At 43.0% G+C, this 66,309-nt stretch overlaps 2 protein-coding genes and 1 long non-coding RNA gene across 6 annotated transcripts; 1 reads left to right on the top strand and 2 right to left on the bottom strand.

Annotated features, from left to right (window-relative positions):
- Window positions 1-22,574: 22,574 nt before the first annotated feature.
- LOC142957350 (uncharacterized) lies at window positions 22,575-46,655 on the bottom strand. Its single transcript, XR_012956103.1, has 3 exons — window positions 46,390-46,655; window positions 45,350-45,512; window positions 22,575-22,912 (listed from the first exon to the last, which is right to left on the bottom strand). It is a non-coding gene; the product is annotated as an uncharacterized LOC142957350 (long non-coding RNA).
- LOC142957349 (secretory carrier-associated membrane protein 1-like) lies at window positions 45,448-52,245 on the top strand. Of its 4 annotated transcripts, XM_076099105.1 has the most exons (10): window positions 45,449-45,672; window positions 47,190-47,270; window positions 47,497-47,610; window positions 47,750-47,761; window positions 48,051-48,162; window positions 48,344-48,472; window positions 48,785-48,944; window positions 49,285-49,386; window positions 49,472-49,589; window positions 49,682-52,245. In XM_076099105.1, exons 1-10 carry the CDS (start codon window positions 45,616-45,618, stop codon window positions 49,841-49,843), a joined length of 1,047 nt encoding a protein of 348 aa, XP_075955220.1. In that variant the 5' UTR covers window positions 45,449-45,615; the 3' UTR covers window positions 49,844-52,245. The 4 variants fall into 4 exon arrangements, with proteins under 4 accessions (XP_075955222.1, XP_075955223.1, XP_075955220.1 ...); XM_076099107.1 differs by lacking the exon at window positions 47,190-47,270 and having other exon boundaries at window positions 45,448-45,672; XM_076099106.1 differs by lacking the exon at window positions 47,750-47,761.
- A 4,549-nt stretch (window positions 52,246-56,794) lies between these two features.
- Window positions 56,795-59,988, bottom strand: LOC142957633 (LHFPL tetraspan subfamily member 2a protein-like). Its single transcript, XM_076099582.1, has 2 exons — window positions 59,586-59,988; window positions 56,795-57,051 (listed from the first exon to the last, which is right to left on the bottom strand). Exons 1-2 carry the CDS (start codon window positions 59,986-59,988, stop codon window positions 56,795-56,797), a joined length of 660 nt encoding a protein of 219 aa, XP_075955697.1.
- Between the last annotated feature and the right edge of the window lie 6,321 nt (window positions 59,989-66,309).

Below are 66,309 nucleotides of genomic sequence, written 5' to 3' on the forward strand. Positions count from 1 at the left end.
GAAAACACACCATTAACGCAAATGTCACTTATGCCTAATTGAACAGAGCGGGCCTATTATATCCAAACACAACTCATTTCCCCTCCTCTAAAAATATAGGTGTTTAAGATATGGAATCAATACAGTTGGACAGAAATATTGTCACTAATGTAGTCAATAAATGAAATCAGACGCTATTAGCCTCATTTCTATGGCGAGGCAAGGAGGTCAGAGAAGAGGAGAAGTGTGAATTAATTCTCTCTAAGCCGGAACGACCTACTGATGCTGGGTTGAAAGGCTTTTCATTCCGTATCCACATACTATTCATTATTTCCAGGATGAACTCCGCAGAGGTATAAGGCCACACTGCCTTGACTAATAGGCCTAAGTGACTTTTCCTTTTATTTCGCCTCTTGATTTGAACCTCCGAGGTGCACGAGACATTGGCACGGTTAAGGACATGCAGCCAGATCTGCGGCTGCGTACGTTTAAAATTGGCCTGCATCATTTGAGGCACCATCTGATGAACATTAACTGTCCTTTCTCATTTCTCCCTCATGGTTGATGATCGCTCCCCCCCAATCCCAAGCCTCTACTCTGCTCTATTTTCCTTTCTATTTTATTACCACGCTACTATTTTTCCCCCCTTTTTTTTTTTGTTACCGCTGTGACAAACCTAGAAGCAGGAGACGCAGGGCCACCGGTGGACATGCTGCTTTTGGCGCAGCCTCTAATTGATATTGAGCGAGCTGTTGGTGAGGAGCGCACAGGGCCACTGCTGGCTAATCTATGCTTTAATCAGCACGTGTAATGAGAGTGGCAGCACGCTCGGAGAGAAAGAGAGACTTACAAGCAACGTCTGTCAAGGTCCGGGGGAAAATATTGGCTCTAATTGTCGTGATTAAAAGAAAACTAGGCGACTTTGGGCTGTTTTAGAAGAACAAGGTGCGGAGCTGAGCTGAGACCTCGGGCACTGTCCAGGGTGCTGAACTCGCAGACGCAGGCAACTGAAGCAAGGACCATTAGCGAAAATGTCTTTGCATCTCTGGATTCTCGCAATCACGTGTGCCTACATCTTAGGAGGACCTGATCACAATTCTGGTGAGGTAAGGTAATTAGGGAACGGGGCCGCTATTGTAACGGAACAATCCGTACCGAAGGGAGAGGATGAGGAGGAGAGGAAGAGAGGAGGAGAGGCAGGCTGCAGACTGAATAGCAAGCGGAACATTAGCAGAGGTGTGTGCGGGAACACTGTCTGGCAATTAACAGGGCATTAGAGATTACTCACGCACTCACTCACGCACTCACTCACGCACTCACTCACGCACTCACATGCAAAAACGGAACCATGCATGCATGCACACTGCACACGAACACAACACACGCACATGACGCGTATGTATATACATATATATAGACACACATGACACATTTGCGCATGGCATTGCAAGTGTTTGCGTCTGTGACCAGAAAAATAGAACCCCCCTGCACAATATAATGACATTCATGAATCTGTGATAAGAATAACTAAAATAACTAACAAAAAACAATGGCAATCACAGTTTCAACAATAACTAAACATTTGAAGTGAGTTATGTCTTTATTGCAGGTTCTCGTTGCATCCCATCGCACAGGTGTTTCTATTTTTCTGGTCACTCGGTGTATGACTGAAAGAAGGGAGAGGAAGGGGAAGAAAAGAAAAAAAAAACAGCACAGGGGCAGCCGAGCGCCATTTTACACCCAGAGCCTCAGCAAAGCTGTCTGACAGTCTGCCTGTGGCTGAGATTAGCCTCATCTATCCGGTGTCAGTGACGGTCGTGTCCAGAAAATCACAGCATAAACGGGTTTGACTGAGGTGTGAGTTAGAGGGAGGGGGGGGGGGGGGAGAGAGAGGGAGAGAGAGAGCGAGAGAGAGAAAGATTACTCATACAAACAGACTGAAATAGACTGCGGTGCTGTGGGAATGTGCGAGGAGGGGAGGGATGAATTGGGTTTCCATGTGACAGAAACAGAGCACACCCCAGTCTTCCCCCGCCCAGGTCCCACTTCCTGTCCCCGGTGCTCACACTTTGTCCTTTCATCAATCACGCCTGCATTTATTTATACACAGTCTATGAACAATGCACCCAAAACACATTCTTGTTTTCTTTGTGTAAATTGATGTGTAAGCACATCGCCTGTATAAGAGATATAGGTCGTATTTATTATCACATAACTGAAGAGGGATCCCCCACCCCTATACCCCCCCCCCCCCCCCCCCCCCCCCCACAAAATGAGATATCCACCAGCCCAACACAAGTGACAACTTCTCTAACAAAATGATTGATAGCACAAACTGGTGAGAAATCATGGCACTTTCTAAAGGTTAGGAGGCACCTGCAATCATTGGCTGACAAAATGATTACACTTGCACAAAGTGGGTCCTGTGAATTTAAGAGATACGACTGATGAACCTCGGCTGCTGTTGTTATAAATTATATGTTGTTCCATCTAATTTACATGCAATCATTGGCAAAATGAAGCGACTACTGGGAAATGGGAAATAAGACGTAGCAAAATGTTAAAATGTGTCAGAGAAAATATTATCTGGGGTCATAGGTTAATAAATCACACACTGTAAATAAAATCTAATAGAGATTTTACCAGCAGGCATTTTCTTAATGAAACCAGTACCTTTTAGTTCTTGTTATTATTCGGGTATTATTTCAATGAATAATTCCAAACCTGTTGGCTATTAGAAATAAATGGCGCATATTTTAATTAGGTTGTATTTACTTTTATTTTTACAATAATATTTTGCAGGAATAACATTAAAAAAACAAAACAACGACTGGCGCGTTTCCTCGTGTGCTCTCCATTTATAAACGTCCGGCGGGACGGATAAATGGAGATATCAGGAGCGATCGCATTTATGAGGCTTTCTGACAAATAGGCGCAGTTACGCTCCGCCGGCGCACTGCCTGTTTACTTAGACCGGCTCCATTTCAGCGCCAGGCGTTTATGGACCGTGTATGTGCGCGTGTATTGACGTGCGTGCGAGCGTATGTATGTATGTGCGTCCACAGATGGCCTGGTGACCTTGGAGAAGGGTCACCTGTGAGGAGGCGACGCATCCCGGGGAGACAAAAGACAAACCAGATCTTCGTGGACGCAGACGGCTCCAGCAAACCCTCCAGCCCGCGAAGCTGCTAAAGTTTTGAAGGTGACTGCGTGATTTCCGCCCCCCCTCGTGCATCTGCACACCAACGTATTGCGTGCACTCCGCCTCTCCCGGGCTTCTCTAACTGCCTATTACGGCTCATATTGGAGCGAACCCGGAGTCATCTCCTTTACAAATAAAGTGCCTTTGAAAGAGATTAGAGAAATATGTAGGAACTTCAGCTTAATTTGTTTGATCATTCCACATTACGGAGCAGCGTAGTGCTCAAATGTGATAACAAGTTTCCAGTTCCTTTCATTATGTAAGAGAAATTAGACCTCGATAGGATTTCACTGGGGCACGGTGGTCCCTTGGATGAAATGTAATTTGTGGGGAGAATTTGTTGTATCTGTCACAAATATTCCCAATTAGCCGCGTAATTATTTGAGGGTTTCTGCAATTACGGCTTAAACCGGTAAATTTGAAGCCGTAGCTCTCCCTAATTGGTCTAGATTTGATATTTTGCATATTTGCATAATGAGGAAATTGGGAGGAAATTGTGTTCACCCATTTGTGAAAAATTCTATGAATTTTATGAATCTGAAAGCCATCCCCTTGCGGTCGGTGACTTTGCTTCAGCTCCCAGAGGAAGGGGGGGGGGGCGGGGGGGGGGGGCACGCATGCAGGGGACGGTCACGACTCCACGTGCGCTCCAGACGCACTCACTCAGGGCGAACGCAAGAGCTTTACAGTACTCTCAGCAGGAAATGTTGCAGAAATCCATCCATTGTAAATAATATGTGTTACTACAATAAAAAAAAGTTATATATAAAATATTTATTTATCATAATATTGTTTCCCCATAAAAGCACCATATCACTGCATTGGGAAGAATATACATTTGTAGTAGAAATTGACTTAAGGCGTCTGATCACTGATTTATCAAGCATTAGCAGGACAATGGTTATCTTTTTCATTTTCCATCAGTTAACAAACAATATGGCTGTATGGTTTTATTAAGAAGTCTTTGATTTTGTCATTAGGTTTCTATTAGATAATTCATCCAGATTGGTCTGTGAGACTTAATTATGCATTATCACAGTGTGCTGATTGATATTGAGAAAGCTAAGTGTTCTATGTAATTGGTAATAAAGAAGGTAATTTTAGAAATTTGTCCAATCAGTAATGATTATGAGGCTGTGAGTATGATTATGAGGCTGTGAGTAGGTAATGATGTTAACCCTAGTTGCCTCTTACACAGTCCACCTCTAGCATATCAAATATTAAATATAATAAGCTCTACAAAAAGAGGAAATGCCCTGCTCGCGCACATTAACACTATTATAAATATGTGCAGTTTCTCTGAGTTAATGAGAATTTAAGGAATGAGTTCAAGAAGCCAAACCTCAGGTGCAGTAAGACACTTCACCTCAGTGGTGTTTCTTGGATACAATATGACATGAAGGCTCCACCAGCGGTGGTGGAGTGTGTGTCCTCCTCACGTGAGGGCTTTAGCCCGCTGAGAGCCGTATATCAGAAAGCAGTAAAAGAGAGACGCTGAGAGCACTGATGAATGTCTGAGAGATAGATGTGTTACGTGACCTTGGTACATTACACTCCCCTTCAAAGCCGCAGCAATGAAGATTAGTATAGTCTTAGCTTGCCACGCCAAGTGTGCTTGTGTGTGTGTGTGTATGTGGGTGTGCTTGTGTGTGTGTGTGTGTGAGTGTTTGTAGTCTATAAGCTGCGACTGAGCAACTTTTCCAAGAATTTTTCACAGGAATGTAATGTAATTATTATTATTATTACACTTTGTGTGCTTATGAACTTATTGTTTTTTTTTTCACCCTTTGTGTTCATGTACTGTATGTCTACATTTTATACTTATAATTGAGATATTTTAACATTGAGAGGAAGATCATCCCACAAGGCTACATTTGGTTTTGAATGTAATCAACAATGATTTTCATCATAAATTAATTAAATGAATGAATTGAAAAAAGGCTACCTAAATAAATATGCAGATTTTTTTTAATTCATCAATTAATTGCTTGGTCTACAAAAAAAAAAAAAAATAAACAGTCCAAAACCCCAAAAACCTACATTCAATTTATTTGCGAATTTGCGAAAAGCTGCAAAGGAGCTAAAAAACAAAGAATGCTTTACTGATTACAAACATGGTTTGATTAATTTTCTGCCCAATCGACTAATTGTTGCAGCTCCATTTTAATTACATTTTTTCTCTCTATAATATGGAATTTTTTCCCAAAACAAGGTTGTAGTCTCTGAATAGGTGACATTTAAGTCATATAACGTTGTTACAGAACAGTTGCTATCTCAACTTAACAATATTTGGCTCGTGGACAGAAATATTTGGAATGAGTCCATCAGTGGAGACCGACCCAGAATTACTGCGACCGTGGTCTTATTAAGAGGGAAGAAAGCGAGTCAAAAAACAAACACAATCACGTTGATTTATGGGAGGGACACCTCACAAAATATCCTTCTTTAATATTCGCAGGCAGCTCATGAAATAGGCTGCATAATAATTTCACCATTTCATGGGATATTAGACCATAATGACCACAGTCCACCCCTCTACACCCCACAGCCCTACAGGCTACACACACATACAGATATACACCTCAACCCCTGGGCAGTGTCGGGGCTAATTTATAGGTGGAAATGAAAGGCGAGCTTAATGTAATGGCTCCTTACAGCCATGAGATATTATTCGCACCATCACTCCATTGGGTTCAGAAAGAGGAAGATTTGGAAACAAGAAGGAATGTGGATTACAGGAGAGAGCAGGTCAAAAGAGAGAGGGGGGGGGTGGGGGGGGGGGGGGGGGGGGGGGGGTAGAGGCTAAACACACCAACACAGGGATTGGAGGGCTCACAGCACACATTCCGGGTTGTTTTTTTTCCATGGAAAAAACAACAGCAGCCATGAATGTGTTCCCAATGAATCTACAACTACAAGCCTGAACAAATAGAATCACACACACACACACACAAACACAGCGGCAACAACAACAGCAGCAGCTGAAACTGGCGTATTCTACTCTTTGAGTTAATGGGAATAAAATACCTCAGTGGATGAGTGCAGATGTGTTTGATACAAATAGTCATTTTCCTATTTGCTGCCTCATTGGGCATGATGAATGATGGAAGTCATGGAGGCGGTGTGATAAATGGCAGCACCTTGGCTCTACTGCATGGCCTATTGATTCTCCTTCTTTATTACCCCTCCAACCCAGCTGGCTGCTCTGCCCCCCGCTTACACACACACACACACACCGCACGCACGCACACACACACACACATGCACAGTGCTCGCAGAGTACAAATACACACGTGCGTGCAGCCGTGTGCACGGTGAATACACACACAAAGCATGCAACACATGCACATTTGGAGATACACAGAGTAAAGGACGGTGATGAGAGGCAGCAGGAAGAAGAGGCAAAGAAAAAGTCATGAGAGGTTGGAGGAAGACAGCATAGCAGAACTGTGTTTTCATATCTGTGGTTTAACAAAGCCATGAGGTCTGCGCAGATGGAAATCTACATCCAGGGGATGAAACTCAAAGCCCCCCCCCCCCCCCCCCCCCCCCCAAAAGATCTGAGAGGAAAACAAAACATACAGATGACTCAATTGAAGTGTTTTGTAAATGGCGGTTTAATCTTCCTGAAAATGTTTGGTTCATTTATAAAGCCCGATCTGTCAAAGACTGGATAGTTTGATGAGGGATTGGCCCGTGTGTACAACGCCATCAGTCACGCAGACAAAGCGGGCAGGATAAATCAGTGATATGACTATCTACTGAGCTCTTCATCACGGGGTAATGAGGGTAATATCCTCCTCCCAGCAGTAACATCCAAGCAGGTTTCAAATAGGCAAACGGACGAGCCCCGACTACCTTAACTGACTCTGCTGTGCGTGTTCGCACACATAACCGCAGTGCCAACGAGGTAGGGGGACGTTTGAGTAGCAGTGACAGGCGTATTCCGTGTGACAACATGTGCAAAGGGTGAGCCAAAGGGGGACTACTTCCTGTTGGACAGCAGGAAGTGACACGGGTCAGAGGGAATGTGGTTAGACGTATAGCCGAGGAGAGACGAGGCCTGTCAAAGACGAACCAAGGTAATGTCTCTATCATCCCCGTCATAAAAGAAACCCCACCAGCTTTATCGCTCCAAAAGACACACGGAAGAAACGGAGGGATCAAACTGCGCTGACCTCTCAGACTTCAATTTACCTGCTGCATCTCCTTGACCTTGAACCGCAGAGATAATAATTCAGGGTCTTGGGCAGGTGATAAATGGTTTGTGTGCATGTGTGCACGTGCATGCGTCTCGGTGTGCATCTACATCTAATTCACAAAAGTGAAAACAAATGGTGAGGCAGTGAGCTAGACAAACAGAGGCAAAGCACACACACACACACACACACACACACACACACACACACACACACACACACACACACCTGCTACTTGAATCGGTGTGTTGTGTAATGTACTAGATTGTAACACAAATTGCTGTTTTGCAATTAAGATCAACTCTGTTCCATTAGGCTTCAGAATAATTGAATTATTTTTTTTGGTCTTTTGCATTATGTTGCCTTCTACTTCTCCATTACTGGGATCTTAACCAAAAGTGTGCTTACAAATGCTGGTTTTACTACATTGAATGTTTTTTGTGCCATTATCTTATAAGGCACCTTTTATGAAAGGGTTTATAGTACCTATTGACATTACTAATGCTTAAGTAATAATTTATTAAGGCTTTATAGATCAGTCAGAAGCTATTAATAAGAACACGTTTAGCGTTGCCAGGTTGTGAAAAACCCCTTTGGCTGATGTTTCTCTTTTGTTTTTGTTAATCATTTAGTTATAGTAGTCTCTCACGTTCTAATAAACCAGTTAAAAAATGTTAATACAAAATCATTTTTTCATGATGAGTATTCACACCTTTTACTCAATAAGCAAAGTTAGCAATGATGCAATGTAACAAGAATCCATTAAAAGACAAACATGTCTCTTCAATAATAAATTACCAAAATTAAAAGTACTCAGTGTGTATAACTGTGAGCAGTATGAATATTATAATAATGTATTATTATTGTTCATGTACTAATCTGTGAGCAGCATTTTATTATTATTATTTTACATTTGATATGCTGTTTAATCTATCGTACAATATTATAAAGCTCATGTGTTGTATGTAAATCTGTAAAGTAACTTTAAAGCAATCAAATAATTGTAGTGGAGTAAAAATGATGCATTACACTCACTTAGAGTGCTAGTCGGGAAAGTTAACATGTTACAGAAATACTCAAGTAAAAAAATGACAAAAGTACATCAAATTTGCACTTAAGTCAATGTGCTTTGCTACATTCAACTATACTTTACAACTTATTTTGTTTTTGTTGTTTTTACAAAATGGAAGTCCTAAATTGTTCTTATTAATGGCCTATAACACATCTATGATGTATTAGTGAATATGTATTCATTATTAATAAAGCCATTAGTTACTCACAAACCCTCTAAGGTGTCTTGTTAGAAATAAAAATGTTTATAGTATTTGTCAACAACTACTCCTGTGGTGTATAGACGGATTATGAACGACAATATAGTAAAACACTAACATAAAATATGTAATGATATAGTGTAATGTAATGAAGTGTGTCTTCATAGGAGAAGTTAGAAATGTTGACAAATACTGTATATTAATAAACACTTAGAAATGCCCTTATATCCGTTTATATACATGCTTAAATAAGTCACATTTTGGTGGCATGTATATTGCACATGACATAGGTCAACACAGCTTGATGAGGTTAGTCAACCAACTATTGTTTTTATTTTTATGCCAACTCAATTTTTGCTTACATGTATGTGTGTGTGTGTGTGCCGTGTGCCGTGTGCACGTGAGTGTGCACGTGCAGGCTCGATGGCTTCCACCTCACGCTCCCTGCTTTAAAAGTCCATTTGGACTCCTGCCTACAATCACCTTCCCGTCGTTGCTGTGGTAACGGAGCCAGGCCTAATTAGTATGCATTATCAATTAACAAACTTAATAGCCGGCAGATTGATTAGATCCTCAGTTATAGGGGCAGAACTCAGGCGAAACCTGGGATGAAAAATAATCATACGCACAGGCTCGCATGCCCACTCTCTCCTTTGCTCACACACAGCCACACACCCACCCACCCTCTCCTCCTCCTCACTTGTGTAATTACTGTATGCATATGGCGGTGAGTGGATTGGGAATGAGGCAGTGTGAGGTTTTAAATAAACCTTCAGCTTATAATGAGTCAGGCCGCTATGGCTAGTTTAGCTCCGATTGTGCTCCACTCTTAATGAATGACAAACCTTCTCCACTGCACATGCATGCACGCGCACACACACACACACATATACTGTGTATCAATACAATAAAGATGCTCAGTGTGTGAAGAAACAATAGGGTGCATCTTTCATTCCCATGCACACAGTGTGTACACGCACACATGGACATGGACACACAAACTCACACACACACACACACACACACACACACACACACTGAGGATGTAATCAGGCGTTAGGTTTACCCTCCTATCAGTCTAATGGAGGTTAATGAATGATTAGGTCTGATAATTTTAGAGTGGAGCTCCAGTTTAGCCGCACGATGCATCAGACGCTCAACGGAGTGAGAACAGAGTGAGAGCGACGAGAGACAAACTCACCAACAGTGTCGTGATAGTGACATGAAAGCAAAGGAGGAAAGAAATGCGAGTGAACCCTTATCATTAAATTTGGATTATCACAACAGTTTTAAAAAATGTTCTCTTCAGCTTCTATGTCCTGATCACCAGTTGTGCTGTCCGTGGTGCTGAAACGCTTCGGCTCAAAAGTTACAGAAAAGAATATTCTAGTAAAATAAATTTGATATTTTTTTACATTTTCAAACTATTTTTTTTCTGCCTACACTCTCTCTTCTTTGTCTAAATAAATCCATCTATCAATATGAAACACCAAGCACAAACAAGGAATCAGAGAATCATGGGGAGAAACCCTGAAGCTTATCGGTATAATTTCACATTTTTAACTTGCATTTCTTTTTCTGGGGAGAATCAAATAGTTGTGATGATTTTCATTGAAATCATTCAGTCTCCCAATGACACCATAGTGTGTTTGATTTTCAATTTTACACGTTTAAAGTAAGTCAAATTCAGAGAAATAAACTGGATTGAAATTACTGTCACAAGACAAACAAAATAAAAACCCGTTCCTCCTAAATGATCCAGATTGGATCCGGTCAACCTATCGTCATTGGGAATATAAATCATTTTTGACAGGTCAATGAAACCTATAGATCTGACAAACAATACTGAGAATATCTCTACAATACAAGCCATGGAATAAAAGGGGTGTTGGTTTATTTTAAATGACAAATAACTCAATTTGTTTTGGAATATTGATGTTTTGCTGACGTGTGTACTCTTGGCACTCAGAAGAATGAAGATAGTGAGGCGACAGTCAATCAATCAGCACTAGAATGTGGTTTCCTTGCTAAGCCCTGGCTACTAAATGCAGGGCCATAGCACACAGGCCCCGTATAGAAGCAGTGACCTACCACATCAGTGAAAGGCCAATTCATGGGCATTAAAATGCAAACGCGCGCATATTTCATCGTGTTAAATTTTATGAAGCATTTAAAGCACCAACCCTCCAGTAGTAAATCCAAACGGTCTTATTTCCTATTCATAATATTCATACTTGCCACCTCCAAGCAGTGACATTAAAAATGTTTGCTTCTCCACCAACTTAGAGGTTGAAATTAAACTGAGTTTGGCAGTGAAGACGCATACATATTTACACATAATCACACACACACACACACACATACACACACGCACACTGGGACTTTAGTGCAGATGTGCGCCTGGTCTCCTCTGCTGCATTGTGGCCCAGTTTGCAGCCATCTCCCTCTGATGTATAACTCGTTGTCCAGGCCTTAATGTTGATTTATTATCCATCCATAAATTAGAAAAATATGTTTGAGAATTCCGTGGCGCAGCCAGGCTCTGCGGATCGTCTGGGGATTGGCTGACGTGTCAGAGGCGCATATTGGCTCGCCAGGCAGCCTTTTGTTTCCCTGCACCAGCAGGCATTTAATGAGTGCTGATGGCTTAAGGTAAATGTGTTAGGACAGACAGCAACAACAGCCACGAAAAACAGCCTGCTACATGGGAGAGACGTAGACCCACTGAACGGCAGCAGAAACCCGCTCCTTTCTTTACAGACATGTTAAACAACACCATTTTCATTATGAATCATTTGGCTCCTTTCTTGCGAAGAGTCAAATAAAAGTTTCACAAGCGGGTGATGACTGTAAACTTCACGGAGCAGTGTCTTCACGCAACCTTAAAGACTAGCTTTGCTAATTTTTACAAACCTTCGGCCTTCCATTCAGCAGTTCAATAAAATGCCTCTCCAGAGCCAGCTCATCATATTAGCTCCAGTTTCAGCAGCATGCAGGCCTATTTTTCTCTTATCCCGCTATTATCGTATAAGGTTGATTATTACTGGGGATGATTCTCCAGCCGGTCCTGGCTGACTCGTGTACCGACATACATACTAAATTCCTAATAAAGCCTCAGACATCTCTGGGGCTAACATGTTGCAGCACAAACCAGACTGTGCCGTGGTCCCATCAGAAATGTGTTTTTTTGTGTTCGCATTAATCACAGAAGTAATCACAGGTCAAGGTTTAATCCAGTGACATAAAAAGCTGCCGTGATGCGCGCCAGAGCATCGTTCCCCATTCATCCAGAGCAGCCTCCTGCACAGAGGGACACACTGTACGGTGCATAATCAACCGCGCTGAGACAGAAACATCATTGTCATCTTGTCTTGAGCTGACACTGTCACTTCACTGTCATGGCTGTTAGGTCTGCTGTGCTGATGTCCTGCTCTACTGTTTATGTTACAGATGTTGCGGTAATCAGAGCAGCAGCGTGTGAAGGACTCAGCCTGCAACCCCGACCGCCACCGCGCCTGCAAAGGTCATTGTGTAAATGCTGGGTGATGGTGACGGCTGGGATAGAATGAGACACGGTCGCTCTGAGATAAACCATCTCTCTCACATCGCCATCGGCAGCTCTCTTAACTCTTACGTTGCTCAAATGTCTCCGTCACAACCTTAAACACACAGAAAGCTGAACAAATAAAACACCTAAAAGCTTTACAATAACTTAATTAATGAGATGACTTTTAGCGCTGGCTCAATGTGAAGTATCTTGTCTTGGTGGCTCGGTGCAATTTCAGCAATTAAGCAAATTCAGTTGGACAATAATAAAGACAGTAAGGCTCATGTATGCTTAATGTTTGTTCATAATCATTACCATATTTTAATCATCTTGTTAGAATTTTGAACCAATTACAGTGCTTGTCACAACATTAGCTGGGCAGTTTACTCTCAAAATGACTTTATCCATTAGCCGGGATTTTGAGTGCCTTTTCTCATCCGGAAAACAATGAATCGTTCTCGTATAAATCCATATCAGTCAAGACACAATTGCTGTTTTGATGCCAGCCTGGGTTGAGGGAACAACTGATGTAGGTTTGTGGGGGAGGTGGGGGGGGGGGGGGGGGGGAGAAATGATGCCTGTGAGGCGCACTGTGAGCATTTATCCTGGGCCATAATGGGGTGCTGAGTTGCTAGTGGCGGCCATTGTTTAATGATCTCCTTGGGCGCTGGGAGTAAACTACTGCGGTAATCAGAAGGGTAAACTCAGCTATATTTCAATTTGGAGAGCCGCTCTTCCGTTCAGAGAGGCCGCTCTGAGACGATAAATAATAGGACTATTTAGCCTATCCCACAGGCTGCCTCTCTGACACCTACCCAAACACACACACACACACACACACACACACACACACACACACACACACACACACACACACACACACACACACACACACACACACACACACACACACACACAAGTCAGCCCATAACAATTCATGTCCCTTCCATAAATCAGCCCCACTAAAAGCTGGTGATTAGCGACATCATTTAGCCCCTAAAACCCAAACAGCGACAATTGTTTCCTTCCCTGTTTTAGGGAGAAGATGGAGAGATGCACAGATGGTAAATTGGTTGGAGGGGAATGAACTGTAGCTGGATGACTGGACTTGGGGATATAGAGTAAATTCAATGCAGGTTTCAGTGCCGGGGTTGAGATTATTTGGGGCGAGTTATTGTGGCCAGTGACTGTTTTGACCTTGTAGATTATGGAGAGGTGATAGTGTCCTTTATGAAGCACTTTGTTGTTTATAAAAAAGGTCAACAAAATGTTGAACGCGAGTGTGGATGTAGATACAGACTGAAAAATATCAGCTGAAGCCAACACTCCCTAATCTTATTTTATTATGTTTGGAATTTAGTTCCACTTAAATAAATCCACGCGCAGTTTATGGTTTTGAATCAGAAAGCAGAGACAATTTATTTTCCTTACTTCTACAGCAAAACCAGAAATAAACAACCAAACCTAATGTCTCAAAATTATGCAAATCTGTTGTGAGAACATATTCAGTGGCTAATTTCAGTTATTTAAACTTTTCCACATATTGCATTATTTTAGTCCTCTGTTCATTGAGGCACAAATGGACAACAATCAATTGCATAGCGGAGTTCACTCACCCTTTCCAACATCTAACAGACCCACAAACAACCAGTTGTTATGAATCATCTTTTAGTTAAGCACTCGTGTTCCTTCCCAATCCCGGTGAAAATAATTCCCGATGTCTGTGGCGCGTTTAAGTTCATGTTTATATCATTACACTGTACGGACAATTGCACTGTAATATTCCTCCACTTACTTTCATATCGAGAGCTCAGTCAGCCCATATGATGATTTTTTTATTATCTGTACATCAGCAGTGAAAGCAATTTTCTAATTATAGTGGGCCCCCGCTGAAACCCCGTGAAACACTCCTGGTGTTTGTTTGTGCTGGAGAATGTCATGTTGAGAAGTGGAAGACTAAAGCTCAGGGCGGAAGCACACGCTGAAAACAAAATAAAAACAGTTTATGGTGCCACACTGTGCTTTATCAACGCAATATATATTATGTTTGGAGTAAAGGCTGTGAAACAAGAGATAGTTTATTCATGTAGACCGTGGCCTGCTATGCAGAATAAACGAGTATTTACATCTATATTTTGCGATCTCTATATCCCTTTTGTCTCTTTTAAGGATTGTAAAATATATAGGAGCAACACATGACCTTGCAACAAGACAATACTTTTTTTTTTAATATTTAGTTAAAGATATTAAAAAAAGATAACAAAAGACAAATGAAAACTATAGTGCAGCATTACTGAAAATCCTCCTAGATTTGTGACGATCAGTTTCCATTAAGATTCTCTTTTCTTTTCTTTTTTACTGCAGACATAAAATTTTAATTGACCCATATCACTCAAAAGAAGCATGAGAAGCAGTCGGTAATTGGACTAAAGAGAAATGTAAAACATTTTCAAGCCAATAATATCCTCATTCTTTGTTGTGTTTTTTTGTTTTTTTTAGAAACCTGCGATTTACAAGCACCAATAAAATCAAACTGATAAGCAACCCAACCCCACAATTTTCCCATTAACCATCCTGCGATACTGTTCTGCTGGTCCCAGTGGAGAAGCATCAGACGTGTGTCTGATGATGGCTTCCTAAAGAGCTTCAATTAATGGCCTGTCACTTATCATTAGAACTGCTGAAAGGCGGGACACCAGGGAGCATGATGCAAACAAAGGCACGTTTTAGAACGTCAATTCTAAAAGCACCCGTCGACTCTCTATTGTAGCCGGCGGCCTCTGAGGCCCCTCATCCCTGCTGGCCCCCGAGCCCCGCTGTCCCTCCTGGGGGGATTAGAAGGGATCTGGAGAAATTAGCCGTTTGGATGACAAGCAGAGGCCAAAGGACGAGCGTGTGTTAATGTCCCCTTTTACGGGAACAAAAGCAGTGGGGATTTTTAAATAACACGTCCCCATTGCCGCCTGCGTCCACTCCAGTCACAGTGTGAGTGCGGTGGGTTACTCAGCGGCGTTAATTGATTGAAGTCGTGTGCTACCAGAAGGAATTGGTGTGTCTGATGGCCTACATTGTCGTGCATCTGTGGCTCAGAAATCCAGCTCATTTTCACCATTTTAAATTAACATGACTGGCGCTAAATTTAAGAGCAACACACCCCAAATATTGTTACAATGCGTGCCATTCCCTCAACCATTTCACAAGAAACTGTGAATTACATTTTAAAAATAAAATATCTTTCTATTAGGGGCTAAAGGTGCAAGATGTCAACATTCAACTTGAAGTCTTACGATTCCTAATGCAGCCCAACTATCTATGGTCCGGCACTAGCAAGGATGTTTACTCTTCATTACAGTTTCAGACAGAGGCAGGGAGATCCTCAAAGAGAACATCCACAACAACATCCTCTTGACTGGGGCTCTGCAGTGCTGCTTTTGTCCATTACGCTTGGCCTCCTCATTGACAGCCAATAAATCATTCATTTAGAGGCAAAGCAGGGAGAGAATCAAACAGCCATTTCGGAGCCTGAGGCTCTGTAGTGGCTGCTGCAGGGCCACAGATCTAATGTAGAGTGGCTTGGGCTGCAGGCGGGTGGAAGGGCTCTTAAGAGACAGGAGCGCATTGTTTGGAGGGACGGGAAACGCTGCTCTCATTAGACCTGGAGCTGAAAACCAACCTGAAAGGCCTGCTTCAATTTACCTGCCCTGTGCTTGGAATAAATCAGAGTGTGTGTGTGTGTGTGTGTGTGTGTGTGTGTGTGCCCTGCAAACATACAAACACATGTACAATCGCTAACACATACACACACTCATAAGCAGACACTTGCAAAGAGCTTTATACAAGCCTTTCAGAGCGCACCTCTTCAGGTTCAGAGTTGTTTTAGCGCAGCGCTTGTTAAAAGGTAAAACCTTTTACCTCTCTGCCTCAGATGGTGCCCTTTGTTAAGGTGCTTTCTCATTCAAATCAGAGTCACAATTAAGACCGTCCTGACAAGTATTTTTTTTTTTTTCTCGTTCTATGTTCTCCACTAGATTTGAGTATTTCTTTGCTCACAGAGTGACTCGCTGCTGCGACGAGTAGCTTTTGCATGAGCAAGACTGTCAGGGGCGTTCGGCTGCTGCAACAAGAGCTGTCTCTGGGCAGATGATAAGCTTACTAAAGATATAGCGGTTATCATTTCCATGGAATATCGCCAGAGAGATTCTTGGTAATTTTGAACTACGCCTTTGGCCTGGTGCCACAATGAATTTCACTAGAGCCAAAGAAAAAACTCACTCAGCGCAGCCAAAGTAAAGAGAATCTAATACTTTACACCGGATAGTCACAGCACAGCAGGTAACACTCTGTGACAAATTCCAACACACACTGAGACAAAAATAAAAGAACAGGAGTACATTTCACAGTCATTGGAACAAAAATACAGAAAAAAAGGGAACTGACGGAGCACGAGAGCGGCCTGGTGGAAGAAGAAGAAAGATGTAGGGCGAGCAGAAGGACAGATGGATAGAAGGGACAGATAGGAGACAAGCTGGAAAAAGTGGGAGAGCAGGGAGCCCCTGTAGAAATGTGGTGACAGCAATGTCGGACTATTTAAATTCTGATGAGGCCCTCTGTCTCTCCTCTGCTAATGACATGCTCGTCAAAGCCAGACAAAAGAACCTGCAGCCTGTCACAACACACAAAGTCAACACACCAGGGTACATCTGTGTGTGTATGTGTGTGTGTGTGTCAGGGGGATTCTCACATTGCCGTTCTGTTAGGGTGTAAGGTACCACTGAGAGGTGATAAATCTCCTCTTCCTTGTCAGAGAGTGCTGGCATCACATCCTTAGACGTGCACTCACACACACAACAAAATCTCTACTTGGGTCACTTTAGCATTTCTTTCTTTACTCTCTACTCATTTCTCCTTTTCCTTGTTCCCTCACTACCCTCATCCCATTTGTTCTGTTGGCCTGCTGCGTCTCCACCAGCATTCAAAATGAAGGTGTCACACTAGAGCAGATGGATTACACAGAATCGCACACACACACACACACACACACACACAACTCATAAATGAGGTGAAATGGAATCAGACTCGTGTTGAATGTCGGCTTGAAAAACTGTGTTTTGTCCATAAGCACTACACTCGCGTTTCAACACTATCGATCCCTGCTTGTCATTTGTTCTGAAGTGAACGGCACGTACATGTTTGGACTAACGACAAAGTCTTTGTCTCCCAGAGTGCTGACAGGAACCAGCATGTGATGGAGCAACATCGTGAAAGGAACGGCCTGCTATAAAAACAGGCAATAAGCACCATGAAAATGCGCGTGCCTCACAAAACACATAAGTCTGTCCGATACACGAACACAGACTCACGTCAGACAATAAAGCGTCCGTGCAACAGACACTCAAACAGACAGGGGGAAATATATTTGTTTGGGCTTCACTGTGCGACTACATTTCAGATTGTTATTGCAGCCGGAAACTAAACTTTTGCGCTAAATTGGCTTTAAAAAGGCACCATAAAAACGTCCGTCCATCTTTCATCGCCTCTCCTCGTCGTCTCCTCTTTGTGACTTTAGCTCTAAAGCAGAGGAGAGTGTCAGCGAGTGTTCGGTTTGATTCAGTGCTATCTAACCTTGCTTTATGAAAGCATTAAATTGATGGTTCCAGACCAGCCCAGAGAAAATGCACATAAAACTGAGACTAACTGAGAGATAATAGTCCTCGTAAACTGGTCTAAGAGCTCTATAACTCACAACGTCCTCAACTTGTTCCGTCTTACACAGCACAAGCTGTCGCATCCAAAATACTGATGCGCCCGAAGGCACAAACTGCAACGCAAATGCAAACAAAACGGAAACCACAAAAATAAGAAAAATACAAGACTGGAACCTGCAATCGTTCCCGAATCTATTGATTGGTATTTTACCCTGTTGGGACTCAAGGATGGCCCATCACTTTAACAGCAGATAACACCATCTAAATTATCTTTTTCGTTAACTTGAAATGCTTTTTCCTAAAGTGACCTAAATATTATAAAAAGTGAAGCCTTTGTTTACATTTCCATGAAAGCTGTACACCACCAGGGTACAAAGATTAGTACAAAGATAGTAATAATTGAATTAACACACCAAAAATAGTAAAAACACACGCGCACACACACACACACACACACACACACACACACACACACACACACACACACACACACACACACACACACACACACACACACACACACACACACAAACTAAGAATATGTGTGCTGCTGATCGAACTCAGACAAAACAGAAACTTTCTTCAAAATTTCCACTCCACGACCCAACATGTGACTCAAGTTCACAGAAGAAAAACAAACAATAAAACATTCAGACAACAGGAACTTTTCTTCGAAACATTGTCTACTAATGGGGAACACAGTCGGAGGCAGCATCATCTGTAGAGGGCCTGCAGATGACAGGACCGCTCAGTTTTCTCCTTGCTGAAGCCATGCGTGCACGTTAGCGTTATCACGTTGTGGACCTGATCTGTTGGTCTGGATGGATGGATGGATGGAATGGATGGATGGATGATTTATGGCTAGCCCAAGTCTAACATGTATTATCAACACACATGTGTGTTATAATCTGTATAAAGCACACTACAATTGTAGTTATAAGCACTCATGAATATTTATAATGCTTTATAACAATAATCATAACCCATTATAAAGCTTTTTTATAAAGGTCACACAACATAACACTTACTTTATTAGAATTTACTGATGTTTACACACCAGAAGACTACTATTTCATATATAGGAATATATAACTGCTGCTATAACTGTTGCCAAAAAAGTTCAAGATTGTTACAGTTTCCCAAAGTTTGTAATGAATGACGAAGGCGAAGGCGGGTCATTTCTGGCCCTGACAAAGGGAGCATACAATGTTAAGACTACACAAGGGTTAAATACAGAAACCAACACTAGACTAAACTAAATCTAAGTCCTTAAGTCTTGTGATGCTGGTAATTGTTTGTAACGTCAGAAGTCAAACATATTATAGTGTCAAAAATCATGCAACATTTTTATTTAAATCTTTTAACTAATTATTATCACTCAAAACATTAGCGTAATGGTTTGGCATTATCTGTTGGGGAGTTAAATGACAAGTCTCATGTCTGTCCATTAGACAATTAGCCGTATTGTGTGGGTTTACGTGCCAGACTATTTGTAGGCTGGCAGCAGTAACTTTCTCGTCTTCTTGTCTCTGCTGACAGCAGCAAGCGTTCCCAGCCAAGATATAATCCAGCATACACTGTCCATAAACTGGCAAATAATCGTTTTTTTAGGCAGGCTAACTGTTTAACACCGTTTTCAGTATTTGTGCTAAGCTAATGCTAATGCTTCTCGAAAATGAATAAACTTATTGTGTCCAAAATGTGTAACTATTCCTTTAAATGATGTCCCATAATTACAGATTGGGCTTTTCATACAGCAGCTTTGTCTCATCACTCAATAATATATCATACAAATACATTTCACCACAATGTGGAGGCACATTGTATATGTACATACACACAATATAGTTTTTCTATACAGTTTTTATTGTTGATCAACATGACAACTTGATGTGTGTGTGTGTGTGTGTGTGTGTGTGTGTGTGTGTGTGTGTGTGTGTGTGTGTGTGTGTGTGTGTGTGTGTGAATGTTTGTGCAGTAGTAGTAGCAGCAGCAGCTGTCAGCTAGAGAGATGTGCGATGTAAGGGCAACCTCAACTGTGTGTGTGTGTGTGTGTGTGTGTGTGTGTATTTGAGTGTGTGAAGTAAGAGAGAGAAGATAAAGACGCTTTCCCTGCAGCGCTCCAACACTTTCAAGGTCTGCTCAGCTCTGTTTTCGGCTCCTGGGCCTCCAGCCTCTCAAACCTACCCACTCCCTCCCATCCTCTGCCTCAGGCTGCCTTTGCAGGACAACACAAACCACACACAGTGCAAGAGGAAGCAAGATTTTATAGGTCAATGAAATTTTGTTAATAAGTCCTCCAAAACAAAAACAAAAAAAATGGGCAGAACAATGAGTGCTACTGCATATGCAGACGGCGAGTGTGGTGCGCAGTGAGTGCCTGCAGGTCTGTGAGTCTATTGCACATCTTTGCAGGTTGCACAGGGTGGTAATGGATGGCCGGCGGGTGCCCGCTGACGTGTTATTCTTTTATAAAACATTGCCTCTGCGTACCGGAGCGCGGGGAAGAGCGTGTCACGCTTGTGATGAATGACCAGAGGGTAACATCTTCACTCCTGACCCCTAACGCCGGCATGCATGCTCACACATAGACACAGACGCACATAAAAATCAAGCATGCACTCATGCACATTCAAGTTGGCAAACAGATTTTTTTTTCCCACTGTGAAAGCACACATAAACATCTGATGCAGTGAATCCACTGAGCAGAGGGTGATCCAGATGCAGGTTGGTGACCTCTCTGTGTGCCTTTCCTTTTGAGTGTGTGGTGAATACAGAGAGATGCTTGATCTTTGTATTTCTTTTTCAAAAGCTTCTGCCTCGGATTGGTTTCATCGCTTTATTATTTTTTCTTATTTGATCACAGATCCGTCATTAAAAAAAAGGCTTTTCCTTACTTCCCCTCATTCATCACACAGCCTGACTAACAGGCCTGCAGTCATCAAAGGTATCCTCAGCTATGTCTCCGAACAAAGCATGAAAGACCAACATCAAAAGCAGCTAGCAGAGCCGGGGCTGCTGGACAATGCCGAGGAGCTGGAGAGGTGAGTAACAAGCAGTGGCCGTCTGCTTTCGCATGCACACGGACGACACTTGAACGCAGCACACGGACAACCTAACAAGCGGCAAAGAATGCTTATGGATCACCTGAAGAAGGGCTGCGGCGGATAAGAGGTAAAGGAAAAAAGAGAGACAGAGAAAGAGATGGGAAGAGAAGGAGACATGATGGGAAGGAAAGCGAGACAGAGGGGATGAGGAGGGAGACAATGAGACAAGGAGACAGAGACAGAGTGGGTGGAGGTTTGGCGGAGCGGGTGGGGAAGGGGAACAGGCAGCCAGTCTATTATCAGGGGTCTATAGAGAAGCATTTAGGGACAAATAGGACACCACCCCCCTGTCACCCAGAACCATTCAGCCGCTGTCAGCCCAGGCCATTCAGCCAAACCCCAGGGGGAAGTGGCCGAGGGGGGACAGAGGGGAGGAAGCAGGATCAGGGTGGTGGTGGTGGTGGGAGGGGGGGGGCTGAAGATGGAGTACCCTGGTACCACCCCTCCAAGATGCTTCAGAAGCTGTATCCTAGCAACCGCACTCTGGGTGTGACCTGTAGTCATATGGCTCCATTCAGTTTCACACGTCTTGAACACACACGCACGCACGCACGCACGCACACACGCACACACACAGTGCTCATCAGGAGCCAAAACATGCTCTCATGTACAACAATTAGCACAGATCATGCCCCCACCCCCCCGTCTCCCTCCCCAACCTGGCCATACCAGCAACTCCACAGGGAGCAAACTTAATTACCATCAACAGACAGAGGGGAGTTCATCTTTACACACTTAAGATGATCCACTTTGCACATACACACACACACACACACACACACACACACACAGGCCGAGTCACCCTATACGAAAACCACTCCATTTCAGCACGCTGTCAATCACACGCTAATTAAAGCAGCGTATTGATGGCATTCTTCTCTCCTCGATTTTCATATGGAATTAGCATTTAATGAATTGTGTGCAGATTAATTACAACATAATGATATTTAATTGTTACCATCTAATTGCCGTGGCACTCTTTGTTTTGCAGTTGTTGAGAACTTTGTTTGGCTTTAGTTCAGAAAGGAACAGTTGGCTGGAGAACACTTCATTGAGCGCCGTTTCAGCTTGAAACGTTTCATAAAAAAAATAAAAAAAATAAAAGAGAGCCTTTTAATCACAATCACAATTTCTTCTCTTTTTTTGCTGAAAAATTAGCGTGTAATGTTGCATGCGAGATAAGTGATATTAAAGATGGAAGGTTAGTAGGCATGTTTTGGGTGACGTAAATGTGTTATTAAAAATGGATTCATAGTGTCTGTGCTTTATCTCTGCTGTCACAGTTGTGGTGAAAGACAGGCACAGGCGCACACACACACACACACACACGCACACACACACGGGTCTTAGCTTGGTAATCCCCCTCTCAGAGGGATAAATGTCTTTATCGGGCTTGTTTGGGCTAATAGATTTATATACTCCATCTATTATTTATCCAGGGATTATCACTTTAGCCTGAAGGTAGTGATGTAGTATGTTTACCATGACCTTGGGCCACACACACACACACACACACACACTTCCTGCACACTCATTTCGGCATGGAATTGGTGAGTGATAATAAACAGCGTGCAATAATTGCCCCAAAGTCACTTTGTTCCTTTTTTTCAACAGCGAGGACCCTTGCAAGCCAATTCTGAGTCATATTGAATAAGATTGTCTACAGAGTCTTTATGACTACTCATTAAAACACACTTTTATCATTTGTTATAATATAGCACACTCCTCTCCAAATGACATCATTAAACATAATTCAATCTTTACCTCTTCTTCATGTGTGCTGGTTTTCCTGATTTATCCCCACTTTTATTTCATTTTCTCTGCCGGTCCACAGCAACTGCAAACTGCTGCACTGCCCCTCTGTGGACGGTTATGGAGCTGCATAGTTGCCAACACAGACAACTGCAAAAAAATAAATAAAAAAACAAAATAATAAAAAAAAGTGTAAAGATCACTGAAAACCAAACCGTCCACTCAATCCGAATTGATCTACAATATTACAGAAATACAAACAGACAGCATCAACTTTGCACAAATGTTGCCAAGCACAAACATTAGGCACATGCACGCAGGAGCACACACACTCAGAAACACACTGCTCTCTGTGTGTATACACGCATAGGGCAATTTAGTAAATGTCATCAGGTCTGCAGAAAGAGAGGGAAACAGGCCTGCCTCCCATCTTTGTATTGGGAACACAGGTGAGATTGATGAGTAGCGTCTGTTTATGATATCGGTTATTCAAGATGAAAGATGAGGGTTTGTAGAGGGGTTCCTCCCATTCACTGTCATTGATTTACACACACTAACACACACACACACACACACACCAGAACATACCCACAGTGAGTGTCCTTGCTTTGTCAATAGTCAAGGTTATTTCATATGCAGTACAATATTTGACTAATACGGTGATATCAAACACAGCAAATCAAAATAATACTTTTGGTCATGATGGGCAGAACAAGACTGACTTCTTAAGGGACATGTTCTCACCAGACACGCAAGTAAGCACTGAGCGGGCATCCATCAGTGAAGAAACTGTGGTTAAAAAAGCAATAAAAAATTAAAACAGAAAGGAAAGGCAGTCAGGGTAGAAAACGAAGCACTCAAGCCAGAGCCAATTCTGTTCTGGTGAATTAAAACCTCAACCTCTTTGGCATTAACATCCACGGAGAGACAAGTGCTGCGGTAAGTGAATGTGTTGCCTGTGTTTGTGTCAAAAGCCTGTTTTTCTTCCTCGGCCAATTAGGGTGACTATGGCACAAAGGCAGCTAATTTTGTCAAGCTCCTGTAAATGGAATGATGGACGCCGACTTTTGAGAGGGGGGGGAGTGAATGCACGCCTCGTGGTTACCCAGCAAGGCCTCCTTCATTAAAACTTCTACTAGAGAAACGCATGCAGACGGACAGACAGTCGCGGTGAGAGAAGGATGCACAAACATTCCCTATTCAGGATGAATTAAAAAGCCACAAAACAATACTTTTCAGAAGAGAGCATTCATTATGTTGCCCTAATGCAACAGCATAAAGCACGGGAGCCACAACCTATCAAGTGCAGCAATTTGGCTTTTTTTCACTGGTGCTGTTCCGTTGCTATAGGGTAATTTGTAGCACTCAGCGGGGCAGGGTAAAGTGAATCAAGATTAATTTACATGCAGGCGAACACTTAGTGCAGAGGTAGAGCGGTAAGCAAACGCGCCGTCTCTGCGGCTGAGCGGAAAGAAGGCAGCAAGGCAGTAGGTGGTGGGAGGGGGGTGGGGGGGAGGGGTGTTGGATAATTAAGGAGCATCAAATGTGATTGCTGAAGGTAGTTTAAAAGGCCACAACATGCCGACTGTGGTTGCTCTCAGAATGCAGCCTTCGCGTTTCAGTGGAGCTGCATTGACGGACGCATGGATTCTAAGAGCTGGCCGGCCACTCCAGGTTCAGTCTTCATTAGCTGTGCTTTAGCGTCTTCTCCTCTAAGCATATTATTCCAATACATTAGTATGTTTTCATTTAGGGAAAAGAGTGCCGCGCTCAGTACTGCGCCGAGCAAGACGGCATACTCGCCATAGCCCTTGGAAAGAGTCGAGGAAGCTCGGCATGAACCAAAAACAGCAGAGGGCATTCAATTGAAACGCTTGATTTGAATAACACATCGTCGCGCATCACGGTGACACGCAGACAAAGAGTCCCCGAAGACGCGTGGTTGAAGTGACAACGCTAACTTGGACAAACTGCGGCGAACATTCAGACACAAACGCAGCTACAAGTGCGCCGAGCAGAGGGGAATGAAAATGCTAAATGAGCTGTTTGAGGTGGACACGCATCTCGGGGACGCGGTGGAAGCCGAATCCTTGGCCCGCTGAACAGACTTAACATATCAGAGAAAGAGAAAGAGATCACTGGGATGGGATAAAAAGAGAATAGCTGGTGGAGTTCCTCCCCTCTATCGCTCAGTGGTAATGGACCCTGGACCAAGTCTGTGGCAGGGGAATCTGATCAAGCGCGCTATCCTGGAGACACACACAAAGTCATTCTGTCAAATCTGAATAAACACAAACACACATCGGTTGGACTGTGGGGTGCAGCTTGGGGATTTGGGCCGAACGTCTGGCATATTTGGCCATCTCAGATCTCCTGTCAGGGCCTGAATGCAGGATGACAGCAAGAGAGAGCCCACAGCGTCTGGAGACCTGTCTCCATCTATGCATCTCTCACATAAACAAATTCTCCCATCGCTGTATTCAGACTAGCCTCTCTGCTCTATTACACACAACACACAGCTGCCACAAGCACTCAGACACCCAATCAACAACCACAGAGAGAGAGAGGGAAGGGAAAAGGAAAAGAGAAGGGGATGAAAGCAAAAAGGTGGGGGGTAGAGAAGGGGCAGCAAAGGGAGATGGAGGAGAGAAGAAAGCGAGACGGGAGCAGCGTCGGGGGAGATGCTGAGATGAGAATGTCGAGGGGCAAGGCCAGCGCTCCGAACCTGTGCTCAGCGTTCTGTCTGGCCGAGCAGGAACCTCCTAAAAGCAGGACGACGCCGCCGACCGGCGTGGATGAAAGAGAAATGGGCTCTGGGGATGAGGGATGCACCGGGGCAGGAGTGGGGGGCTAAGGGTTGCAAACACATTGAACGCATGAAATATTAGGACCACCTGCTCTTTCCATGAAATAGGCCGAGCGGGGAAACGCAGTGGCTGAGGCCGAAATGCCAGGAGAGTGATCCGGGTGTTTTGTGTAATCGGAGGGATCGGCCACAGCGGCTCAAGTCGTCAGCACCATCACCTCTTAGCAGGAAAGGACTCTGGTTGGATCACAGATCACAGATATGTCTGTCTTTTACATGTTTGCTTTGGTTTCTTTTAACTATTCAGGTACAATCCACATCAGCTGGAATGGACAATTTCAGGTTACAATAGGATTCCCAATTGTAATTTCTACAATACTACAGAGCTCACGCTTTAATCTGGGAATTTTTACACAACTCTTTCTGCTAGCAAAGCAGATAAACTGTGAAGTCGCCTTGAGACAAATCCTGCACCTGCTCCATGTTTTTTTCCGTAGGGTTTACATAGCTGGAAGTCTTTCTATTGAAATAAGATTGTAACTAATTATTTTTATTCTTGATTAATCTAACATTTTTCTGTAAAATGGCCTTCGCTATGTGACCTTCAAAAAACTTGTTTTATTCAACCAAAGGTTCAAAATCTAAATATATTTAGTAAATAATGAATTAAAAGGGAAGAAAGTCACTAACTTCAGAGGTGGAAGCTGCAAACGGTTTGGCTTGATGGGCGTGGCTAAAAGCTTGCTAAAAAGTTACTGGGGGCCATTCATGGAGAGCAGGAAACGATGGATCAAGCTCTTAACTCGTCAAAATACACACGACTGTCAACAGACTTGTATTCACTGGTGGCAGTGGCTTGTGGTGGTAACATGTAGGCAAAGTACCAACGCTATTGTTCAGGAAAAATGCACGTTTATCTGTCTGGTCAGGACGGACAGCACTCCCCCTCGTGTGATATTGCAAAAATGAATTCACAACAATTTTTATTGACTCGATATTCTCATCTGTTTCTCTATATTGTAATTTTTCTGTGACTACTTATACTGACTGTATATATGCTGTTTCTTGCATGTTTTTCTGTACTGCTTCCTGCACACTAGCTTTCTGTACTACAGGTTACGCAGGCCAGCTATTTTCTATCATGTACATTGATCTGTATGTTTTTCATTTATTGTTCAAGCAGTGAAATAAGTTGACGGCATGTATGATTTTGATGAGTTCACAGCTTGATCAGACGTTACACTGCTACATCGTTTCCTGCCCTCAACGGATGATACCCATTAACGTTTTAGCTTTTAGGCAAACAAGCAGCTGACTATTCTTAATTTGATGTCCCACCTTTGAGGTGCAAAGTTTGTTACAATCTAAGATAAATAGGCTAATGATCGTTAATGTAATCAAACAGTTATTAGAGGCACTCATGGAATGCGTCTTGTTCAATCAAATAGGTTGGTCAGAAATAACTGTTCAGCCTAGTCAGCACTAGGCTTACATGAAAAATAATTTAATTTAATTTATATAATAAAGAGTGGCTTTAGAATGGTGTTACTCAGAAAAAAGCCATTGTTGCAGTTTCAAGCTTTCGTTTTTACTTTAAACCATCATCAGGAGTAGGTAGAGGTGACAATAATCAATATCAAATATCAGGTGCGCCTGTTGTTTCCAGTCACCTTTACTTGTTCTTGATACATTATAAATAAAGGGATCTCCTGGTTTCTAGATATCGACTCAACTGTCCAAAATTCTGCTCGAGGACGGATTTCCTTTATTCCATTTTAATTGCCCAAAGCTATAAAGTTTGTGTCGATCTGATTTGTGTTCAACCTTTGGTTGATTGGTAACTTGTTGAAGATGTCACGGTGCACAGGCCTTTGGGTCTTGTGAGACTGAAAAGGACAAGAAGCAGTGTGTGAGGATTTGTAATGACTGAAATCCCCTTTCTGAATCCAGATATACGGCAGGCAAAGAAGCACTTGAGATTTTAGCTCGGTAGCAAAGTTAAAACGGGCAGCACGGTGAATGTGATGTGTGGACTAGAACGCTCCCAGAAACTGTGCCGTTCGGCCAGATTGATCTTCCTGCCACATCACAAGACACCCCTCCTCCTTCCTCCGCATCCCGACTTTCTGCCCCCACCTCTTCTGATCAGAGTATCGATCCCTGGACCAGTCGATCGGTTGCTACTCTGTGATCTGGGCCGGGCCAATTACTTCAGTGAGTAATAGTGATTAGTTTGTGTCTAGATCAATCCAGGCGGATACAGGCGAAGAGGCTGAGGACGGGGCCAGGGGAACCACTGACTATTCACATCAGCAGCACATTTGTGAAACAACAACAGTGTCATAGAAGGATCCTGTGCTTAGCATCTTGAATGTAATTGTTTCATCATGCCAACCCTCCACAGAGTACACATCTGTGGACTTGCGGGTAAATTCAAGACCGACCGAGTTTCTAGGTTTGCAAAAAGTTAAAATGTTGAGACTTTTCTACACAAAGAAACACTGCATCCATTTTAAAGCCCCCCCCCCCCCCCCCCCTCTGCACACACACACACACACACACACACACACACACACACACACACACACACACAGCTAGTGCTTAAATCTCAGCCAGTGGCATTGGTTTGACATTGTACAGGTCATTAAAAGGTAAACTACTAATGTCGAAGGCAAATCTATTTATGTTGATAGTATTCATGGGCAATCTTTCCATAACATTGATCAACACAGTTTGTCTAATAGGAAAATAATAAACAATTACTCCTGCAGACGAGAAGGGTAATTGATTTTCTTCTGTAAATTACTACCGCCATCAGCCCCGCGTACACAGAAAGGTGATCATCTGCATAAAATCAATGGGATATGATCCTATCTGTATGATAATCATGGACTGTAACCAAGGAGCCTTCATTAGGTTCGGGGAGAGAGGGGAACGTGGAGGGTACGACGGAGAGAGACGGAGCGAGCAGTACGACTTCAAACAGATGTGAAGACAGATGTCCCCTTAATGAAGATCTTCAACATATTCGTATTTCAGAAGTTAGAGCATGATCCGAGCTCAAAAATCAAAGATTGTAACAGTAGGATGCTTTGGACCGGATCTGATCACCATAATGTGTCTCCTCATTTGTTGCGTTTCTCTTGAAAGCTGCAGTCACACTGCAGCCAAACAATATGACGCCGTATGAATAATGTGAGAACTGTACGAACCCCTGGAGTAGTAGATATATGAGGGCTGCGTTAAATCTCCCTGATTAATTTCTGATGGGCACTCACACCACCCCTGGTGTTCCCAGCCAGACACTGACTTATGAGGATGAGGCCTGACTGTGTGCAGGCCTCCGGATCAATATGGCCACCTATATTAATATCACCACATACGTCAACGGGTGAATATCTGCCTGCAGTGGGGTCGAAGAAGAAGGAAGGGATATGACTTACTAACACGGTTTACTTAGAACACAACAGAAATATTATATGTAGCCATTCTCTCTCTCTCTCTTCTATGTGATTATTGGTTATTTGTTAAACAATTAAAATGATCTTTGTCTGTTTGTGAGAACACTGTCACAGGTAAAAAGAATTTGGTAGCTTTATCAACCTGGAGTGAACGAACACATGATATAGATATTTTATAAAGCTGATTTTAGCATCTTAAATTTGTTTAAATTTGTTTCAGGCCAACAACATAATGAATCCACAAAGGCTTCATCATTTTCACCCCAAAATGTAATTCCTGGCCGTGGAAAGTGCTTTGAAACAGCATTTAGACCTAGATGTTATACAATTTAATTTACGAGAAAGTATTTCAGTGTTAACAATTCAGGATAGAAAAATATCTACGTACGAGGATATAGTCTTAGAAATACGTACAGCTATGTAGAACCGGGTTAACGCACACTTTTGGGCCCCTATAGCACCGAGAGAAGCTTTACGGAGCGCTTCTATTTTAACTGGTGCATCTTTTCTAGCCTTTACGGCACTCGTTCAGCAGTCCACGAAACACAGACCAATTACATGCGTTGTAAATCACCTCACGTGATGCTACTCAGCCAATCAAATGTGTGTATTCCTAAAGCATCGTGACTGGAGTGAGACATACACACATGTAGGGGAGAGAGACAGGCAATGTGAAGCGCCACTACGAGACAAAGCACAAATGTTTTGATTCATCCGAAAAGAAGGTAAAGAAAATAAACAATCTAAGAGCCCAATATGATCCGATCCACCAGAATCCTAACACGTTCATTCACTGGCAAACAATGTTAACAGAAGAGAATAGAGCTGAAAAGTGGCTTCCATAACCACAGACATAGATATTGACATCACTTCACACCTGAATTAACTGAATTTAAAGCTGCAGGGCAACTAGGCCACTTCAATAAATATGGCACTAAATCATCATGCAAGTTAGATATTATTGTGATGTTCCAGACCTTTGCATGAGGACATTTTCTCTAACTGGACCTCGTTGAATTGTAATTGAATACCCCTGTCCTATAGGCTCACTCTGTCCAAACACCTGTTAAGTGCAATGACTAAAGAAAACATTATATTTCAAATAGAGACCCAGTAAACAGCCTGTACTACCTGCCTGCATAAAGTTTTGGTAATTAAATATATATTTTTCTAATTTGTATTGAACAATATGCTCCACATAAAAGACAACATCCCCCAACAAAAGTTCATTGTTTAGAAATTTGACTGAGGACCACTCTGAGTCCCGAGCCCAGTTCTTTAGCGTTTCAGTTGTGCTGTAGACGTGCACACAAATTTGTGATTTACTAAACCAAACATGACACGGTGAACCAGGGTGTCTGGGGCAGATGCCGGCTTCGAGCTACTGAAACAGTTTGCAGACAGTCATCAAGGTCTGCCCCGACATTTTAGTTTTGTACGGACTATAAGACGACTGAGACGGGAAGTGATGGGTTCGACACTGAAGCACAACCTGCAGCAAGACCGAGAGCTTTTAGTGTGATTACTCCACTGTGGCTCCAAATCTCTGTGAATCACCGTCCACCTCTTCCTGTCTATTTAGAAGCCAAACACAGACACACTGTATAATGAATCTATTTTAGGCACCGACGGCACTCAAGACCCTTTTCATTCTGTGTTCACTGTGGGAAATGTGGTATCCAATATTGTAAGACCCTAAAACCAAATAGAGGCCTTTTCAGTAATAAAGGCTTCGGGCTTTTAAAGCTGAGAGAATGAGTAGCTGGACACAAACCGCTAGAGGAGGCTTTCAGTATATTAGCTTCTCAAATCAAATCACCGTGAAGGGAAGACAGAACCAGCATTTAACATAGTAAGGAGGCCAGGACACAGAAGAATAAAGTGAATGCTCTGTTTGAATCTGTCCTCCCTTCATAGATTTTAATGGCTATGGTAAAGTGAAGTGCGTTAACACTTGATAACTACATTAGCGCGGGACTATTTTTTAAAGCACAGAGAGGGCTCAGCCCATTTACCATTTCCATTACTGCTGTAAATTGCACGGAATGAAATCAAAACCTCTGGCACACTCAGACCATAGCCTGTTATCAAGTTATATTGATTTATTAAGAGTAGTTAATTTGGCACAGTAAGTGCAATTAAAAGAAGGCACAGACTGATATGAATTGGCCACGATGCATAGCCAACACATCACCTCACACCGAAGCCAAGTTTACCGGTTTGAATTTAGTGAATATACAGAATTATAGTTGGTGAAGAAGTAGCTTCGTCCACATTGATGTCTTGCTTTTGTCATGAGCTGGAACGCTGGGATCACTCAATACTAATCAACAGGCTGGACACGAGCTGGTCTTTATCACTTTGTCCCCTTTATATGACTCCCAACCTTGGCTGCGCGACCAGTTGCCTGATTTCTCATTTTGTTGCACTGCGACTGACAGTGAGCGGCTCTGATTGAGGGGATCCATTAGGGATCAGCCCGAGGAAAGCCGGTTTGATGGATGAGACCAGCAGTCACCTTCAGAGCTTGCTAACAACACCTGTATCCTCTCTGTCACACACACACACACACACACAGACACACACACTTTTGCTGACATATAACAATTCACACAGTGTGCTGTGTAGAGAGTTAGAGACAGAGATTTAAAAAGATAAAAATCTATATTGTCTTATTAGCAGTCACGGCTCGGTTCAACCTGTAGCCAAAACTAACAATGTGAAATGCTAAGGAGCTACTTCGGAAGAAAAACTCTTCAGTCAAAGCCTGGTTTCCTTTGAAGAGACACCTGACGGATGAAATAAGTTTTGCAACCCAAGTCAAGCAACACAAGTAAACTATTTAGTGTGAAGCAATTCGAGGAAGGTAAAACTGTTTTGATATTTTATCATCCAAAAATATTAAGACCATTAAGTCGAAAAGTACAAACGTGGTCACACAATCCCTGTATTATACTGTATATGTAAAAGTATGACTAATAAGAAAGCAGAAGAGGTTTGGTATAGTCTCTGTGGCGGTGGAGGGAGCATGTAACAGCAGGCATTAGAAGAGTGTGGTGTCACCTGCTTAAATAATGGTGCATAAGTTGTTAGAACGTTTTCAGATCAGCTGACAGTCAGCTGTGTGCACGACTAAACCGACCCACCAGTCACGTGATAACAACACACTGTAACAGGTTGGCCTCGTTTAAACAGCCCCTGAATAAATCATCATGGTATATATTAAAAGCAATCTTTATTTCCCCTTTATGTGTCAGTTGTTTTGCCCACTCAGCAATATACAGTATGTATGTAGAAACTCCTGTATGTGTGCAAGTCTAGTCTTCTCTGCGTCTAGCAGGCTAATTGCTCTCAGCAGTATTATCTCATTATGGCCCATCAGCATCTGACATTTAAATACAGAGCTGCTAAAAGCCTCTCTGCTTATTCAGTATTAACATTATCATCCATCACATCGTCCAGAGAGGCAGGGGCCTTGGTCTTGTTCGCTCCTTCTCTCCTGAATCCCAGCTCTTGGAGCGTAGGGGTCATTATTTTCTTAAAACCACCAATTGACGCATTTAATAACAACAATCTTGTTAATAGCTACGGTGCGAGTATTGGCGAAAGGGGAGCGCCCAATCCTATCGCACGGCGCCCGTCAATGGACATAGTGTGAAACAAGGAGGGGATGCGGAGATGAGTGCAGGTAAGCAGGGAGGTGAGACAGGAGGATGAGAGACGGAATGGTGAGGAGGAATGGGAGAGGGTGAAAGAGAGGGAGGGAGGTCAGCAGAGCGGTGTTAAGAGAGGGAAGGTAGAGCCTGATGGGCACCAAATGAACAAATTATGACGGGCTCCATTTTGCAGGATGGGGGTCACACCAACCCCCCTCCCCCCTCCCACCCTTCTCTCTCTTCCACTCCTCCTCTCTTCTCTTCTCTCTCTGACAGTTCAATTTCCCCCTCTCGCCTCCCTGCTCCTGCCTGCTAATTGTGAGTGAAGCCTTATCATTGGGCCCCCCATCCACCCCGGGTCCGAGGCATCGCGGCGTCTGAGAGAGGAGACTGGAATGTCAAAATGTTATCCGAGACAGCAAACAGCCAGAGAGACGGAGGTCACACACAATAAGGCCGGACGTTCATCTGGATGCAGGAGGCTCAGGCTCGCCGCCCCTCACAGGATGCACGGACAGAAAGGCGAGGAAATGCTGCAACAGTGCATCGGTGGAGAAAATGTATTTCATAAATTTTTCCCTTTTTTTTTTTTTTTTACGTATGTCTTTTGTAAGTTTGCGAAACAAAATGATTGCCACGTGTTTTTTCTACTGTTAAGCTCCTTGTCAGTGGTCTGAAAGGTTGGCTGCAGAGAAGGGTAACCAAGTGCCAGATGTCAATCAAAGACAATCATTAGAAAACACCTCCATTACACCGGGGGCAATAAAAATGATTCTGTTCTAAAGCATATTGGATTTTGAGACTAAGAAAATCAAACTCCAGCATTCACTGCAGGAGCGAATTCTTGGAGCTGGATTGATTCACATGCTTTGTGAAATAAAAAGCCCCACACACACATACACACACTCCTCTACCCAAATCTTAGCTGAGAGCACTTGACCCTCGTGTGCAAAGTGGAGCCGAGGCATGTTATTTACCGACTACAGGAGGCCAGCTATAAATGGCACCTGAAGATAAAGCTCATCTCACACCAGTGCTCAGCTCTCTGCCTCTACTTTGTCATTCGAAATTGAAGCATTGCCGAAGAGCATTTGCTCACGGTTTCCTTTTTACACCGCGCCGTCCCCTCCGTTCGTACGACACAGAGACTGAAAGACAAACAAGCTGGGAGATGTGAGGCAATCTTAGGTCTGTGGGGGAGCAGCTGGCTGTCGGATAGGTTGGGATTTAAAGTGCTTTAGTGGTCAGCTGATAGGGCTGATCTAAGGTCAGAATAATCTGACTGCAGTAGGAACTATGAGGGGAGCGACACAGGACAGAATCACTGACCCCAGACGTCCCTCATCACAGAAAGCTAGATGGAGGGTAAGAACGGGATAGAAGGGGGAGAGATTCAGAGCAAGAGAGAGAAAGCGCTCATCTATATTCCAACACTGGTAATGAAGGTTAATTCATTGGTTAAGGATTAACAAGGTGCAAGAGTATGATAGGCAAGCAGTTGCCTTCTCGAATATAGGTTTAAATCAACCCCATTATGGGTGATGTAATTTCAGCTCCAGAGCCCCGCCTAGTGGGAAAGTAATTATGCCACGACTTCAGGGACTCTTTTTAAAGTAAAACTACAAACCTGCGGTGCACTGACACAATCGGGAGGTGGTCCATTCATACGTCAGCTAATTTCATTGTGGCCTTCCTTCAGTCAGTCCCTTCGGAAGTCCCACAACATCTCACGTTGTGCAATTAAGTCTAAACCTATGAAGTGTTCGGAGGGATTAAATGCACTTACCTTTACGTATTACCTACTTTATTATAAAGTGGCATTTTAAAAGACATTGCTCATGCTGTGTCCACTACACATCAGCTTGACAGGGCACAGCAGGGTGTAGAAGATCCAGGACAGCGTTAGATTCAGGCTATGATTAGTAATGACTGCTATTTATAGTCAGTGAGTTTGAAACTGCAGTGATGTTTTTATAAGCTCTTGGTTTTATTGTCTACAGAGAATAAAGTATTGGATTATTGAAATTTTAGGTTAGGATGTTGATTAATGTAATAGATACAGATCATTAGTATTAATATTAGTACATTTGACTACATTATGCTGCTGATCTTAATGTAGGTGACAGATTGTATTACGTAAGAATAATTCAGATCATTTTTATTTAAAAGTACTTGTTTATTCAGCATTCAAAACATCTATGAAATGAAGTGTCCAAAAACGTACACACCAAAGATAATCTAGGGGGATTTTTTTCAGTGTGTTGTTTCGGCTAAATGAAAATTTCAGAGATTTATGTAATGATAGGCATCAATGTCAGAAGTGTCATTTTCATATCAAACCCATTTTTCTGGAAATTAAAGCTGAGGTCGGTGACATTGGAGAAACCAAGCAAGAGTACGCTAGATTTAAAAAATATCCAACTGAAAAAACTTAGCTCAGTGTGTCCAACTCTTTTCCAATGAAAGTAACTAGCAGCTCTAGCTCCACAATTTGCTAAATCTGCCCCGTCTCTTCAGGCCTCCCTCAAAATGATCGTTATGAACATACAACGAACATGGCTATTGTTGGTACTTGCAAGTTGGCACCTTGGAAAGACTCTGATGCTGTGCAATGAGTGCATGGGCAGAGTTCTCACAGGTAGAAAGGTAGGTAGGCCGTCCAATCGTTTTACTCGGCTTAAATGAAATGCTTGGACGGGCTTATTACAGTCCTGCGACAGCCACCGATACCGACTTTTTCCTCTTTCTGTCAGTCAGATCATTTGCTTTATTGATTGCTGTGGGGATGTAAAGAGAATTTCACCAAATATAACAAAAAAAATGTCTAAAATAAATGACCTATCCTAGCCTTAAAGAGAAGTGTGATTTCGTATACATATATGATGCAGGCTGTGGCAAACCAAAATACACAGGTTTAGCTACATCAAAGTCAGTAGTACAAACGCATCAGGATGGGGCGCTAATGGTTAAGGCGCATACCATATGACTGTAATGTTCCATGTTCGATGCCAGCTGTGAACCTTTTTCGCGTGTCATACCACCCCCCCCCCCCCCCCCCCCCCCACACACACACACACACACACACACCCTCCCCGTAACCATGTTTCTATAGAGCCACTGCTGTCAAATAAAGGCACAAAAGTACATTAGGGCTATCCAAGCAGAAAAAGAAAAGAAGAAAACGGTTTCTTTTGGAGGGCAAAGCAAAGCTTTGATATTGAAAACAGCTGGTTTTAGCTGCAGTAGTCTTTGTAAAAAAATATATTTAAAAAAGCACACTCTAACCCAGTGGTTCTCAAATGGGCGTACGTGAAGGCACTCAGGGGGTACGTGTACCCCTGGGGGTACGTGAGATTTAAAAAATATATATTTAAAATTAGCATCCATTCAAAAATACTTGAAAAATAGTTATTTAATAAATATTCAATAAAATATAAGTGTAAGTTCATAAATTGAATTTTATAGTCAGTAGGCTATTCAATTTCATTATCCTAAACAATGCAATCTTCAGTGTTGACAGTTTAATAAATCAGACACTGATGATCTTTTTTTCAACCAAAAATGCTTTGCGCTGCTTAGGGGGTACTTGGCTGAAAAAATATTTCACAGGGGGTACATCACTGAAAAAAGGTTGAGACCCACTGCTCTAACCAACCGAACAAACTGAGAAAACAAGAAGTGAATCGGCACATTCCGTTAATAAGTAGGTTTGATCTCTGTGTATGAGAAATAAGATGGACCTGACCTCCAAGGCAAGCCCAGACTAACTAATGACGGCCTGAGCTAAGCTAATATTTCATCATCAGCTAGCCGGTGTTGGAATGATCTTGATGCCATTAGCAGACTAATGGCTAAATACTCCGGCACTGCTAAAGAGGAGCCAGCCACTGACACACTTAGCATCCGCTGGCGCGTTTAGCGTGGACATAAATGAGCATGTGAAATGGAGACATGAGAGGGATGGGCACACCAGTGACCCCTACATATATACATGCACATATATACCGACACATACACCACCACACACACACACACACACACACACACACAAGCACGGACATGGTGACCCCTACACGGTTGATAAGACGGGAGCTGATATGCGAGTCAGACGGAGCCACATTTGTAAAAAGCGATAGCCAATTACGGCAGCCCGGGCTGGGGGATAATAGCCTGCCTGTCAGGCTCTGTGTGCAGTATGTGCACACACGTGTGTGTCTGTGTGTGTGTGTGTGTGTGTGTGTGTGTGTGTGTGTGTGTATGTGTGTGTGTGCGTGTGTGCCTCAGCACGTAGTATCCAAGAGTGAATAGCAGGTTCCTATTCTCATCTATTTGCCCTATATCTCCATTCCTTAGATATTAATTTCAGAGCTGTGCTGCAGCACAGGGCACAGGTCGTTAGTGTGATTCATCTGGGCGTCATCCAAAATGGGCGTGCAAAAGATGGAAAGAGTAAGCCATGTCTACCAAAATGGGAGACGCATTTCTGTAAGATTTCAGCACCATGGAATAATGGGGAGGTTTTTTTTACCCATAATATTCTCTATCCATGCTTAATATTACAGATGACGCGAGACACTGGGTGAAGCAGAACATAAAAAGGTTGGATAATGTAAAAGATTTGTGAAACATAAGGAACGTATTGTAGAGCATCAGAAACTACTCTCACGATCACAGAATGAATAACATATTACTGATGATATATCATGCCCTACGCAGATACTGGCAAAATCTCCGTCATAGAGACATCGAATGAAACGCAAGAGGGAAAGAGGCGACAGCAGGGACACTGGTTTGAAAGCTCAAACATCAGTATTTGTCCTGTATTTCCACAGACACATGATCTCCTCAAGGACTCGGCCCCGTCAGCCACAGTGGCCAACCACCTGAAACAGAGGAATGATAGACTATCAGAGGAAGGGAAACTGTTCAAGGGAATTGTGTGGATTTAGTGGTCTAGTGCTGACACATGGCTTTGAGCATGGTAGAAAAGCACTTTAACTCTTCAGTGCTTTTATCGCACGTACACACTCCATAAAACAGGGGGCCTGTGTCGTAGCAGCGGCTCACACGGTACAGTAACACACACACACACACACACATTACGCATGCATACCGTTCGCTCACAAGCAGCAAGGTTGTCGGAAGAAACCAACATCCCCTGATGGCAATCAATAAGACTAGGTTGACAGACTGGGAAAGATTGTCAAAAAGGCTTTTTGAAACTATTGCAACAGTTTGAAGTTCACATCATGGGCGACATAGAACTTCAATAGTTTTACGTTTTCCACAATATCTGCAGAACGGTTCAAGCTGTCAGCTGTTATTCGTGTGACTGGATTGCACCTAATGGATTTGACCTGACCTGTTCTTTCAGGGTTTTGGGGGTTTTTATTCCACTAAGAGCAGCAATCCCGATTTTGCTTTGGTGTCTGCATTTGTAGTATTTGAGCGATAAACTAATTTCCAAGTACACATGCGCCCAACCAGACTCCTGTAAATGCATGCTGTCCCTGCAGCTGCCATTTCATCATTTCCATCAAATCAAACCACGGTGAAGGTAAAAAAGACAAACCTACAGAATTAAAAACACACCACAGATAAATATTTATAGCATCATTTGACTGAATTTAAAATAGTTCTCTATATAAAAAAAAATTGATTAACGGAAAATGAATTATTTTTCAAGGGCTGGCAGGGATACAAGTGGAGGAATTTCAAATCTATTCTGAAGCTGTAAATGGTTCGCTCTTGTTGTTCATATCTATTTGTATCGTGACGCTGGAGAAAAATGGCGATGCCATGGTGGATTAATAAAGTTTTGACAGTATTATTTTTCATCAGCAAGCCTCTCCTTGTATATTTATATACATAATTCATATGTACTTAAAGAAATCCCAGATTGGGGCCTTAATGCTGAAAAACAAACAATGAAGTTAGAGCGTATCCTATGCCATATTCCCCTCTCCCCTATTCATCTCCGTAATAGAGATGCAAGCTCCGTAATGCTCGCTGGGAGCCAAGCATGAGATTGAGGATTTCTCACACACCATGCATTATTCATAGTCCAGAGCAACAGAGTGTGTAAGATGAGAATTACACAGCATGAAGAGAACAGGGGAGAGGGGACTGAGGGGGGAGACGGGAGGAAGGAGAGGGGAGCAAAGGTGAGAGACCGTGTGGAAGAGAAAGAGATAAAAAGGAGAAGAGAAGAGGGCGAGATAGTGGACACTGTCAGACCTCCATTTCCTATCCCTCTCGGGTTAACCCCAGGATTGTTTTTCGGGAGTTTGTGCGAACAGTGGGGTGGAGGAAATGAATATGGAACCGGCAGCCCCAGATAGCTCCACCAGATTGGCACACAATTTGCATTTGTTAAATGTGCGTCTTGCGAGTTGGTTTGTATTCCGAGCACAAACCGAGTAGTGAGCAGGAAATTTCAGGGTTCTGTTATGATTCGTGTCCAGCCTTCGTTCTTCATAATGAAAAACAATGGGAAGTGAGTCAGGGTTGGAATTGATTTGTTTAACAATGGAAATGAACAAAGTAGGAGGCACGGACCAAAATAGGGAGGCATGCTTTCTTAAATGAAAGCTCGCGACCAAGAAATTGCAAGATTGTGGCTGATACAATTTGACAAATGTCTTCTACAGAATGATATAGAGCAGTTTTCATCAGAATAATTGGTAGATGGCTAAAAGAAATATAGATATTTCATGTCCATTACGGTGCAAAAATATGCGAGGCTGGCCAATAAACTCGGTGCACTGAAGTTACAGCTCAAAAAAGTTCTAGAAAACAAAAAACGGATCCGATTGTACAATGAAAAAAGTAATTTATCAGCCACCATTTCCCCAATATAATTATTAAATCAAAGCAGGATAATATGAAATAATAGCAATACAATTTTAGTTATTCATCTGATGACCCCATTTGCTTGGTCTGAAAGCCTTTCTCAGAAGAAGACTAATGTCATTAGTTTGCAGAGTTAATGGAATATTACATTTTATATATATTTTTCCCTTTCAACTTAAATACTCATGCGAGCATGTGTGCTCCTACATGTACGCGTCTCCTCACACGCAGCCTTAATGACACGAATGTGATGGTTACTGGCTTTTTAACTTCCCAGTGATGAAAAGCCAGTATTAATTTAGGCTACAGATTTCATTTGTTCCGAACAGGAAAAACAATATAAATCACTTTTAGAGTGATTAGAGAGAGGGTTGGATTAATCCAGGCCTGATTAGGGCATTATGCTGGCTTGTTATGGACACACAGGGTGACTGACGGTAATTACTGTCTGTAATAGGAGAGCACACACTCAGTCAAGGCATGAGCCACGGCACGGTGTGTGTGTGTGTACGAATCTGTGTGTGAGTATGTACTGCATGTGTGAGCGTAGTTTGACTGAAACCAAGGGCTGATGATGTTTGCTTTTTCACCAATTACACGTTGAAATATTACAAAGCCTGCGTGCGATTGGAGCACGAGCGGAGAGCAGCCCTGTGTGAGAGACACACGGAGATATCCAGAGGGCTATGCAGAGAGGGAGAGGCGAAAGAGCCATGGCTTTGTTTATGATTATTGATATCCTTAGACAAACATATTCACCCGGATAATAAAAACAGATGGCAGAGTAGGTAAGGCAAATATTAGCCTGCGGAAAATTAGAGAGGTGCTAAATCAGCAAATCGAAACCTCAATGTGCGCGACAGACATACACACACTCGAGTCTAATCCATACGCATAATATAGACAACATCTGAGTGGAATTCCTCCCTCGACAAAAAAATCACTGTAGCACTTTGAATTAAAGGATATCCTGATGCTCTTATCACCTCGGCGCAAAAATAAAAGTCAAATATATACAAATCTAGAGTAATATGTTGTATTCTTTCCAGCCTGCATTAATATCAAAGGTGTCTTGATTGCACTAGAAAGCATATAGAGCAGATTCAGCAAAGCCCCCATATGCCAATATTGTCTTTATTACGGGGAATTTCCTGCAGGTGTAAAGCTAAATATATTTTATGGTTTGGAAGCAGACATAAGGCACCCAATGGGATGTGTCCCGTTAAAAGGCATGGAAAATAAGTATGCATATTTAGCAGAAGGCTGCACATCTCTCCTCCCAGAGCACTCCGTCTCCCTCCTCCATGCTCCTTCTCTCCCCCTCTCCTCTCTTTCTTTATGGCGGCAATTGTTCCTTTTCATCACATCATTGGTTGAAAGAGAACTTTAACACGCCGTTGGCTCAGCAAGAGCTCCACATGATTCGATAGGCTGAGAGGCCCCTTCGCCCCCCCCCACCCCTACCCCCACCCACCATCGGTCCCTTTGGGCTGTAAAACAACAGTCTAGAAGCTTGTTTTATGAGTGCACGCCTCTGCTCTTTGCATGTTTATGTCAAACATTTGGAACAAATGGCGTCCATTGGCTGGAACAACACAGATAAATCTAGTCAATTCACAGGCAAGGAGAGCAGCACGCGGGCCACTGAGAAAGTGGCCCACTTGATGGCTGACGAAGAGGAGTGCTGGCATTATTCAATTAATACCTGAAAGGGGTATATTTTATGCAGCATTTACGAAAGCATCCGCTAGTTCGCCGCGAGCATGGCACGCACAAACGCGCACACGCACAAACGCAGGGGGCTTGTGTTTGCATCCTGGGAAAAGACTGGACTCCCCTTCCATTTTGCCAAATCAAATATACAGTGAGAGCAAGCTAAAAGGCACTTTCAATCAGCCGCTCTGGGTCTGTCTGTCAATCTGGGAACAACAACAATCTAGCCTACTTGGAGTGGTCTAGTCAACATCCATTCCCCAATAAATTCAATCAGTGATGCTTTGTGTGTGTGTGAGTGTGTGTGTGTATGTGTGTGTGTGTGTGTGTGTGTGTGTGCGTGTGTGTGTGTGTGTGTGTGCGTGTGCGTGCCTGCGTGTGCGAGTCGCATGTTATGTGTGTCTACATGCAAGTGTTTATGAAAGAAGCAAGACAAGACAGAATTGTCTTGGAACAACGACAGCATCGTTTTAAAGTGACAACTGAATGTATAGAGGATGTTGAATATGCAAGGAAAACAGAGACAGACACATCCAGGTTGGGAAATACAGAAGATGCAGAAGTGAATACAATTTTGCTTTGAGCGGAATCCGGTAGCTCATTCAAAGCGACAATGGGAATCTCAAGCTCACCAAATAATCTTAGAAAGCCAAGTAGCAGAGTTAACAGGCCCGAGCTAATGACATTGACGTGGAGGGCTGCACGCTGGAGTGATTGTCTGACTGTTTGAGACCCGAAAGCAGCACTAGCGAGCTCATCATGGACCCGCACTCTCATTATTTGGCCACAAATGGAAATGCAAATCGCTCGCTTTGCTGCGGACGCCTCAAATTTATTAAACTAAAAGGTTTAATTTCCATTTTTCTCTGCATCAGCTTTATTTATAAATGTCGTGCCCTATGAAGACCCTGTTATTTTCTCCCTCTCCTGCAGGCTCTTAACAAATCTGCTCATTAATATGGAAATGGAGAATCTTTTCCGGCGACAGAGCGCCGTTTCCCTCCGCGGTGTGTAATGTGCTCTGACTGGTCAACAGCGCAAACAAATTCACATGCATACACACACGCCATATATATGGCAAGCTATACATCACCACATATCTATACATATATATATATATACATATGTATATATCATACAGCATCTGTATCTCCATCCATAAAGTTCGATAAGAAAAAGTATTACCCTATGTGGTCGTACTAAATTTCCCAGCCCATTCAGACTACAGTCAGACTATTGCCAGAATGGCACCAGATGTTGCAGCATTAATAACCCATAATATCAAGTCCTGCTTATCCAACCTTTTCAGGGCCCTAAAATAACACTCATAGACCTTAATGAGATCATTATGCACAAGGTTCTTATTCAGGGCAATGATGATAATTGCATCTGTGGCTTTTAACACTTGGTCGTCATGTTGGCCAGCAAATTGCTCCTCTCTCCGTCTGTCTGCCTGTCTGTCTGTCTCTCTCTCTTTTTCTGTCTCTCTACAGTCAACAGTGGGGAGTGAACTATCGCACCTATCCACTCTGGTCTGCGACCTAATGAACATTTCTAAATGGCCATGACCAGCTGGTTAAGAGACTAATGTAGCAGCTATTAGCCAAAGCGGTTGTTTCCTCACAAAGTCATCTATGGAAAACAGCGAGCGAAAAGGCAGGAGAGAGTGGGCAAGGACAGACTTTGCTTTCACACTCTTCTTCTCCATATACACACACACACACTTATACAGTACATACGTACACACACACACACACACACACACACACTCACACACACACACAGCATGTTTATCTTTCACATTCTGCAGCAAACAAACCATGTGACGTATTCTCAACCCACAGTGCATTAGTGCTTATTAGGGCCTCAAGGTGTGTGTGTGTGTGTGTGTGTGTGTGTGTGTGTGTGTGTGTCTTATTAGGAAAATTCAGTTTCACTCAAGGTCTCAGCCCTGCGGTTGCAGACCACTGGCCATTGATTATTCATAGAGTCTGTGATTGGGTCCATTAATACAAGATTAGGGAAGGAACCGATGCTCATTTGTGTGTGTGTGTGTGTGTGTGTGTGTGTGTGTGTGTGTGTGTGTTTGCGGACAGGAGTTGAATTGTAATGAATCCACAGTTTGTGTTTATCTAGAGTCTATCAGCACAAAACATTATATAGGTACAGTGCATAAGGCGCACATTAGCAGGGTATGAAGGTGTTTAGTTACTTATTAACAAAAGCACATTTGCATAAGTTAAAGGTATTAAGTTAGAATACTGTAAAACCAAAGTAACAGGGTGCCTTTGTTTAAAAATGAGCAATAGGATTCAAACAAGAAAAATGAATAGTTTAACCTCCATCATTTACCACATACTGTTAGATTTCCACCTAATAGCATTTGTTCTTCAATTGAAACTTAATCTGAGTAAATGGTGCTTAAATGTTTAAATCACATTTACAGGCTGTCAACTGATGTGATGTTCTTCACATGGTCACCCTTTGTTTGAATGAAAATAAATTGACGGCAAATGAGGAAGGATTCTGCAGAGAGGGTTGAGGAGACATATTGGTTCGTAGCTCCCCCAAGTGGCCATTTTGGGCAACTAACGAGACCTCAAAGCCAATGTGGAAAAGCACACACACACACACACAAGCTCTCAGGGGGTCTGATACTTTTTATAAGGACAATTGAAATGAAATGATTTCAAATTGTCTGGGATTGCTGCTGAGAAAGAGGTCAGTGTCACAAATCATGAAATAAGCAGCATGCGCCTCTCCAGCTTGTTCTCATGGGCTAGACACCAACTGAACAGCTGATACTTCCGTATATCATCATCCTCATCATCATCATCATTATCATCATTAACATAATCATCAAGTGGAGGAGATTATTGTGGTGTTTGACCTACAGGAGCTCAAATACTGTGCAGCGTGCATACAACACATGTACAGTATACGTACTAAGGTTAAAAAAATAATAATAATTGAATAATTTTCTTTGTTATATTTTAGTCAACCTCACAGACCATGTGAGGTTTGCCTTTTGGTTCCCATTGTGTTTTGGGGGTGGTATAATTTGTAGAAATATTCCTTTCAGTGTACAGTTAAAAAAGATTCTGATCCTGAGGGGGAAAAAAACAGAGATGGTAAAAGAAAGCAGCTATACCTTTAAATTCGGGTTCACATCTTTGGGAACATAAACAGTAAAAAGTATAAAACTATTTCATTCACAGCACCATATTGAGTCCAGGCATGCATGGATTCAGAAGTGTCCAGAGCTTAATTGCAATTATTCAATGTAAAAATACTCCATAAAAATGTAGGCTAATAAAATATCAAGTGCCTCTAGTGTATTGTGTATTGAATTAGTATTAGTGTTGGACATCACTATTAAAGAAATGCATCATAATTTGTAAGCTCACCATATTTTTCATATCTGAACCCTCAATATAAATATTCAAACTAATTGGAGCTGTCCAATAAATGTAGTACAAAAAATACTATATTCCCTCTGAAATGTAGGAGAGTATAAGTATACAGTAGCATACGAATGGAAATACCTAAATAAGTTACAAATACTTTAAAATTGTACTCAATGCTGGAACCAACTGGGCAAAGTGAGCAACTGCAGGGACCCCCATATTCCCCTGAAGTTGTTTTTTGGCAATGTGCATAACTGCATATTTGTTAGATTTGCACCACTTAAGTACAATATCAAGTAAAGCGGTTCCTGTGTTATTAAACAATCATGTAGCCCTGTCCTAACGAGTGGCCCTGTGTTGTGTATATATCTGTTTAATGATATTACTATAAAAACCTAGTAACCTAGAGTTTCTTTATGTCTCTGGGTGCTGTGTAAAACCATTCACAGATGGTGGGGAAAGGTCAACACATTTAACTTGGCCATGTCTCAAATGAAAATGATGAGCGAACTTATTTCTGTCATTTGAATATAATCGTCAGAGTTCATGTCTCAAATATTTAAAAAACAAGATGTTCTATGTGATACACCAGAGACTAAAAGGGCAGATGCTCCTCATCCCAGTGCACTATACCGGTGTGCCGGTTCAGATGTGGCTACTGTGGTATTACTGTGGTATTACTGTGGTATTACCTTTCAGACGGTATGCTGTCCACGGTGCTGAAGCAGTGACGTAGGACGGTGCTGAAGCAGTGACGTAGGACGCTGCTGCTCATCACGCATCCTCTCCTGCCATTTTTGTGCTACTGGCTAGCTTGCTAAGCAAGGGGTCTCCATCAGCAGGAGGCGGAGAAGACTGCAGGCAAGCAGAGAGAGGCAGTCAAGTCAAGAGACTGAACCTTCCCTGGTTACTCGGGAAGCTCTTCCACACAGGAAAACGTTATTAGAAAGGCTGTACAATGTCCGACTTTGACAGCAACCCGTTTGCAGACCCGGACTTCAGCAACCCCTTTCAGGTAGCTTACTGAGCTAACGTTAGCTAACGTACACTTAAGAGCCCAATGAGGCCAGTCTTACTTTAGCATCCCTGCTAAATGTCTTAGCTAGTAGCTAACTTGACAGCTAGCGTTAGCAAGAGCTTTTCCTTACTGTACTACTATGTAGCCGGAGGAGCTAACTGTCGTTCACATCATCTACTATATCATAGATACATTATATGGTTATTCACTTTGTTAATGAATATGTGAAGAATTAGTTAGCACGTTGTTACCGAGGATGTTTGTTTTCAACGTTGCAATTACGGTTATGCCAACTAAGAACAAAAACACATGATGCTAGCTGTCTAGCTCTGCCCGTCAGTAAACACTGCTAGCTTGCTAAATAAGTTAGCTAACCAACTGATGCTAGCATCGGATAGGTCCGCTGTGTACAGTTATCTCGCTGGGACGCCAGTTTTAAACGTGCTACTGGATTTGTAGCTATATTGTTACAGCAGTGGTCCAAAATAAACTTAACTTTAGATAGGTTAATTTAATACATTCCACGCACAAACGTTGCACACAATACTGACATTAAAATTGTTTAGAAACATTAGCTTCTTACTCATCATAGACATCCTCAGTAAAGATAATGCTAGTTTGTTTTTTATTGTTGGCTAGATGCAGGCAACACGCTGTTTATATGTGCTACAGCTGTGTTCAGAAGAATTCATTCTCCCTTGTAAACTATTTTACCTTCTACCATTGCCAGGGGCTGCCAACAGTCTGCTAGTTTTCATCCTAACAAGACACCTGAGTGGGTGATTTAAATGTTAAGTCCCTCCCTGTTGTGAAGTGGAGCTTCTAAAGACGACCAACACACGTCTGGTTTTTTACGGAACACTTTTACTGTCTGAAACTGCGGTATAACAACTGTTACAGTAAACAGAGCGCACTCTTGCACCCGACATCTAGGTTTTTCCTTATCATCATCATCGTTAGCATCAATAATACACGTACCATGCTACTTCTCGCTTCTCAAAGTAAAAGCACTTCCTGTTTCATGCTCTTCACAATAAAAGCAAACATGCAATCAAACAATTTACAACACTCCCCTATACTAGCAGGTGTGTTAATCAGTGGGTGGAGACTTGGATGGGACGAAAACCTGTAAACTGTTGGCTCCTTATGGCACATTGTGGGCCACCATAGACTAACATGGACTGTCTTGTAAGCATGTTATGAGTGGCATTTTCCAGTTCCCCTTCTCCTGATCCCATTCACAGTGCTTCAAATGGCCGCAATAACAGGAAAGGCCATGCCACATATAGTAATATTAGCATTTATATTGTGCTGCATGTACATCCAGCCCTCTGTTTCCACCTTACCTGTTGTCAACACAACAATAATAACTGGTTAGAACATAGTAATAAATAGACCCAGAGAATGGTCAGCTCTGGTTTTTAATGCAACCGATAGCTAACAACTACTAATATGTTCTTGTGGTTGTAGCTTTTAACCCCTTAAAACGCTTTATGGTCGTCTCTGTCCCGTAGGATCCCTCGGTGACGCAGGTGACCCGGTCTGCCCCTCCTGGTGGTCTGGAGGAGTATAACCCCTTCACAGACGCCAGAACGGTCAGCTTAACTAAGCGCCATCGATGAGTGCGCGCATGCATGTGTTTGTGTGCATTTGAGTCACTGACCTCATTTTATCCACTCTCCTCTTTCCCTCTTCCTCCACTTCTCAGTCACAAAGGATTTCAGCGACAAAATATGACTGTGACCTAATTACAGTTTTGATTCAGGGTCTGTCTTTTTGATTGCACAAATATTAATATGGTAGGTCTATGCTGGTTTACAGGAGGCCCCTGGGAATGCCCCCAAAGCTACTCCTGCCCCGTCACAGCAGAACACACAACCTGCCATCATGAAGCCCACAGAAGAGCCGCCGGCTTACTCGCAGCAACAGACTCAGGTACTACACACAGAACATGTTTTTTATATTGAATCATATGTAGTTTTATAGCACATATACAGATACTCTCTGTCTTTGTTTCCGGTTCACGTTTCCGCTTGTCCTTCACATACTCATCTGATTTCTGATGGCCCAACAGCAGCGTAATGAGGTACTGTCTTCCATCCCCTTCATGTCACTGTCTTGAATAGTGATAATTCCTTCACTTTCCCCACTTGGAGCTTTCCTCTTGCAGTGCAATATTAGAGCTAGTTTAGTGCTAACTGAAGAAGACAAGTGTGTTAACAACAGTAGCTGATTGCTTTTCCTGTTGGAACACCTTTCTTTTCCCTTCTCAAACTAGCAAAAAAAAATACCTTCATTACTCCCCTGATTGGATATCATAACTCCTGTCGAATGTTGGATGGTGAATTTTAAGAGCATTTCCGTGTCTGTGTTAGGACCAAGCGCGCGTTCAGGCTGAGTTGTTGAGAAGGCAGGAGGAGCTGGAGAAGAAAGCGGCAGAGCTCGATCGGCGGGAGAGAGAGTTGCAGTCCCACGGGGCCGCGGGAGGTCAGATAAAAAAGATAATTGTATTGATATGTTTTTTTTATTGGCAGTGTTCCGTAAATCAGTCTTTTGTTCTGATTCTTGCGCACACTTTGATATAGGTATGCTTCAAAAGTATATCAACTAAGTGGTAAAAACTCTGACACTATACATCATCTAAACGCTGTTCCCATTGTCCACACAGGGCGTAAGAACAACTGGCCTCCCCTGCCAGAGAAGTTCCCCGCTGGCCCGTGTTTCTACCATGATATAGCGGTGGATATTCCTGTAGAGTTCCAAAAGACCGTCAAGATCATGTACAACCTTTGGATGTGTAAGTGGATCGTCTCACACACCTCCTGTGCCCATGAATATTATGTCATTTACTTTAATTCTCACACATTCCCGTCACACATGGGTTCATAAGACGAGCCCACATATCGCACCGCAGGAGAAGCCACCTGAATCATCAAATAATATGCAGAGTCAGTTTGTCATCAGACACACTTGTCGGCTCGTTTACCACATTAGAAAACAAAGAGATTTTTATTTGCTTTGCCGATCACACATTATAGTTTCCTGTGTTCTTGTACTGAAATGACACGTAAAGTTCTTTATTTTGTTGTTGTTGTTTTCTTTCTAACAGTTCATGCAGGCACGCTCTTTGTGAACATGTTCGGCTGCCTGGCCTGGTTCTGCGTGGATGCGTCTCGCGGTGTAGATTTCGGCCTGGCACTGCTGTGGTTCCTGCTGTTTACGCCCTGTTCTTTCGTCTGCTGGTACAGACCGCTTTACGGGGCTTTCAGGTAAGCAGATGCATGAAAGAAATCCCACCGCGTTCTGAAAGCAGAAAGACGCAGAAACACGTCTCTGTGGACAAGCATTGTGTTCTGATAGGGCAAAAGTAAAAAGAGGCGGCCAGTTGACTTTGAAAATGCTGACATTTCTTGAGGTTGTAGAAGCTCAAACTTATCCTCCTCTCCTTTTCTAACCCTACACTTGCTAATCCCACCCCCCCAAAAAAATGCCATATGGGAAGAGAGTGCTAAGGAAAGACATGGATAAAGGCAGACTTTCACAGGGGAATTCACCTGCTATTGCCCTCACATTGCCCTCTCACTACCTTGTTCTCTGTCTCCACAACAGGAGTGACAGTTCATTCCGCTTCTTTGTCTTCTTCTTCATCTATATCTGTCAGTTTGGGGTTCACGTTCTACAATCTATTGGCATCACTGGCTGGGGAACGTGGTGAGTGTTTTTGAGCTTTTACTGTGTCTGTGCCTCGACGAGTCCTCACTGACAACTCCCGTCGCCGTTGTTTTGTTTTTGCCAGCGGTTGGATCGCAGCCTTAACCGGCCTGAACACCAGCATCCCGGTGGGGATCATCATGTTACTGATTTCGGCTCTCTTCACCGCACTGTCGGTGGGCTCGCTCATTATGTTTAAAAAGGTACGGTAGGACTCCATGCCCGAGGCCTTGCGGTAGATTTAAATCACTTGTCTTGACTCCAGCTCATTTTTCTTTTCTCCTGCTCTCTACAGGTGCACGCACTCTATCGCACCACCGGTGCTAGCTTCGAGAAGGCTCAGCAGGAGTTCGCAACCGGGGTCATGTCCAACAAGACCGTTCAGACAGCGGCTGCCAACGCTGCAGCTAATGCTGCGACCAATGCTGCCCGCGGGGCGTTCAAACCTCAGCCATAAACTGACGCTATCATACACAGGCATACAAATATACACACACACACACACACACACACACACACAAAACACTCAAAAGTTGGGGATGCACAACTCTGGCCCCCCGCAGGCTCTCAGATCAAATTGATTCTATTCATGAACGCTGTCCTGCCAAGTTCGCGCTGCACAGGATGTGCAAAGAGTCAGAGGCCAGAAATAACAGAAACGTTAGTCAGATAAAGTAACCAGAGTTGTCCACCTTCACTTAAAATCAAGTTTCCCCTCCGACATTCTTCCTGTCTGCTTCTCAGTCAGATGTCTGCTCACATCCACCAAGTGACTCGAGGCGTTCCCTGTAGTGTGCGGGATTTCATCTCACTCGCTCCTTCACTCCCCCCCCCCCCGCTCTAAGGCAGAGGAACCAGTTCTAGCATACCTGCCTGGTTCATACGGTATAGAGTTATGAAAAGTGATAATCCGATCATGGTGTTTTTGCACATAGGTATGTTTTCTTGGTCACATGCCCAAAGTACAGTGTAAGTTTGCCCTCCGTGCGAATGTGTACTTCACTTTAAGAGAATCGAGGCTCTGACTTTTAAAAGATTTTTTATCCAGAGCTTGGTCATTTAAATCTGAAGCGTAAATTGTTCCTTGTCCTACATCTGTGCTTCTATTCTGAGACAGACACCATTCCGGTAGTTCCTGTAAGTAGAAATATGTCGGTTCGTTCTTATTTTAGGACCCGCCTGCAGCCCCCCCAGCAGTGCTCCAGTGGCACCTGTCGGTTGAGCAACTGTTCCCACTTTGTGTGCTACTCTGATTGACAACGCGGGCTGAGCCAGCATCTCTGTGGTTTGCTACGATTTGACAGCATGACGACGACACGCATGTTTAGCACACTCGAGTTAGTAGCTGGTTTTGGGGGGGGGGGGAACCCAAAAGAGTTTGAGAAATATTCGCATTTTCCTTTATGTATGTATGACATTAACAGACTACTATGTGGCATCATCTCAGTTGTTTTTGTAGCCCGTCACTGTTGGTTTGAAACTTAACGCTGCTGTGAATCTGAGAGCCGCTGGGTCCTAGCTTCCTGTTGAAAAGGGACGCATACCATTCATTCATAGGGAGAGAAGCGGCCTGCCTTTTCTCACAGAAGATGACCTGGACAGTGGTAAAGCTCTGCTTTTTCTAGAGATTAACCTGCATACATGAAATAGAAAGAATGTGCAAATGACAGACTAACCAGTCCATTTTCACAGACAGACAAAGTCAGCCCATTTGTTTTTCCTCTCGTCAGTATGGGATCACTGGCACCACACGTTTCACAGCCAAAATGAGCATCGAGATAACAGAGGATTGAACGTGATGCACATTCGTTAATTATATATAATAATAACAGTGTTACTCAGAACCAAGTTGTACAGACTACTGTCACTGGGGTGAAATATGGAACGTGGGTTACATTTGTGTCGTGCTCCAGCGCCCCTCGTAGTGTCGGCGAGTGTGGAGATGTGCGTGATAGATGACTGACGATTAGCTGCTGTTATTACAAATGTATGGACTGAACTCTGCAGAGGTTTAAATACTCCTGCGAGTGTGAAGGTCAGTAATCGGTCATGAAGTAAGCCTACATCTTTGGCAGTATTGTTTGGAAATACTTGGGTTTTAAAATCCATTGCACATTTCTTGTTTGACGTTGACCTTTTGGCGCAAAAGACAAACATGTTTTTATTTATGGTGTAATTTAACGTCGTTTTCATTTCAAATTAGTTTGCTTTGATTTGACATTATGTGTTATGTTTTGTGTGGTTTTATAATGACGTGATCATAGCATCAGCTAGATTGATAAGTGATCCATGACTTTGCGACTTGACCCTGCAAGACGTGCACGTGTATGGATGAGGATGTGGTATGAAATTCCCCCCAAAAAAATCTCCCTCAAGTGTTATTCTGTCCTGAAAAGCTGTGAGAAATCTACCAAATGTCCATATAGATTTTTTATTTTTTTTTTATTAGTCTTAGTTTGTGATGTGCTCCCTTGCCATGTTTTACTTTAAGATTAGTTTACTTTGCTCCAAACACCCACACGATTCCCATGTATCCATAGTTTTGAACAGCTGTTAAATGAAGCCATGCCACCGTGGGTAATTACTTGATGTATTTGGCCGAGCTGGTCCGCAGTACGGAAGTTTGCCGACACAAAACGGTGTTTTTTGACCTGTGACCACGTTGTTTCACTGAATCAGAGGAGAAACTCCTTCAAAAAGGGACACTTGTATATTTTGTAAAGTTGAAAATTTGATCCCCATTATCAGTCACATGTAAAAAGGAAAACGTAACGCACTCTTGTCTGGCCTTCGTTGCATGTGAAATAGTTTGAGTTTTGTATATTTATGGTATTAACATGAAATAAAATTTGAAAGAAATATTGGTTTCAGAAACTTAATTGTCATCAGTGTATTACTGTCAAAAAACTACTTCAACAAAACCTTTCACAGAGAAATTGTTCAGTGTCTCCCAGCCTTGAGAACCTTTAACATGAAGCCACGTCTATTCATGAAGCCCCCCTAAAATGTTTTTCAGCATCTTTTTTGGTGATGTCATTAAATTATACTATTGTTTCTCACATGGACAAGTTATTTATAACTCTAACATGCTGCATATGTGCGTGCGTTCTGGTTTGTATGTTTTCTCCCCCTTCAAATTACAATCCTGCTCATAATAAAACAAGTAAACAACTCAAAAGTTGACACTGTCAGGTCCATTCTCCATCCATTGTGTGCGGTCCCTTTAAGAATTAGGATTTGGGAGTGACGCGGATATGAAAGCTAGTTTATCCGTCTTTCCTTTACAAGCAGGACAATTATTTCTCTCTTTATTTGAGAAAAATTCATATTTGTGTTGTCAAATTTCACTATGACCCTGAAATTCTGTCTCTTGTGTTATCATATACTGAATGGCCGCAAGCAAAACTACAGAGCACTCTCTCTGATTGAACCAATCTATGAACTGTCTGAAACAATGGATATCAGCGGCCCCCAAAATAATTGCTGCGCTATATATATATATATATATATATATATATATATAAATATATATATATATAATCTCTCTCTCCAGCAGAGACGGGTTGTGTAATGTTTACAACTCATAGCTGTACTGAATGGTAATAGAGCACTGAAAGATAAAATAAAAATAACTCTAGTATAATTAAAATTAAAATATATTATATTTAAGAGAAAATAATTAATATTTCTCTCGTGTGATTGGCCTGTCTTGACCAATCACACGCACGCACCTGCGCGTCCCTAAATGCCATGGAAAAGACCCGACCAAGGCCGTTCAGAACTTTCTGATCCTCACTCTGCACTTGGACTTGAACAGGAGCAGAACACCTCTTGAGCTGAACACCTCTTGGACATCCATACCGTGGAGAGCCGACTCTTTGAGTTTTTAAACTTCTGGAGAAAAGCTACTTGATACGAATCTTTTGGAGAACTAAACTACTGGATCACTACTATCGTGGACAACAGGAGAGCCGGAAAAAGGCCCTCGGTCGCCTGCCGATCGAGGAGGAGCACCTGCTGAGGAGAACACCTGCTGAGGAGAGCGGGCTGTGACTTGGATGATAACTTGGACCCTAACCCTAACCCTAACCCGTTCAGGTAAGACAACTTTTAGATTTATTTTAGGATTTTTCAGTTTGATACATCCCCTTAAATCCTTAAAAGTGTTCTCAGTTTAGAAATCAGGGAAACTTTTTGAGTTTAAAGGTGAACAGTTCACACTAGTATATTATCAGGCCTGTTGGGAAAAAAAGAAACACCGGCCGGCGTTGAATATACACCTGTCGGCGTTAAACACCGGCCGGCGAAATAAACACTGGCTGGCAATAACGGAACACCGGCCGGCGTTAACGGCGGCGCAGGCCGGCAAACAGAGCACCGGGCTGAATCTCTCCTTAAAACAAGCTGTGCTGGAAGCAGAGCAACAGAGGAAGACAGGAGCTGTGCAATGAAAAAATAAGATAAAGGGAAAAAAAATATTAAATTATAAAATAGCCATAACTTTGTGATTCTGTTTACCACCACTGGTAAAATGATTATTTGAGTGGCAGAATATGGAATGTGTTCACAATGTGGTTTGAAGGCATCCAATCTTCCTATTTTAAAATTTGAATTTATATTTCTGAACATTAATTTCAATTAATTAATTATTATCATTATTATAATTTTTTGTAACACTGCTGTAGTTTATTTCAAAATGATCATATAGAACTTACCAACACTGGAGAGGCACAGATGATAACAAAATAAGGAACTACATAGAAAACAACTTCAAGGTATATTTGTGTTTTTACTTTGCAACAAACCGAAGTAGAGGTAAAAGAGTACTGTCAGGTACATACTGTTGGCCTAAATAGGTCATTGAAAAATTTGAGATGATGAAATTATGATATGACGAGGTCATCTTGTCATATTACAGTTACTGATAGGTCTGTCGTTCAAATGTTTAAGCAGCCAAAAGAACACATTCCCCAATACTCAAATTCTGAGAGAGCTCAGTGACAAAATAGATTTCTGTGTGATCACTGGGTTATGATTGATGCTTGGTATGCATTTCAAAAACTTCACGCTAGACACTCGCAGTTCAGTTAACATCACTTCACCATGTTGCCTTCAGGGGCTTTGGCTCAGGAAACCCTACTTGGCTGACAAAATATAGTAAGCGACTTATTATCCCGACAAGGAGAGAAGAGAAGAAAATTATAATTAGTGTTTTTGTTTTTTTTGACTGTATAGTAGCTAGCATACTGTATATTAAAGGCCAAATGTTGCCCTTAAAAAAACAAACCAATGCCTGGGAGCATATAAAAAGACATTACTAAAAAGAGGGCTCAGTCGAAAGTCATGTCAATATGTGATTCTTTATTTCAAGTTTGGTTTTGGTGCAGAATAGGTGAATCATTATTTTAAGACTATCTGATGCCAGGAAACACAAAGCCACAGGTGTTGGCGATAGCAGACCGTATGGCCCCATTATAACTGAACTGGGGAAATGTATTGGTCTGAGATATATATATATATATATATATATATATATATATATATATATATATATATATATATATATATATATATATATATATATATATATATATATATATATATATATATATATATATATATATATATATATATATATATATATATATATATATATATATATATATATATATATATATATATAGCCAGGAATGCTGACCTGGTCACAAGTCAGGCCAGATGCAATATGTACGGGAATATCGTTTTATGAAAGTGATTTTGCCACTGACCTGCAAGCATCCACAGTAATGAAAGTATTGTGTCTCACACACAACTTGAAACAAAATGTAGACCAAGTATAAAATACTCAAATTCAGTTTATCCGTGTAGTTAATCTCAACGTTTGTAATGTTACCGGACTTAAAGCGGTATTTCAGGTTCACAACCGGTCTACCTGAGCTCCTGTTGGTCCGTTTATATACAAAACTTTATAAGCTGTGATATCAAATAGCTTTTGCGGCTCCAGACAAATTTTATTTGGTGGAAAATGGAGCAAAATGGCTCTTTGGATAGTAAAGGTTGCCGACCCCTGCACCAGTGGAAGTGGAAAGTAGTTTTGTGTTATCTTCTTTCCATCACTAGGTGTCAGTGTTTCCTCAGGAGGTTTGGTTTTAACAGGAAAGACGCATGAAAGAAGGATCTTGTCAGAGTAAAAAGGTTTTACATACGAATCACAGACAGAATTGCTAAAGAAGGCCTGGTTTATTTGAGTACAAAGTACGGACTGTATCTTTCCTCACACACATGGAACTCTCATACATGCAGCATCATTCAATGTACCACGGATGCTGTTAACTCTTTTGTTAATGTAACAAAAACAGCGGACAGTCAACATCTTAATTTAAGCACAGACGGACCAGAAATGTCTCATCCTCTGGGTCCGCTCACTCTCGCAGCAAACACACTCCGGTTGAATTATTGCACATCTCATCTACAATGAATCAAAGCGGTCACGTGATTCTACATTTTACAGCGACTTAATGAAGCGCAGTTGGGAAAATAGGAAGCAAAGTGAAAATATCCGGTGATCTCCAAAAGTACTGAAAAAACACTCTTGACCCACTCTTTGTGTCTTGATCGTCTTTACAAAGCCAGATCTTGTCTGTACGGTGAGTCATAAGATAAACCACAATAAGATCCGGTGCAGCCTGCTTTTATCTCCCTGTGAGCAATATGAAAGTTGAGTTTCTGTCACACACTCTGCCAGTTAACAAGCTGCAGAAGGCTCGCAAACGATCCATTTAACAGGAGAACACTCCTTTTAAAAGGGAGCAATCCGCTAAGTGGCGCGTGTAAAGTCAGCTCGTCTTACTGTCCCGCTGTGCCGTACAATCAGAGCAAGTGGACATTTAGAAACCTCAAAAGTTCATGTCTGTCACACACTCCCACGCAAGCTGTTGTTGGGAGTCTTAGTGCACACATCTGGTAGTATTCAGTGGTTTGCTGTGGGAAATGAACAGTATAATGGCGTTACTAACCTACACACTGTTTGTCTGGCAGTGTTTAACCTGTCCACAAGAACGCTAACGACGCATCCACCACCAACTTCCTTGACTAATCTGCTGCTATTCCAGCACAGTGGTTTGTTTAAGGTGAGAATTAGTACAAACATAAAACAGTATCACGGTCAAAAAATTGGTCTACAGGCAAAGTCCATTGGCCTGCTGCTGTACCGCAGGCTGTTCAACCTGAAGCTGAACGATTTTTGTTACATCTTTTCAACAATCACTGATTTTTATCCAGGCTATCGTGAAGAAAATCACTCAGAGAAATGTCTGTCCTCCCTCCACTGAGATCTACAAGTGTCCTTACAAGAAGAAATGACACCGAGGAGGATTTCCGGGAGTTTCCTTAGAAGGTTTCTAAAGGCTCAGAGCAGGCAGATCAGACTCTTTCCCTCTTCGATCTCCTCTTGGACCTTATCGCTGGAGGTGGCGACCTCAGCTTGTGCGGACAAAACTGCGCACAGGAAGGATCCCAGCGTTCCTCCTATCGCCGTGTAGAACGCCCAGCCGAGGGAGCACAGAGCGGGCCTGAAGGGCAAGGCCTCGGGCCCGCAGTAGCCGATCACCTTCTCTGAACCCCAGCCGGCAGGGTACAGCATGAGGCCCACCATCAGCAACAGGCCTGCAGAGAGAGAGAGAGAGAGAGAGAGAGAGAGAGAGAGAGAGAGAGAGAGAGAGAGAGAGAGAGAGAGAGAGAGAGAGAGAGAGAGAGAGAGAGAGAGAGAGAGAGAGAGAGAGAGAGAGAGAGAGAGAGAGAGAGAGAGAGAGAGAGAGCAGACGAAGAGACGAGGGGTTTAGTCACGTAAACATCGGGGCAGAGGAAGCACAAACAGATCACAGAGCAGCTGGGAGCGCGGTGACTCAACTCTGGTGAAGAATACGTGTGTTTTTTCAGCTGACAAGTGTTTGATTTGCGATTCAAGTAAAAGCCCCATTTGACCGCTTCTGCAGTGATGTCACACAGTGATAGATTACCCGCTCGACAGACCTGTCCGGCCAAACACACCTGTGGGAGCTCATTGCTGTAGAAACATGCAGAAAGACGAGGTTTGGTTGGAATAGCCAACCTCCAACTAGGAAAAGTGCAATGGCACGCCACTAGGCGTTGCCAACTTGTAAAATCTGATATCTCAACTTGTAAACTCAACGTCAACAGAGGCATTCCCCAAAGGCTATGGCATGATTATAAAACATACAGTAATAGGCTTGCATGGGCGTGTAACCACTATAAACTGGGATTATTAGCATTAGCTTCGGTAGCAAGTGAAATGTAGCTGTTCAGCTCCAGGTGTTTGTCCACGGTTCTTCCCTGCTTCCCTGAAGGGGCTCGTTTTGTGGGAACTTCCAATTTCCTTCTCTTTCAACTGAGAACTTTGAACGTGTGAACCCAGAGGAAGCATGGCAATGAAAAAGAATGAGAGTAAATGTTTGGGTTTTTTAGGATGAAATCATTATATATACTTTTTAATATACTATATATATACTATATATTTTTTTCCAATTTTTATCAGACCACTATTTTGGTGAGATCATTAGCATTGTAGTGACAGAATTATGGTATGGTTATAAAAATACAATATATCGGTTAGTTAGGGATAACAATAAAGCATTGGTCTTGTGTTTTCACAGCCCACCAGCCTTTATTTAGACGGAGAAAGGCATTCAATGACTTTAAAGGGGACACATCACGCTCATTTTCAGGTTCATACTAGTATTTTGGGTTTCTACTAGAACACGTTTAAAAAACGCTTTATTTTTCTCATACTGTCCATCTGAATATAGCTTTATTCACCCTCCGTCTGAAACGCCCTGTTTCAGCGCCTGTCTCTTTAAATCCCTCTCCCGAAAAAGCCCAGTCTGCTGTGATTGGCCGCGTTCTAATGAGCCTACATGTGACATAGGAAGGGTATACAAATCTGAATAAATTGTTGAATCCCATGTTTTTTGATCCACAAAAAACTGACTGGGTCGTCTTATTGTATACCCAGTGTGTAGGTTGGTAGGTACTCCAGATAACCAAAGGTATGCGAACAAGCACTGAAAAAGTAATTTTTCATAATATTTTCAAAAGATATATTAGAAAATAAGAACTAATTAACTATAAAAATAAATTGCTGGGCAACGATTAAAATATTTAATTAATCACATTGTTATGGCAAAGTTCAATAATGAATTCAAAAGTAGTGTATTGCGCACTTTTATTTTAAAAGTACTGCTATATGAACAAAAGGGCAATAACATTTGGTTCACGAGATGCAGGTAGCATGTTTTATACTTAATGTGAATATAATTCATACTTTGTTGGCATCTTATTCTGAAAACCGGATGTTCGTCTGAAGAAACCGGATGTTGTCTCACGTTAATGTTTCCGCTAACTTTCAAAGTCCTTCGCTCGCTCCCGATCTGTGCCGTTTAAATACGTTTACCGTGAATTTCAGCATATAGGTGCACTAAAATGTAAGTGTCTGCTGAGTTGACCACGGAGATCTGAGTGTCTGCTGACTTTACCGCAGCGATGTCCAGTAGTCTCCAGGGAGAGCAACAGCTGGTGCAGCTTCTCTCTTTATTTCTGCCCCCCCCCCCCCTCGACCAGAAGCGGAAGTCACCTTTTCACCTTTTCTCTACGGCAACCCTGAAGGGACATCATATCTCCAATACAAAACGATAAACATGAGACAGTCTGTTACAATAATAGTAAATAAAAAATACTTACCTGTTTTTTTTTGTGTTTTTTTGTTGTTGTTTTTTAATTATTATTATTATTATAATTTTTTTCCCATCTCAAAAGGCTCAAGGACATACACACACACGTTCACACACACACACACACTAATTGTAGGCGTTAATTAATGAATGCGTTAACGCGATAATAACGCGTTAACTTGCCCAGCACTATAAATAATGTGAATTTTGAGTTCAATTTTTTTAAATTTACAATTAATATATATCACTGTGCTTTGGGGTGTCGGTTTGATTCAAGCTGGGGATCTTCGTTACATATCATCTCTGTCACTCTCTTCCGCTTTTTCCCATCTATCTTTAATGCACACAATCGAATAAAAAACAAAACTCAAAGAACATTCCATTTTGAGTGAAACTGATTCCTGAGTTAGTGTGTCAGATGTGCTTAACAAACACACAGTCATGATGTCTCACCTGCGATAGCCTGGAGCAGTCCGCAGATGTTAAATATGCTCTTCTTCATGATGCTCTGGAAGCACATGCTGAACACAGAGATACAGGCCACACCTCCCAGCACTAACGTCCCAGCTGCCAGAAACAACATGGCGGCCTGCCAGAAGCCGCTGGCCACTTCTCCAAACGTCCCGGCGTAGGGCCCGCAGCTCAGCACCACTCCCCGGGACCCGACGCGAAGGCAGCGGCTGTAGAGGCCGAGAGACGGCCGGTACCCCCCGGGGTCCACGTCCGCCCCGGAGTCCGACCGAGGGAATCCCAGCAGCCAGTCGGGGCTCATGTAGGCGATGAGCTCGGCAAAGGCCACCACGATGCTGAGCAGCGTCCACAGCATGGAGCGGCATGTTACAATAACATGGCACATGGCGTCAAGTCTGTCTGAGATGGCAACAACCAATGATTTAAAAAATCTTGAAGCCCTCTTAAAGTTTTAAGTTCCTTTCCCTTACAAACAGAAAGGTCCAGCAGATTCCTTCTTCTGATCCTATCCCCTCTGAGCAGATGTTTTCCCTCCTCTCAAGATTCTTTCCTCTTCCGAGGTAAGGTCCAGCTCTGGTCACGCCAAACAGCTACAGCGCACCGAAGCAGCTTCCCTCGGCCATGGCAGCATCTGTAAAGGCACACCCACAGACACAGAGACACACAAGAGGGTCAGAGACGCACAGAATCTGTATACATGTGATGTGGGAGTAACTGACGGGGGAAAGGGGGGAGAAAAGAGGGGTAAGAAGGCTGCACGGCGACTGGTTTCCCATCCACCATGAATCATCGAGCTCCCTTGTGTTCGCTCCAGGGGATGTTTAATTTGTACCATTGTCATCAAACAGACCCCAGATCTTCCCACAGAGCGCTACTTCACATTCACTATCAGCCAGCTGCGAGTGCAGCGTGAGCAACACTTCCAGATGTCCGTCGGAACAGTTAAGATGACTCAGACACTCACACACGAGTTCATACTGTCGTCACTCCGCTCACAGATCCCTGGGCCTTTGTGCGATCGGTTTCATCTTCACAATGACAGGAGCCTTGTGTATTTAGCGACCGAGCGGCTGTCAACACAGATCAGCGCAGATCAATTCATATTACAGTCTGAAAAAAAACTTTCAACAGCAATCCAAACCTCATTACAAATAACTTGTAACCTTTAACAGATGACATTTTCAGAGCTCTCAGTCCTGTGTGTGCATGTGCATCAATGTGTGTGTGTGTGTGTGTGTGTGTGTGTGTGTGTGTGTGTGTGTTTGAGCGAGCGTGTGTGAGTCTCAATCAAAGCGATTGCTGTGTCTATGTTTTGATTTCGTTGCCGTGGCCACACTGGCCTCGACACAGCCGTGGTCTTGTGGAAACACGGAGGGTTTCTCAGAAGCCCTCTGATGTCATGAGTGTCGTGATTCAGCGTTGTGATGACACACACGGGAAAATATGAGGGAGCCGGGTCAAAACCCCAGCGTGGTGGACTCGGCTGTCCTGGTGATCCCCCATAAAGAAGGTTGTGAGACGTTCAAAAGGGTCTAATCACACAAATTACAAGAGATATTTATCTCTAGTGGTATCTCACCATGAAGATACTGTGGTTGTTTTTTCTCCCAGGTTTTGAGATATCCGTACATTTTGGGCCTCCGCGCCAATACAACAGAGATGATTGACATGTAATTCTGCATTGTTGTATTCAGCCCTTGTTGCCATATTGATGTCCATTTCTGTCGCTTTTTCTTTCATGTAGTTAGCTACCTCTCTGATGTAGCTGACACCAGACCTACAGACATTTGAACCGCTGAGCAAATCAGAGATGTGGGCAGCGATTTAGGGTTCTATTAAAAGATATATTTTCTAAAAAAAAAATCACTTCCAGTATCTCTTTTAGAACTACTTTCTACTGAAGAAATAGTCCCTACCAACTGCTGACAGCGAGGTTCGTAACGGGACAATTCTTCTAGAAAGAGTCGGAATCAGCCTGATAGATTTATAACTTTCACATACCAGAGAAGGGAGGCTAAACTGATAACAGTTTACTGTTTCTATTAATTTTCTTGGTGATGAAAAGTTCAGCACAAAAACATTCATTAAGAGTTACAAGTCAGTCCGACGCCCAGGGGAATTACTGCGGTATTAGGTTGCACATAACCTCCCCACCAGCCTCCATTCAGGATGATAAATCACTCCACCACATCTGCAGGGAATGAACACTGACGCTGTATTCTGTCTGATACAATCGGAGTCGGTTCAAGGCGAAAGCATCACAAAATAAAAAGTATTATCTCATGCGGCCAAAAAGGCTGACTGATTCATCCGAGGTCGAATGGAAACCAGCAGAACTGGGTCACAACAACAAAGTCACAGGCATGACAGCATGTGAGGAGTCGAGGAATGGGATTTGAACCGCTTGAGATGCGGGTGTCGCTCAGTCGTGTCTGCAGTTCACGGTTGTGTGATGCTTTAAATCTGCAACATCGAAGTCTCCGCTTAAAAATGTTTTCTCGTTCCACAATTTCGCAACATAATTAGAGATTTCATGAACCCTCAGCCGAAATGCGCGGGTCTATAATTAGCCAGCCCGAAGATAAACTGAGGGAGATGAATTTCAGTTTCAGCTGAACGCCAGCAGCAGCAGGATAAAGAAGCCGTAGCGGCGTTGCCATTCATTCTCGGGCAAAAAAAAGGAAACGGCAGAAATAAACAGGAAGCTAACAGGAAGCATCAGTGTCCGTCCGACAGCCTCTGAGGCTCAGTCGTGCGTCGTGAGCAACGATCCGTCCGACTATCTTCTGTCAATCTAAACCACGTCACACGGGGTTTTTCCAGGTGATGTCTGAAGAAACATGCTTGTGATTCTGCTTCCAGGGGAATTACAGCGACAAAGGAACATGCATTTGCAAGCGTGTTTATGTCTTTTTGAGGATGGTTTGGGGTGTGCCCTATTTTATTACAGTCCTTGAGTTCATTCCAGGCCTCCTCACAATAACCATGGCCCTCCTTGTTGCTATCACAGTTTCCATTCTGCAGTACTTACAATGGGTTTCAGCCACCCAGGCTACAGTTTTGGGTTGCTCCGTGGACTTCGAGTCCTCTGTTTACAGCTGATTATACAGTCCATCCAGGCCAGGCATGGCGCTGTCTGTTGAGACTGCGATGTCCCTCAAATTAGCCGCTCTGCCTCTTGAAACTACAGGGAAGGAGCCTGAACACGCCTCGTCGAGGCAGTCGGCGGGCACCTTGTGTCATCTCCCCCCCCCCGGAAATCCCTTCACTCGTACCTCATCACGGCTCTCCGTCGTCTCGGTAAGGACGGCACTCAGAGCGAGGTGAAAACATCTCGTCTGGTTAGTTTGACAGTGAACATTACTGATATAACGGCCACCCTGATCTCATCTTTACTTCATACTAAAAAGATCATATTTAACACTAGATCATAAATGTTCCAGTCATTTGAATTTGAGATCCTAGTCTTTACAGCTGGTGATCTGCATGCATGTATACGTGTGTGTGTGCGCGCTGCGGTGTCGCTTCGCGAGCAGAGGTCACTGCATCCTGAAACTGAGGAACGCTTTCCGCTTGTTTGCTGGCTGTTGAACAGACTTCAGGGAAAGAGCTTGTGCAGCTATTCCTTGGCCAGGTCGGGGGTTTCTTGTGCGTTTTTACACTTCGCGGCACATCAGACGCTCAGAGCTATGTCTTATTCATGACCGAGGCGCCGCGGGTGAGGGGTCTCGTACTCCCACTTGCTTTTGATAGATATGCATCTTCAAACAGTCAGATCTCTGTTACCGAAAGCTCTCTCCATAGTCCACCGTCATAGATATGCATCAACACCAGCAAAGACAGATCACGGGGTATCCTGGCACTTTCATGAATCCTCCCACGATGCCGAGTTCGACCTATGATACAGCAGATACGCCTCAAGATGAAAGCAGCAACGCTGTTCCGCATCTGATCTGGACCTGCTCATTCCCACACAGCTCTCCGGTCCTGAAGCAAGAAACCCAGCCCGCCCCACAGGATTAAATGCACGCAGTGAAGGCCTGAGGCCAACTCACACACAGTTTCCCAATCCTTCATTCAGCAAACCAACACCAAACAGTCTCCTTGCCGCTAGCGAGACAAACTTTCTCTCATGGTGTCACGGGCCAACAGTTTGGCTGTGAAAACGCGTTGGCCAAGCAGCCCGTCGGCTCAATAAAACGTCTACTAATGAAGCGTAGCGTCGCTTTGAGCCGAGCCCCGTCGAAGCCCCGGACGAAGCAGTGGACACGAGGCGTATGTGGGTCAGTCAGTTGGCCGTTAGTTGAAGGTGCCCGCCGAGCACTAAATCTGGAGTAATTGGTCTGAGATATCAGCAAAGGGCTCTGGTAGCATGCCAAGGTGCTGAGGTAATGAGTGCTGGCCGCTGAGGTTCTGGAGAGTGAAAGTGAACGAGGACCGAAGGTGGGTGGTTGAGAGATCTAAAGCTGACTCAGATCGTTCTATAAACACAGCGTCAAACACAGCATGAATTGGATATTACATGAATATAAAAAGTGCGAGAGATAATGAAAAATGCTTTTGTTTCTCAATGTTTCAGATAGAGATGCAACGATCTGACTTTTATCTGATTTTGGATATCATAATATGGCGCAAGTGTTGTCTTTTCCTGGTTTGTTAAAGTAAAGTGATGTCATTTTCTGACAGCCGTTCGATAATTTTCCTTCAACCACTTAAGTCATTATATCCACATTACTGATGATTATTCATCTATAAATGTATTGTGCACCAAGAGTCAACCCTACACTATCGTTGCAATATCAAGATCTTTGGTAAAAAAATATTGGGATATTAGATTTTCTCCATATCGCCCAGCCCGAAACCGAGTACCAGTGTTAAGTTAATGATCTTTATGCCTCACTGTGTGGAAGTGGCTGGCATCACGGCTTTATGTGTAAAGCATCATATAAATAAGTAGATATAAATGCACTGAATTGTTATTTATTAAAATAGTAGTGTCCGATCCCAGATCGACCCACGATAACCCGTACACGATCCGGCTATTTGAGTCAGTATGGGAATGAAAGCTGGTATCAGTGGGGGATCTCTAGTTTAGGAAAGCATATTTGAGCTGTTTGATCACCCACTCAGATCCAATGACCCCCCCCCCCCTCCAGTTGATCTGGGCTGGGAGGAATCCACAGATCTTGAACCAGCAACCTCAAACCAAGGCAATCTGTTCCCTAAGCTGCTGCGCCTGGTCTGCTCTGGTCATGCCTCTGGACCAGCCAGGAGGGAGGCCCTCAAACCATAAACCACACAAGAGGCTACTTTGTCATCTTCAGGGCTACACACAGCTACTCCAACAAGATGTGGACAGTGAGGAAATCCCTCAAGAGAGTCAGGAGAATACAAAAAAAAAGTAACAAGCGATATGAAACTAGTGCGATACCAGTCGGAGTTGGGCAGGACCAAACGTATCCCTCTTTCATAAAAGAATGCAGTCGAGCTCCAGGCGAAGTGACGGAGAGTGAAGCAACAGCAGTAGGTTGAATACTGAACATACCCTCTCAACCGCTCAAATTCTCAATCAATCGCCTATTCATTTAAAAGAGCAGGCAGTCTTCATCAAGTCTCTATTCTGTCGGAGATGATGCAAGAACAGCGGGCAAGCCATAACACCTGCCGGAATAGAGACACCAACGCCCTCCAGCGAATGCCTCGTAAATTTCCATTTACATCCACCGAACAGCAAAAGATCAACACCGAGCTCCTGTTTGCCCCCCCCCCCCCCCAGGCAGTCTCAAAATATGTGTGACCTTGTGAAACCCGAACCACGACGAGAGAACAAAGCCTTTTCCAACAAAAAAAGAAAACGAGAGAACTTACACACAAAACTAATGAGTTGTACATTGTGGCTCCCTTTGATTGTCACACCTAAACCTGTAGCCTCAGGGGAGGGGGCGAACATCCACCTGCTTTCCCAGCATGCTCCGAACAGAAGAGGAGAGGTGCTCCAAAAAGAGACACAAAGACGAGTTCAGCTTCTTTGGTTTGCTCGAGTCTTTCTCGGTTCCTCCCAGACGTTGTGAAACAACTCGGGCCCGCTCTCTTCAAGAGCCTTTTTCTCGCTAACCATAACTACGTGAGCCACCGCCTCGGTAGCCCTGCATAAACAGAGCATGAAAGAGCTGCAAGTGGATAAAATGTTTCCCATGGATAGGCACTCGCCACAACTTGCGTCCCATGACTCCAGCCATTGAGTGATGGCGGCCATCAAACGCAAGTTTAGCACTCCAGAGTTAGTTTAGATTTATTTTACAGACCCAGATTAAACGCCATAAAGCAATTCAAGCTGTAAAAAAACAACACATTAAATGTCATTCCCCGACTGGAGTGAAGACATGCCAGCAGCTCTAGCTTTCAAACACAACCAGGGAGGGAGGGGGGGGCAGAGGTTTCGACGACAATAAGAGGCCCCAGAAATGTAAACAGCAAGTCAACAGTGAGAGCCCCCGCCACCTCCCACAGCGTGCTGAAAAACAATACAGTTACTGACGCACAAACACCAAAAACAAATACACACCCGTAAAGTGTGAGACGGTGCCAGCCTGCGCTCGCTCGTCCGGGGTGTAATTGCATCAAAGCGCATGACTTGCCCAGAGGAGAGCGTCGGCCGAGGCCCGTCTGTGCGTGCATGTGCCTGAGTGAAAAAAATAAAGAGAAG

This window comes from Anarhichas minor, unplaced genomic scaffold, assembly GCF_050575085.1.
Source record: "Anarhichas minor isolate MPS153535 unplaced genomic scaffold, ASM5057508v1 ptg000025l, whole genome shotgun sequence".
In the NCBI taxonomy this organism is placed as follows: Eukaryota; Metazoa; Chordata; class Actinopteri; order Perciformes; family Anarhichadidae; genus Anarhichas; species Anarhichas minor.

What these genes read in the sequence shown, in the direction of transcription:
- LOC142957349 (XM_076099105.1), top strand. Translation starts at nt 45,616, where the DNA reads ATGTCCGACTTTGACAGCAACCCGTTTGCAGACCCGGACTTCAGCAAC. An exon ending in CCGCTTTACGGGGCTTTCAG is followed by an intron (nt 48,945 to 49,284) that starts GTAAGCAGATGC and finishes TCTCCACAACAG; the next exon opens with GAGTGACAGTTCATTCCGCT. An exon ending in CGCTCATTATGTTTAAAAAG is followed by an intron (nt 49,590 to 49,681) that starts GTACGGTAGGAC and finishes TGCTCTCTACAG; the next exon opens with GTGCACGCACTCTATCGCAC.
- LOC142957633 (XM_076099582.1), bottom strand. Translation starts at nt 59,988, where the DNA reads ATGTGCCATGTTATTGTAACATGCCGCTCCATGCTGTGGACGCTGCTC. An exon ending in ACTGCTCCAGGCTATCGCAG is followed by an intron (nt 57,052 to 59,585) that starts GTGAGACATCAT and finishes CTCTCTCTGCAG; the next exon opens with GCCTGTTGCTGATGGTGGGC.